Source organism: Marmota monax, unplaced genomic scaffold, assembly GCF_021218885.2.
Source record: "Marmota monax isolate L192 unplaced genomic scaffold, Marmota_monax_Labrador192_F-V1.1 WCK01_AAM20220418_F8-fsc00084, whole genome shotgun sequence".
Classification (NCBI taxonomy): domain Eukaryota; kingdom Metazoa; phylum Chordata; class Mammalia; order Rodentia; family Sciuridae; genus Marmota; species Marmota monax.
The window spans coordinates 8,071,496-8,142,458 of NW_026694575.1; the positions used below are offsets into that span (position 1 = coordinate 8,071,496).

At 49.9% G+C, this 70,963-nt stretch overlaps 1 protein-coding gene across 1 annotated transcript; it reads left to right on the top strand.

Moving 5' to 3' along the window:
* The first annotated feature begins 3,334 nt into the window (after window positions 1-3,334).
* On the top strand, window positions 3,335-54,384 carry Nsg2 (neuronal vesicle trafficking associated 2). Its single transcript, XM_046421402.2, has 5 exons — window positions 3,335-3,495; window positions 4,376-4,526; window positions 19,489-19,572; window positions 51,931-52,041; window positions 54,118-54,384. Exons 2-5 carry the CDS (start codon window positions 4,398-4,400, stop codon window positions 54,307-54,309), a joined length of 516 nt encoding a protein of 171 aa, XP_046277358.1. The 5' UTR covers window positions 3,335-3,495; window positions 4,376-4,397; the 3' UTR covers window positions 54,310-54,384.
* The last annotated feature ends 16,579 nt before the right edge of the window (window positions 54,385-70,963 follow it).

Consider the following 70,963-nt stretch of genomic DNA (forward strand, 5'->3'; position numbering starts at 1 on the left):
TTTTTTTTTTTGGTTGAATTGACCAGTGAAACCACCTGGGCTTAAAGATTTATTTGGGTGACTATTTTAAATACAAATTCATTTCCTTCATGGTTAGGACTCTTCTGGTTAACCTTTCATTTGGAGCACGTTCTGATTCGTGGCTTAGAGAAATTAGGCTATTGAATCTACTTCATAAGTTGTTTGCAGGAGTTGCTTATTATTCTCTTAAGGTCTGCCTCCCCGACAGCGTCAAGCTCTGTCATTCATGGTACTGGTGATTTGTGATTCCTCTTTTCTCTTTGTTCATTCTCTCCAGAGTTTATCAAATTTATGGATCTTTAAAAATAACTGGATTTTGCTTACATCACTTTGCTCTATTGTTTTTCTTTTTTTCATTTTGATATCTGTTTTTTATGGTCTCTTCTTGTTTGCTTTGTTTTTATTTTGCTCTTATTTTCTCCGAGTCACAGCATATTTATTTTGACTTCTTTTATAACATACACATTTAATGCTGTGAATTTTCCTCTAAGCACCACTTTTGCTGTGCTTCCCAAATTTTAATATCTTATATTTTCATTTTCAATTCAAAAACTTTCTAATTTTCCTTGAGACTTTTTGTTTGACATATAGATTATTTAGAATTAAGTTGTTCTGTTTCCAAAACAGTTGTTTGGACAATTCCCTGTTATTATCCTGTGACTGATTTGGGGCCTTGTTCTGTTATGGATAGAGAAACTTCTTTGTCTCATCTCAGTTAAAAAAGAAAATGTTCAGGTTTGTTTTCCATCTCAGAATGCACACTGTCTTGTAGGTGATTCCACTTGAGAAGCATGTTCATTCTCTGTTGTGGGGGGAATATTCTGTAAATGTCGGTTCTTTTGTAACAGTGATTCTCAGCTGGGGTGGTCTTGTCCCTTTCTCCCTTCCCCCATGGGACTCTTGCCAATGTCTGGAGACATTTTTAAGTGTACATCTTGAAAGAAAGATTCTGCTGGCGTCTAATGAGCAAAGGCAGAGATACTGCTAAACAATTCACAATGGCTCCCCCACAAAAAATAATTAACTGTTCCAAAATGAATAGTTGTGAGGTTGGGAAGTCCTATTTTATATCAGTACTCATTTTCTGTTTGCTTTTCAGTTAATGAAAGAGAACCATTGAAGTTCCCGACTGTTATTGTGGTATTCTCTAAATCTCCTTCCTGTTGTGTCATTTTGCTTCATGTTTTTATTAGGTTCATACACATTTAAGATTGTCTTGTCTTCTTAGTGAATCAACAATTTTATCTTTTGTTGTATGTAATGCCCCTCATTATCTCTTATAATTTTCTTTGGAATCGACTTTGTCTGATGTTAACGTTAATATAGCTACTTCAGCTTTCTTTGGGCCAGTATTATTATGATTTGTCTTTTCTTATCCCTTTACTTTTTCTTATTACTGTCAAATGATCCTTTTTATTGAAATATTTTCCTCTGTAGCTTGTAAACAGCTGGGTGTTCTACAGCTCCATTGTCGATACCATCTGTGAAGTCCTAAGAGTAGAGGACATCAACCCTGCAGACCCAGTGTGGAAATCCCTCATCTCCCAAAGGGGGTTCCCAGGGTTCTCCAGTTAAATATCAGTGCTCATCTGTTAGGCAGTGCTGACGGTCACATCCAGAGTGATTTCCACTTTGCTGTTTCTCTGCTTCTTTCTCCCTTGAGGGCCTTAATGACCAGGGAAGAGGTGGAATGCATTCCTGCAGGGGGGGGCCTGGTGTTCGGACTGGCCAGTTTTGCTGTAGAACTCAGGCCTCTGGACCAGCTGTTTACTTGGTGAATTCACCACCAATCTCTTTTTGGAAGAAAGAACTAGGGGACCGGTCTTGGGGTCCAGGTGGATCTGGTACCCATGTTTCCTCCCAGTGTACTTTGGTCACATGACTTTCATCTTGTTGAATCTGGATGACATGGAAGAGGTGGCTGATGTTGGATATAGGATGATAGAAGATAGTTGGCCTTGGCTCCTTTGGAGCTGAAAGCCAAAAGCCCATCCTTTCAATTTTAATGTACTTACATTATCATGTTTAAAGTGAGTTGTCTCAGCAGTCTCTCTCTCTCTCTCTCTCTCTCTCTCTCTCTCTCTCTCTCTCTCTCTCACACACACACACACATTTATTTCATTACTGAACATATAGATAATATGTTTATTTTCTTCTGGGCTTTTAGTTAGAATAGTGCATGCTTACCATGCGAGTACTGGCTAGGTGACCAAACGAATTACCATGCAAAGGAGGGCTCTTGAGAGCAAAGGAGGAAGCTGACAAATGCCAAGACAGATGGACCCTGTAAAATGCATCCTAAACAGCACTTCAGCTGGGGACGAACAACCAACAGTGGCTGGAACCACAGCTGGGAGAAACCAGCGGCAATGGTCTTGGCCTTGGAGGATTCGAAGAGGGGATGCGTGCAGTCCCTAAGGTTGGTGTGGCTCAGCCACTCAGGATCTGGCTCCCACGTCCAAAGGGGTTTCCTTGGGCATACTCTCTTCTCATGTTCACAACCACTCTGCGAGGGGAGTTATTGTCCTCATTTACAGATAAGGGAGCAAAGGCCCAGAGAGTGAATGCAGAAGGTCCAAGATTGGTATATTCAGAATTTGGTGGAGGTGACACTGCTCTTTGCCCTTTCTGATTCCAGACACTAACCTGGATGCCATAAGCCACGTGCTGGATGTAGACTTTGGTGGCGATGGAGCGGGGCTCAAGTCCCAGTTCTGGGCTGTTGAGCTCTGTGGCCTTCGTTGCCCTGTATGATCACAGTGTGTTGTGGAGCAGCGCCTTCAGCGTGTGCAGCGCTGTCACTTGCCCTGCTCTGTACCAGATGCTTTCTCTGTATGTCCCACTCGCAGCACCTCACCCCAACCCCACAGTAGGCACTGTTAGAAACCACGCTCTGCAAATGACGGAGACAGCCCGAAAGGGACCAGAAAATTGGCCACCATGTGGGAAAAACACAGCAAATAATCTTTCATTTCTGTTTTGACCGTGGGTCAGACCAGAGTGCAGGGCTGGAGTTCTTCTGCTTCTCGGTATTATTCAGGAAGGTCTGAGGAGGTGATTCCTTCTAAAAGTGTGCCTGCTTTTCCAGTTTCCCAAAGGCTCAAGGATTGCTTTTTATGTAATGTCTACTGATTTTTAAAATGTGTATTGTTTTTGGGGTGGCCAGAGTCCCTCCCACTTTTTGAAACCGTTGTCCCATGCAGTGGTTGTGGCCATGCATGAGAAACAGCAGGTGGTGCCAGATGACAGATGGTGCGGGAGCCGTCCCGGTGGGAGGGGGCGCGATTGGAGCAGGCAGGCAGCTGCCAGATCTTCCCCGCTCGCTGGCGCCTCGCTCGCTCGCAGAAGCTCGGATCCAGACGCACGCAAGGCGCTGTCCTTCAGCACCACGGCTCGCGCTGGGGCGGGAGGACTCCTGTTTGTCCTCCTCCTCAAATTGGCTTGAATCTGCTCTGACCCCAAGAGTGCAGCACAGTAAGTAGGCATTTGTTTTTGTTGAAACCACTCCCCAATACCCTCTAAATCCTACCACCCGGTCCTCCCCACAGCAGCCTCGTTTTCTGGGGTAACATTCCATCAGCAGGATTGACAAGAGGAATTCAGTTGTGCTCGGCTTTTGAGGGTGGGGTGCAAGCACTGTTTGACTTCCAAGGGAGCTGGAGAGGAATAAATGCGGTTTGTTTATTTAGTTGGCAATCTTGCAATATGGGGGCCGCTAACTTTCCATGGAACCAAAAAAAAAAAAAAATGGCCCTCCGCTATTGAGGAAATGGAGGCATCCATGGCTGAATAACAGGATCAGCTCAAGCCAGCCTCTTTTTGTTTTATGAAATTGAATGTCATGTGCAGTCTACGTGTGATGTGAAGGGTACACCTGGAGACATCGAGTGAATGCATTGTCTTTTTTTGGGAGGGGGTTGCTGAAGGAAAGCCGTGTAATGAAATAGCAACCAGGGTGGCGAGTTGAAATTTATCATACTGCAGGGGGACCCAGAATAATGGGATTTCGTTCTGCACTAAAAATAAGCTTTTCACTGGGGTTATATGGATATTTCAGCTGTAGTGTTTGGGTATTTTTAAAGCTTGTATTTTTTTATGTAGGTCTGGGATTTTCCTTGTTTCCCCCAATTTGAGGGCTATTGAGCCCTGTGGGCAGGTGGCATGTTCTGATGATTAAAGAAGTTTTACTGGACAATGGGGATCATGTCAGGAAATCTAGCGGAAGATCAATGACTGATCACTAGATTGAAAGCCGCCCAAGTGGAGCTGTTGAGGACAGCGCAGTTTTCTCTGTCGCCAGCCCTCTCTCCCTGCCTCACCTCCTGCTGTAACCAGAACCCACTGCTTGCCTTAGGTCTGGGAAGAAAGGCGTGAGGATGGTGAAGCTGAACAGTAACCCCGGGGAGAAGGGCACCAAGCCACCTTCGGTGGAGGATGGCTTCCAGACCGTCCCCCTCATCACCCCCTTGGAGGTCAATCACTTACAGCTGCCTGCGCCGGAGAAGGTAAACGAGGTGCTCTTCCCCTCGTCATCCCCCTAGGACCCCCATCCCAGGAAATAAAATGGCACGAAATCCCATCCCAATTCCTTTCTTTCCCCCATCAGCCATGGATGCCCCCTTTCTTGTAAAACGTAGCTATTTTCTCCAGAGACCAGACATCTCTTGTATTATTCAGATTTATGGTAAGTGTTTCTTCATTTTTTGGTTTGTGTCTATATGCTTGGGCAAGCAAATCAGGCTTTCCTTGTTAAAGTTTTGTCACAGCAGATGAATACAAATAAGCTTCTAGATAGTGACAGAGAAAAACCTGCCTCGATTATTTTGGGAGGTGTTTCAAGAATTAGCTGGTGTACATTTGAAGACAGAGAATTGGATTCAGTCCAACAAGCATTCAGTTTGCACCTGCTAAGGCCCTGTCCCTATCTAGGAGTTGGTTATAAAAAGAAAAAATTACAGAACACTTATTCAGTATGACAAATGAATGTAATGTGTCATGGTGAATGCTGTACCTGAACATCACAAAGGCTCTGAGAGTGCATGGGTGGAACGATCTAAATTCTGTTGAAGTGGGAAGAGGCTGGGGAGGGCTTGGGGATAGGACTGGGGGACAAGTTAGATAAGCTACAGAGGACATTTGGATTGGGACTTTAAAGGTGAGTAAGAACCTTCCAGGAAGACCATGGAGGGACAGGCATTTGAGGCCAGCAGCACACATGTGCAAAGTGTGGGGAGCCTTGGGGACAGCATGCCTGGAGCAGAATGTCTCCGGGAGAGGCGTGGCTGGGGTGAGTGATGGCTGATGGCACATCTCCTGACATGGGAGTGGCCCATGAAGAATGGAGGTGGGCATTCATACAAAGGCGAGGGGTTGTCATCCCATGGGCACAGATGGGAGAAACAGTCATTCACTGCCCACCTGAGAGTGCTTGGGGTTTATAATGTGAGTTTTGGGCCATCATATGAGAGATTTGGAGGCAAAGGATGAAGAGTGAACAATGGATCATTCCGTCTGTTTGATTTTCTCATTGGCATCTCCAGGAGGGCACTGTGCGTCTTACCACTTGGCTCCATCCAATCCAGAGAGGAGGAGCCAAAGCTATAAAGAGCCTGCTGATTGGCTGGGGTCGAGTCATTTGTTTTGAAAGTGCAGAGGTTGTCAGTAGGAGATGGTGCTGGAGTGGGGTGGGGGGCAGACATGAGGATTTCTTGGGCCATTCTCAGAAACTGATAAAGCCTTTAAAAATAAATTTTGAACAAGAAGTTAGCACTCAAAATGTGAAGAGACAGGATTAATTTAGTCCTTGCTACATGCATATCAGATCTTCTCAATTTTTTAAAACATCAGAATCATCAGAGATTTTAAAACCCCTAATATCTAGACCACACCCTAGAACAATTTTATCAGAATCTCTGGGGTGAGACCCAGTGTCCATATTAGTGAAATCTCCCTAAGACACTTCTATGTGCAGCTAAGGTTGAGAGTCGCTGATTTAGATGTGCAGAGGCCCTGGGAATCAGGAATCATGCACTCTCATTTATAGGAACGTTTGGTGAGTTATCCAGGTTCACAGAAGGAGCCATGGAAGTGCTGGAATTGGAAGCCAGATATAAGTGGAACTGGGGAAGGAGGAGGGGAGTGTTTTCCTGGGGTTCTGTGAGGCTCACAGCTACAGCCTGCAGACCTGCGTTTCCTGGCAGTTGTGCAGAGAGAAGGGATTGTGATGGGGTCACTTTTCTTAACCTTGTATAAGCCTGCATGACATTCAGAGCTCATTGTGGTCTCTTTCTCCCCTTACTCTTCCCACCCTGGTACTTTCTTTCCTCAGTGAAGGAGGAGACAGTCCTGATAAGCACTGAGTATTTAGTCCAGACATATCAGAAAGTTGTCCCAAAGGATGGCCAATAAATAAGTACCTTATCTCCACGATGGACATGTGTGTTTGTAAAAGGAAGCCATGAATTCCGAGACATGCAGTGGGTCCCAGTTTTCCTGCAAATCCCCACAGGGGCACATCCCTGCAGGGTCACACCGCAGGCTCTCTCTGATGTTCATGGCAATGTTTTTGCTGGGTGGACCTCAGTTTCCTCAAGTGAGCAGGATCCTGCCTACCTCACCATGGTCAGAATAAACTTAGATGTGGTCTCACGTATAAAGCATCTGGCACAAAACTAACTATAAAAGAAAAATAGTTCAGTCTTCAAATGTCACTTCTTAAATGTTAGAGGCTGTCTTCAGTCATCTATAACACACACACACACACACACACACACATTTTTCTTCCATTTTCTCAATAGCTTAATAGAATATTGGAGTTGCAACTTCGATTTTTTTTTTGTACTGGGGTTGAATCCAAGGCTTTGTACATGCAAGCAAGTACTAAATCACCAAGCTACAGTCCCAGCCCTTTGATTCACATTTTAAAAACTGAAACACAGAGCAGTAATGTAACTTCCCAAAGCAAAGAGTTGGTAAAGCATCTTGGATGTAGAATCTGGACAGTGTTGTTCCAGAACCTTCCACTTTCACAGGAATGAGGAACAAGCTGGCCTGGGATTCCATAGATTTTTGTCCCTGTCTCAAATTCAGTCATTCACCAGAGAGTGACTTGGTTTTCCTCCCACAGGTCTCTGTCTTCTCTGAGTGGGGAACTCTATTAACAGTTTTGTGTGCTAATATTTAGATTTTATGATATTTACAAGAGCAAACATGCCTTCCCCCTGACATTAGGAAAAATGTATTAAAAGTGAATTCCCATGAAGAAGCCAAAGCTCTCTAAATGCTTAGGGTAGTACTGTGGTTACCAATGTCTGAACCTCAAGTGGGATCACATCTTTTCTCCACCTTTCGCCAGCCTACCTTGACTAAGGACTGGAGTGGATTTCCCAAACTACACAGCCTCAGCCTCTCTGAGTGTAAGACAGGGAGGTAATGTTAAGACTCACCTCCCAGGGATGTGGAGGAGGTGACGTAAGCCCCAGTGTGGTTTTAACCCTTTGATTAGATTAGTCATATGGTGACTATTTGAAGCTGAAATGTTTTGGGGGATTCAACATTGAAGTTATTGAGTCCAGTGTTAAATCAAGGTTTTTCTCTTTGGAAAATGTAAAATATGGAATGAGCTTGGTGTATAAAACTCAAAATTATCTTTGGATTCATTCACTAAATAATCTTGAGTAGTGAATGAACATCAGGAGGAAATAAAATTGGGAGGCTCAACAGAGAGAATGAGGTCTTTAGCCTATTTTCTCTTACTATAACAAAATACCCGAGGCTTGGAACTTCATAAAGAAAAGAGGCTTATTTAGCTTACTAGCTCACTGTTTTGGGGTTGAAAGTTCACATAGCATGGTGCCAGCTGTGACTGGGTCACAACTTGTTGGATGGCATCATGGTGGTCGCATGTGTGAGGGAACATCACAGAGAGAAAGCAGGAGAGATCCAGGAACCAGACGTACTCACAACTCTCTCTCAGGAGTTAACTGGGGCCCAGGAGAACTAACTTCATCCCATCTGCTGGCAGCACCCCCTGACCTGGCCTTTCACCAGGCCCCACCTCTTAGAGACCTCGCCACCTGGCCACCTGGCTGTGCTGAGTTCTCAGTTTCCATCACACGCGCCTTTTGGGACACCCTTGACCATATCCAGACCATAGCAATGGGCTTGTCTGGGCCGAGCTGGCCTCTGCTGCCTGGCTTTCAGTTCATCTCCTCGGTAGCTCAGGCACCCATTCTGCTGGTGGGGACACCAGGCCCAGGTTGGTGCAGCGACTGTCCCAAGCTTCCCAGTCGGAGTGGGAGAGCCCGGGGAAGCCCAGCACACCAGGCACTCCAGCGGTCTCCTTCGTGATGCTGAGAAGCGTGTCCATGGCCACCGCTCCTCCTGTGCTCCCTCCTAGGCAGGTTCCTGGGTCCACAGGTGGGGCCTGGGTGGTTCCCCAGAGACGACACCCCCACCTCCAGGGTTCTTTCTTGTCCAGTGCCCACCACTGTCCTCTGCCGCGTGGGTAGTCCCTGCCCCTTCTCTCTGCACTGCCCTGGGCCTCCCCAGAGCTGTGGCCAGTTGATCTCCCTTGGAACCCCTTGCAGTCCCTCTTTACCACATGATGTCGCCCTCAAGCCCTTACCTTACCAGCCTGACACCACCTTGCCGCCAGCGCTCCTTCCCTCTGTTCCTGCTCCGCACCTAGAACTCAGCGTGCCACGGCCTCTCGCACAGCGCTTCTCAACAGCGTCGCTTTGTCTCCAGGGGGGACAGCTTTGGTTGTCAGAACTGGAGGGGTGATTCTCCTGGCAGCACTGAGCAGAAGCCCAGGAATGCTGCTAAATATACTGCAGAGCACACGATAGCTCGCCCTGTGCCCCACAGAATTATCCTGCCCCAAATGCCAACCATACCCAGGGCTGATAAACCCTTTCCTGGAGTTGTCCGGAGTGTCCGTGTTCTGTGCCTCCTCCTCCTGGAGCACGCTCCTCCTTCAGTGCGGAATGCCCCTCTTACCCTTACTCTACCTGTAAGACAGAAGCTCTCCTGGTGCCCTGCCCTGACCACCCATGAGTACGGCCATGGCTCCATGTAGCACTCTTACAGCCACCCAGCCACCCGTCCTCTCCACCTCCACCCATCAGTCACTTGCTCTTCTAGCCATCCAGCTGTCCACCCACCCACCTAGTCACCCACTCACCTATTCACGTAGTCAGAAAACCCTGTTGTGTGCTTTCTTTGCATCAAGCGCTGTGCTAGGCCACATGTGTGCAGCTCCGAGTCCGGAGGGAGAGAGGGACTCTAAACAAGCCGTCACACAAATGGAAGTGCAGATGCAGATTGTAGAAGGGCTATAAAGGATAAGGTGCTTCCTGGGAGAGGGGGTAAAGCTGAGAGGGTCTGATTGTGTAGGAGGGTGGCCGGGAGCTCTGCGGTTCCTTATGGGATCCCGGCTGAGACCCTGCACGGGGAGTCGGGGTAGGGGGACCAGCAGCCAGCAGGCACCGAGGAGGATGGGAGACACTGGGGAGCAGGACTGGCTGAGACACTGAGGGGGAGGCTCAGCAGAGGGGTGAGGGGGCTCTGGCTCCGTGGGGCCTGGAGCATGGTTTTGGAAGGAGTTCAGGGCAGGAGGGCCTCAGGGCAGGAGGGCCGCGGCACAGGGTTCTTTCTTAGGAAGGCAGTGCTGGCTGCCTCGGGCACAGGGGGATGCAGGACAGGGTACGCCTGGCTTCTTCCTCTTTCCTTCCAATCGTTCCTCTACACGGCGCCAGACAGTTACCCCAAACAGGTGACTTACTTTCCTGAAGCGGTCACACCATGGGTGGTGGGGGAAGAGAAAAGAGCAGACGGCACAAGCCAGCTAGAAGGTCACTGCTGAGCTTACCACGGGGACGGGGCCCCGGGAGAGGGGAGGTGGTGCACTTATTGAGACTTGGTGCCAGGTTGGCTGTGGGGAGGATTCGCTCTCTCTGCTCTGTTTGCCCCCAGACTTGAGGACACTGGCTTTGCGTCATCTCAGAAGCCCACTGACACACGGTGGCCCGTGGGAAATGCTGCCTGAAAAAGACCCCTTCCCCATCTGGCTTAGTCCGGGCTCAGTTTCTACACTTGACCAGCGGGGACACAGACTCAAAGCTCAGCAGTTGAGTGGCTTTCTCTGAATCATGGGAGCAAGATCTTGAAAAACTGGGACGTGAACTGGTAGACACCCAATTCCGGAACATGCACTTGGCGCCCGGGGCCTTTGGTTTCTCTGTGTCCCTACACCAGCTCAGAGAGCCCTACACCTCTCTGTGAGGTTGCTCCCATTGTCCCCACTTTACAGATGCAGAAGTAGTCTCGCAGAGTTGGCCTGGTGTCCTAGGACACACCACGAGAAGATGATGTAGCCAGGATCTGCACGCAGGCGTGCTGGGCGGTGTCCAGGAGTGGACGGCAGGTCTGCAGAGAGCAAAGCCGTCAGGCCAGCCCCTGGTGGCAAAGCCCAGGGAAACATGGAGAGGCAGGCCAGCTGCAGGGCCCCGGGCAGGCATCCCGGAAAAGGTCAGCTCACCAGCTTGTGAGGAATGCGGACTTTCAGAGGCCAGTTATTGGTGTCTCTCATGCTCACATTTTGTGTGGTAGATCGCATGCACTTTCTAGTTCTACAAACTGAGTTTGGGTCTCAGCTAAGCCATCCACTTACTATGTGGCTTTAGGTAAATTGCTCACTCTCTCTGGGCTTTGCGTAGTTTTCAATTGCAAATTGAGCATGGTATCTAAGCAGCAGGGTTCCTGTCAGGAAATAGACATGACCACTGTCTCCTAGCCCTGGCTCAGGGCCTGGCCCAGAGAGAGCTCACTGATGGATTTCTTTTCTTTCACTGGACACCAGATTATGTCCACTGAAGACAATTTTGTTAGGAGACTGTAAAAGTGAAGCATGCTGGGAATGACGAGGTCTCAGGGGTGGCAGAGGGGACAGTGTGTGGAGCTCTGTGGTCTGCGGCTCCTCAGGGGGGTTTGAAGGATACTGGGCAGAGGGGGTGGCCACTCTCCTCACTGAAGCCTCTGTGCCTTCTCCACCCTTCCCTTGCTTCTTTCTCTCCCTGAGACACAGGATCAGAGAAATGTCAACCTTCCCCCAGGGGGCCCCAGAAGGGCACCTCTCTGCAGGTCCAGTCCCCAGGGCCCCCCATCTTCAGAGACTCTCAGCACACATGCTGGGGCCAAGGTCCCTGGCAAGGCAGCTCCTGCAAGTAGATAAAAATGACCAATGATCATGTCAAACTTTTTCTATAATTTAAAAATCACAATTTTACGTGTGGCTGGGATTGTGGCTCAGCGGTGAGCGCTCGCCTAGCACATCGAGGCCCTGGGTTCGATCCTCAGCACCACATATAATAAATAAAAATAAAAAGATATCATGTCCAACTACAACTAAAAAAATAAATATTTAAAAAAATAAAATCACAATTAAAAAAAATATAAACAAATTGTTTACGTATCAGATTGGCAAGAGAATTTTTTTACAGAACATTTTAAAAATAATATCCAGCATTGATAACGCTGGGGACACATCCGACTTCAGTCCACTCTTGTTGGTTATATAACTTGATGTGACATTTTTCAGAAAGTGTTTTGGCATTGTTTATAAAATTCAAACTCTTTAGACCATTGGCCTGATAAGCTTCCTGTGGTGGGAGTTCATTCTAAGGGCATCTGTTCTTACGTATGCAAAACCATATGTATGTATGCATAGGTTTAAAAATCGTGTGTATTTTAACTGGGAAGAGCTCGGGCTGTTCCGTGGGAGGGCTGTTCCAGGGAACTCCGATGCTGGACGTGGAAGACTAGGCAGTGGTTGTGGGAGGGAGGTACAGTCCTCATGCTCATGTGGGATGAAGGCAGAACTTCAGAGAGTGACGTGGAGGGATCTCCTGTGGAACATGCACAATGTGTGTATGTTTTATTGTTTTCTAAGAAGTTTATTTGTGATTGACATGATAATTGCAAATATTCATGAGGTACAGTGGGATGTTTTAATACATGTTTGTGTTGTCTAATGATAACACACAATGGAATATTATTCAGCAATAAAAAGGAAGAGATCCTGTCATTTGTGATAACATGGACAAATCTGAAGGACTTTATGTGTATATATGTTATATTCTTATAGTTCATAAAACTGTTTCAAAAGGGCACATAAGAAGCTGTTAAATATTTGGGAAACAGAGATGGGGTGGGTGGGGTCCATTTGAAGATTTTATCCTATAGTTCTCATTTTTTTTTTAACCATGAACTTGTATCAGGTTTTTGTTTCAACCCCTGTCCCCATTTTACAGATGGTGAAACAGACTGGGAGAGCTTGGTGTTGCTTGCTCTCTTTTACACTGTCCACCATGGAATGGGCCAGTGTCCATGCATGTACAGGGAGGCATTCTAGCAGCATAGTTTGACTTCAGATACTAACCCTACCAACTGTTTGCTGTGTGACCTTGGGCAAGTTTACTAACCACTCTGAGTCTCCTTTTCCTCATGAGAATAACATTTTCATCTAAGAATTGCTTTAAGGATAAAACGAAAGCAATGCCTGCCAAATGTTCATCACAGTAAATGCTTAATGCAAAGCTGTTACTACTGTTGATGTTATTATCAGTGTTATTATCATCATCAATTCAGTCCTAAGATGAAGTCTTCTCTTCCTGGAGAGCATAGAGCTAGCTCCAGGCAGCAAGAGGGAGTGGGCTATGAAGTACCCTGGGCCTCTGGACCACGGACGACCCTGAGAGAGTCCCTCATCTTGCCCTGTACTTTCATTGCCATAGAATTGAGCCATAGACTTCTTGGGGCAGATGGTCCATTTGCGGCCACGCTGGCCAAGCTTTCATTTGGCTTCTGAGAAAGCCAAGCCCAGCAAGGGAGAGGCTTGATCCCATGGAGGCCGCCTGGACTGGGAGCTGCAGGTTCCTGTGAGCAGCCTGCTTTTGACTCAGTCCCTCCCACGGCCTGTGCCACACCCCTCCCCGTCTCTGGGCTCCGTGTGTCCCTGACTGTGAGTTGGCGGGGGTGGGGGTGGGGGTGGGGGTGGGGTGACCTTGCTGAGGCCAAGGTCCTTTGTGTGCCAACATTGTGCCTGCGTTTCCTGCTCAGTAGCAAGCTCCAGGGGCCAGGGAAAGACTCAACCCACAGAGAGAGCCGGGCTGAGGGGCGAGGGCAGGAAGTGGGGAGTGCCCGAGGGGACCGAAACCATCTGGGCAACTCGCCTCTCTCTTCTGAGATAAGACGGTTGCTCCCCACATTCCACAGCGTGAGTGGGGACCCTGTTGAGCCCAGGCCCCGCAGGTCAGCGCACAGGTGTGAGCGGGCACTTGGAGCTGACCTCAGGTTCAAGTCTGGACCCTGCCTCATAGTGGCCGTGTGAGGGTCATCTCTGCTCTCAGATGCTGGTTCCTCGTTGGCACAGTGGGTGTGATGACCACCGTTCCCCACGGAGTGAGTGCGAGGGCTCGCTGGTCTACAGGATGTGACGCTTTGGCCCCTGGCCGGGCACCTAGTGTCTAAGGACATACGTGGTTCACAGCCAAGAGCCTGTCAAGCCTGCGCTTACACACCCGCTGCACCCGTTACCAGTCGGTCCATCCTGAGGAGGTGACTGACGTCGCCAGGACAATGGGAAGAAGAACGTGATTTTAGATGAGAGACCTCAGGATCAGAGGACGTGCTCCGGGAAGTCTTGAGAATAAAGTGAATCCTCTCGGGTGGGCAGCCCGGCGTGGGGCTCGCGCGTGGTGGGTGCTCAGAGGCCGGTGGCGCCTTGTCCTGCCCTGAACCTCTCTCTGCAGCAGGGAGGAGCTGAGGCCATGGCGTGGATCTATTTTTGGCCAGTGCAAGTCCAGCTCCAGCTCTTAAAAACACAATCTGGCCCCTTGTCAGCACTTCGACACTTTTATTTATCGTCCCTGCCAATCCCAGGGCCTCTCCACGTGGGGACCTCTTCATTATTGATAATCCTGGGAAGTAGTATTTTAAATTTTTATGATCTGTACTTTGCGCCATCTGAGCCACCCGGTGTCATTAGCCTTGCCAGAGACGGGGGTGCAGCCAGATGAGGGTCCTTCTGGGGTGAATGATTCATCCCCTTTAACACAACACCAATGACGTTAAATCACGCTCCTCCCATTAGCAGCCGACAGGACAATGGGGAGCCAAAGGGTAAATATGAACAGAAACCAGGTTGTTCCTTGGCCCCCAAACAGTGATGTTGAAACCTGGGGTTTCGTTTTCCAAATACCTAAAACCAGGCTTACAGTAATAAAACGACCAGGGAGGATGTTCCCTCTTCTCTCCCCACCCCCACCCCCACCCCTGCTCATTTCTGTCATAAATCAAAGAGCTCATGGCTCTGTTTTGTTCCATCTTTTTTTGCTTTGCTTTTATTTTTTACTGCGGGGGGAAAATATAAATGCCCAGCATAAAGCCTTTCTTAGCATTTTTTTTCTTTTGTCTCTCTCTTTGCTTATGCAAGCTGATTCCTCCAAGGTACAATGGATAACGATGGGTTAACGTTTCTTATGTTTTCCACTTTATGGTGCAGTTTTTTTTTTCTGTATCTTTATATAAAGAAGGTAAGTGTTCCTGGCCTCACTCCATAGGGACAAAGCACCAAGCTCCATGCAAACCCTGATAGCTGGTGGATTCCAGCAAATTCACAGGACTGTACTCCCTGTTCCTGGCCCCCATCTGGGGACTCTCCATGGTGCTTGAGCCGTCTCTGCCGGATGCACACCTGAACCCATTCCCTGGTTTTTCCTTCTGTACCCCTCACCCCCATGAATCCTCAGGGTGCTTACACTGGGTTCAGGGCCTCTGGGCGGCCTCTGGCTTCAGCTGTCACTCCCTCCCCTTGCTGCCCGGGTCCCTGGCGGATCAGAGCTGCGTCTGTGGTGCACCCACCCTGCTCAGCCTTCCAGGTGTCTCTGAAGGTTTGTGACAATCATAGTCCCTTGGCTGGAAAGAGCTCCGACCAGGGTTGGAAAAGAGCTCCGACCGGGGTTGGAGAGGTGTGAGTGGAGACCAGGAAGCTGACCCGCGCCAAGGTGCTCGGAGGGATGAGCGGGGCCCTGGGCTGAGGGAGGCAGGGTGGCCGGGCACATGGGCGTCTCAGGAGGAAGTTCTGATGAGAACTGGGAACTCCAAGGGAGAGATCACAAGAGAGTTGTGTCCTTCATTTGGTTAGACAACGGCATGATCCTGCTGCCATGGTCTGAGCTGAGCCTTCGGTAGGCGTGAAACCTGAGGCAAGGCTGTTGGGGATCGTGGTCGTGGTGATTTTAGGTGCATGGATCCCAGGGCAGATGTCCAGTAGGGAAAATGGAGTGCTGGGTGGGATCTGAGTGCTGACATACAGCTGAGTCACGGACAGCAAGATGGACAGGGCAGTGACGGAGTGGTGAGAACCTCAGAGGGGGCTTGTAGGACAGGAGAGTGGCCGTGGCCGAGCCCTGATCAATCCAGATGTTGAGAGATCAGGTGGAGGGCCTGAAGAGGCCTGTCAGCGTGGTAGGAGGGGAACCCAGAGAAAGATTGCCGCGGACCTGAAGGAAGGGAAGGTCTCACGGAAGAGGGGAAACAGGCCTGTCCACTACAGACGCTTCTTGACTCACGATAGGGCTGTGTCCCTTTAATCCACTGTAAGTTGAAAATATAAGTCAGACATATAAGCCACTTGACCTGCCAGACACCGAAGCTTAGCAGCACAGTATGCTGCAGGGTACGACTGTCTCCCCTCCTCCGCCGGTGGCTGAAAGGGAGCTCTGGCTAGCTGCCACTGTCCAGCATAGAGTGTCTGATAGTGTTCTGTTGGCTTAGGAAAGGATCAAAATTCAAAATTTGAGGTGCGGTCTCTACTGAATGTGTGCCTCACTTCCACACACTCCTCAGTGAGTGACCGATGGCCCGTCAGGCCAACGTAAGTGGGAGACGATCTGTCCTGCAGAAACGCAGAGAGGATGAGGGTAGGCACTATCCATTCTGCCCCAGCAAGTGGGCCTTGGGAATGGTGCTGGGTCTCTATGGGGCTAACACTTCTGCAGGGGCAAAGGGGAAGCCCTGCACAGGGGCTGGGTTGCTCCTGGGGCAGGTGTGCTTAGGTAGAAAGGAGCAATGACCAGGACTCACATGACTTTAGGCGCACCCCCCCCCCCCCCCCCCCCGCCTGGCCCCAGTCCCAGGGCCTGTGTTTGGGATCTTTGGTTTTAGAAGTGACAAGCTAAAGTCAAAAGAAGTGTTTTCTTTAGAAAGTCACTCAGATCATAAGCAGCATTTCATAAAAGTTTTGGGAAAAGCCAGATGTGGATTAAAAGAGAGGATTATGGCCCTAACCCTGTAGCCCCTACAGCGAATGGTGAAGGGCATGTGACGCCATTTAAGGTGCACACTTATATACATAGTTATAAGCTGCTAATAGTGAAATGACACAGTGTATATGTACCTTGGTGTCTGATTTCTTCTGTGTAATGCAATGTCCGTGAGGCTCACCCGTGTGCATGTGGGATTGCTGAGTGGTGTTCCCGTTTTATGAATAAAGTCAACGTCTCCATCCTCCTGCCAACGGACATTTGAGTTGTTCCCAGTTTGGGGCTTTTATGAGCAAAGCTTCACCAAATACTCCTGGGCACATCGTTCAGTAGATCTGCTGTAGTTTTTTGAGCTGACTTTTTTTGCTGACACCTCGGAAACCTATTGATTTTGGTATACTTATTTAGTATTTGGCGATCCTACTGGATTCTAATAGCTTTTCAGTTGATTTTCTTGGAACACATTTGTATCAGATAGAAAGCTTTTAGTCTCAAGTAATAGAAAAACCCAATCCAAATTGGACCAAATCCCAGTGAGTATGTGTTTGCTCCCAAAACTGTAGAGCTTGGCACGGGGCTGGCTTCAGGCAAGGTGTGGTCCAGCAGGCAGATGGTACCAGGGCCCATGTCCACTCTGGGTTTCCCCTCAGCTCTGCCCTCCCTCCCGTGCTGCCTTTGTCCTCCTCCTGGTCCCTTTAGAGCTCTTGTCCAGAGGTAAATTTCACAAGTAGCAACGATTGCTACAGCAGTTGCAGAACAGGCCTCCCTACACCATTCAAAGGAAAGCACATTCAGAATGTAGATCTGACTTGGTCCCCAGTCAATGCTGCCCATCTCATTGGTCAAATCAGACAACATGCCAATGTCTGAGCCAACGAAGCGGCCTGGTTATTGGGGCAGCACTCCCTGATTGGCTCAGCCCAACGAGGCTCATCCTCGAGATATTCCCAGAGAGGCGAAACTCCCACAAACCCCTTGGCTGCCGCACAGTAGGACAGCAGGGAATTGATGAAGGAGTGCAGGGAGCTTTGGATCGGAGAACATGGGTGATAGAGAAGCACCTCCGAGTGGTTATCATTGCGACAATCAGGGTGATCCTGCCTGCGGTTCTTATCCATTGTCCCATCCCAACATCGATGGTCTTGGTCCAGCCTTCCGACTCCCCGCGTTGGCAGGACACGGGGTCCTTCAACTCTCACAGATGATGGAAACAGCTGTGCGCTCTCTGGAAAGCTCTGGGAGGGACGCTGGTATAGCCGGGGGTGGTGGGAGGGTTCCTCAGTGGCTGACGTGGGCCACGGAGATGCTGGAGCCAGCCTAATGGCTGGGTTGGATGGGAAGGGGCCACTGAGAGGTGGCTGAGCTGCGCTTGGCGTTGCAAGAGGGTGGTGGTCTTCTAGTGCTGTGTGACTCGTTCCAGTTTTATTGCAGCCAGCACCCAAGTGTGGCCTTTCAAGGTCATAGGTCAGGAGTCCAAGTGCTCCTAAGCTGGGTCCTTGCCCCACTGGGGCCTCCGGGTGTGACGTTGAGGTGTGGCTGGGCTGCGTGCTTGCCCACTCTCGATCCTCTTCCAGGCCCTTTTGAGTCATTGGCAGGATTCGTTCCTCCTTTCCCCAGAAGCCCTCCTCGGACGGTGCCTGCACCACGTTCCTTTTATAAAAAAAGCCAAAGTTCTGGTTTTGTTATTTGGAGGAGACTGTGAAGAGAGTTGGGCCCTAGAGGTGAAATTTACCTCTGGACAAGAAATCTAAAGGGGCTCTCTGTGGGCTGGACCTCTCTGATCAACACAGGCAGCACCCCACGTAGACGTCCAGGACACAGAAGTGTCCCGCACCCTTCCTGTTGAGCTGCGCTGAGTTGATGGCACACCTCATGGACCCTAGAGAACATTCTTCAGACAAGAATGCTTTCTCCAGTCAATACATCTGACTGTTCAGGGAGAGTGGTGGGATTTTCAGTGAAAATCTGCTTATTTAAGCTATCATGAGAATTAAGGGTGAATTTGGTTAGCAGATTATTTCTTTTAGCTGTGTGGCTGAGGACAAGTGACTTGGCATCTCTGAGCTTCAGTGTCCTTATCAGGAGAATGGGAGCAGCGGTGGTAGTTAGGCAAGGTACATGAAGTTCTCGCATATAACTAAATGGTTTAAAATATCAACCCTTTTCTTTTCACTTAACTCTCAAAGGAATCTCATTACATAGGGATATGGTTAGGGTGATGATTCTTGTGCATATTTTCAGGTAAGAGCCTGAGGCTCTGTTTCCGTGTCCCTCACTGTGCCACAGCACCTGGCAACAGTACTGATTACCTGTCAGGTCCCCTTTCCTTCCATGGCCTGCGCTGTGGGATGGAGTTCCATAAATGTCTTGTCAGGTTGACAGCATATCTTGGTAACAGATGAACTACCCCTGCAAAAACAGTCAAGACTTCAGAAAAATAAGAAGATACAATAGATTGAGCACGCATCTATATTTTTTCTTTTGGCAAGTCCCCAAATCAAATTGGAATTAAGAATGTGTGCCAAGGTTCAGGGGTAGAATGTCCATCAGAACTTGTTTACACAACCCAAACTTTGGAAAAACCTTGATGGTCAACAGTTAAAGGCCAATTGTGATCTACATATGTAGTAAAATATTAAAAGGCACGCTGAAGGTTTGGTGGGGGCGTAGCTCAGTGGTAGAGAGCTTGCCTAGCCTGTGCTTGGCCCTGGGCTCCTTCCCCAGCACTGAAAAAAAAAAAAAAAGAAAGAAAAGAAATTGTACATTTTTCTACACTGGAAAACTAGGAAAAAGCTACAGTGTTGCCTGATAAAAGCAGATTATAAGATAGATCATGAAGTATGACTCATTTCACAAAAGCAGGATACATGTTTTCATAGGTAGCAAATGTGTTTGATCTATGCACACATACACACACACACACACACACACACAGAGAAACACCTGGAATGATACCACCAAACCTCTCCCCCGTGTGGCGATGGGGAAATGCGGGTGATTGGAATGTTCTCTTGTGTGCATTTGGGAGGGAAGGTTCTCCATTTCCCGATCTTATGCATGGATAATAAACCCTAGTTACTAGGAAGGGGGCGGGGAAGGAACCCCGTGGTCTCTGGGTGCTAATGCCGGCTGCTCATTGCAGGTGATCGTGAAGACCAGAACGGAGTATCAGCCGGAACAGAAGAACAAAGGGAAGTTCCGGGTGCCGAAGATCGCTGAGTTCACGGTCAGTGTCTCAGGGTGTCCGGGTAACGGGAAGGGTGGCTGCAGCCTGCTCAGCATGCTGTGGTAGAGCAGGTACCCCTGCCCCACGGGAAAGGGACAGGCCACCTCTGAGGACTTCTCAAAGCCACACCGGCTCCAGCATGGTGCCCCATGGAAGGGCAAGGGCCTCCTGGGGCCTTGTATTCCAGAAGGTTCTGATGCGCCTGAGAATTGGCAAGTGCCTCTTTGTTCCTGCCGATGTTCCTGTCCCCTTCTTCCTGCTCTTTCAGAGTCCTCAGGAAACACGGTGGAAACCCATCAAGTTTGTGGTTGCAACAAACGCAAAGAAAAAGGGTTCCTTGGTGGTAGAAACCCAGGGGTTGGTTGTCTAGTTCTTGGTGGAGGGTCCTACGAAGTTGCTGGCTGTGGGGAGTCACATCTCGGCCACGAGAGATGCAGGGAAGTCGCATCTCGGGCCACAAAGCCTGGAGAGATGCCGGGAAGCCCTGTAGGTGGGTCACTTGGGAGCTGAGCCATTGGAGTGTGTGGGGGAGTGGCTGCTCATGCCAAGGCCCTGCAGCTGGAGGGGGACTAGCCCAGAACCATAAGGACAGTGGGGCGGGGCTCTGGAGAGGTTGGGGGCAGGGAGGGGTGCGGCAGGAAGGGGGCAGAACACAGGGCTCCTTGCAGGCCGCAAGGAGGGATCATCCATAGGAAGCCACTGAAGAACGTCCGAAAGGCGAGGGTTGACCAGATTTGAGTTTTAGAAAAAGCATGTGGTCTTGTATGTGGTTAGTGGGGTACAGGGGCGAAAAGGAAAGTGGGGAGACAGCTGGGCTACTGCAGTTGTCCAAGTAGGAAGCACTCGTGGCTCAGACAAGGATGGTGAGTGAAGCGACAGATGCAGGCCCATCCACAGGACGGCGGGGAGGCGGCATCAGCCACGGAGGCAGCAGAACTAGAGGCTCTGTGTGTGGACGTTGAAGCGGCTTGGTGGGGCTGGAGCCCTGTGTCGATTTACATTGGCCGTGTCACATTATTAAACTCCTTATCACATGGAGACAGTAGTGGGGCTGCTGCAGGCTGCAATGTAGAGCACATGACTTGTACAGAAGATGGTGCACAGTAACAGGGGCTGTTTGTGTCAACTGGGACTGCAGGACAGGCAGGGCCGAGGGGGCTTTGAAAGTGAAAGCAGCCCTTGGTTAGTTATCTGAATGGGGGAGGGGGCAGAGAGGGTGCAGATGAACAGAACGGTCTGCTCCCACCTTTGACTATCTTTCTCTGTGCTAAATCTATGTTAGAGCTGCTGGGTGTGTGACCCTGGGTGGAAATGCCACCCAGCTCCTGCAAGGTGGGACTCTATAAATGCCAGCTCCCTTTTTGAAAGCAGGGGCTGCTCTTTTACTATGCCTTCAGTGTCTGCCACACAATGTGGACCTGGCGGCTGTGGCAGCCACATCAATGTTAGCAGCTCAATTCACAATGGCTAAGCTATGGAACCAATCACCATCAACAGATGAATGGATAAAGAAATTATGGTATGTATAAGCAATGGAATAGTACTCAGCCATAAAAAATGACTTTATGACATTTGCCAGTAAATGGATGGATCAGGAGACTATCATGCTAATTGAAGTAAGCCAATCCAAAAAAAAAAAAAACAAATAAACGTTAAATGTTCTCCTTGATGTGTGGATGTTAACACAAAAAAGTAGGGGAAGGGATTAGATAAGGGGGAATGAAGGGAAGGGAGGAGGGATAGGGATAGAAAAGACAGTGGAATGACTCTGACATAACTCTCCTCTGTACATATATGAACACACCACAGTGAATCTCACCATCGTGTATAAGATAAATTCCATGTTTTTATAAATATGTCAACATAGACTCTGTAGTCATATATAACTAAAAAGAACAAATTAAAAAATAAGTGAAGATTTAAAAAAAAAATTCCCCTGTGAATCCGCGCATATTTCCCATGGCCCCTGCTGCCAGGATAAGTCAACTGAGTCCCCGGCCTGGTGCACACATGCAGGCAAAGAGAAGCCCCAGCGCCCCTGCAGCTCCATGCTCATTCCTGCAGGTGTGTGCTTATTCCTGCAGGTGACTGTGGGCAGCTGGGGTCAGATACGGTCCAATGGGCTGTCATGGCACCACAGTGCTTGTGCTTAGTGATGCTTGTTTTAGTTAGGAGTGGCCCCAAAGCGCAAGAGCCCCGGGGCTGGCAGGCAGCCAGCAGATAGCCAACCTGCCATAAAGTGAGAAGATGAAAGTCCTTGGTTTAGAACGGGAAGAAAAGGGTCATAGGGTGCAGGGCTGAGATCTGCAGGATGTTGCTGTTGTTAATCCCCGTGTTGAACTGACGGACCACACCATACCATAGGTGTGCGTTATAGGGAAAATTACAGTTCATATCGGGTGCGGTACTCTCTGAGGTCTTAGGCCTCCACTGGGAGTCCATCTCCCCTGGATAAGGGGGACAACTGTAGTTCCTCTTCCCAAAGGGGAGGTAGGGCTCAAAGAGTGGAGGTGACTGCTCACCTGGCTGCCCAGCGCCCGGGCAGTGTCCAGGGCTGGTGCCTGGCCTTCCCCTTGGACTCGCCACTGCAGTAGACATGTTAGAACAGGAGTGAGTCAGCTGAGACGTGGGGAGCAAGTTGCTCAGGGTCCGAGGACTGGAAGTGCCGCGCACTTGAGCTCAGTCAGCCTTGGAGGTGTAGAGAAGGGGCTGTCTCTGCGCCAGGGCAGCCCTTTGCTAGGCACAGGTGGAGGAGGGAGGGCTAGGCGCGGGTGGAGGAAGGCCCTGCAGTCTGGAACAGGAAGAGGGGATGAAGAGGATTCTCCTTTGCTCATGTGAAGCTTCCAGCATTGATTAGCCTGTCCCCTCCCCCCACTTTCTTCTGGAAAGTTCCCCCTGGGTTTTGTGGAAGATGTTTGTGGCTGGAGGGTGGAGGCAGGAGTGGGGAGGAGGCTGGGGGTGATTAAGAAGAGCCTGAGGGTCTCAGCTGAGTCAGCGCTCCCAGGCCCCCGGACCCAGGTGGGCTGTGGCAGACGATTCACAGAACTGACTTCTGGTTGCAGAAAGCACAGGGCACTCCCTGTGTTTGTTCATCTGACTGGGCCTGAGGACTTCCTTCCACCAAGGCAGTCCTTTTCACAAAGGTAACACTGAGAATAAAGTGCCTGGAGGTCCAGGGAAGGTTTGGGGGTGGGTGGGCCGCCCTTGGGGGCAACTAATGGTCTGGGCTAAGGATGGAGATTCACCTAGAGAAACGTCTGGAAGAGGGTGGGCTTCACAGTGCTGGCCAACAGTGCAGGATCCTTCTCTAGGATATACTGCCAGGGTTCAGGGGACCCTAGGAAGGACCAGGGTGCACCCCCTACCACTGCAGTCCCTTCACAGAGGTGGGACAGTGTGTCACTTTGAATTTCAAAATTGACCTGGAGAGAGCAGTTTATAAGCAGTTACACTGAGGGTGGGGGCCGAAGAGAGCAGAATGGGGAGAGACAGAGTGTGGGAAATTGACTAAAAGAATCGACAGGGATTTTTGTCACTTCTAAAACCAAGGAGGGTCTTAGAGTCCTTATGAAAGGCCAGAGGCCTGCAGTGTCTTCAGCAGGCCAGCCTCAGCCAAAGGGAGGGCACCTGGAACCCTGGAGCTGGCTCCCTAAAGGCCTGTTTGGCTGTAGGGTGCTGGTGCTATGGAAGCCTGCTGGACGGGGAAGTGCGAGCCGTGCGGGCACTGGGCCTGGTCACCCCCTGCCTGCGGGCACAGGTGCAGGTGCACGTGCAGGTGCTGGGGGCTGTTGTGCAGCGATGGTCCTGAGGAAGACACTGGTGGTGGGGAACGTGCTGCTGCCATGCAGGATGTGGGTTCCGCCAGGGCTGCTGCTCCTGGGGAGCAGGTTGGTGCTGTGGAGGGGGCTGGCCCTGCAGGGGACCCGAAGCGGGGAGAGCTCCGGTGCTGTGGAGAGTGTTGATGCAACAGAGGAGGTGATTGTATGCAAGGTGGTGGTGCTTTAGAAGGTTCTGGATTTATGGAGGCTACTAGTTAGGGAGGTGCTGGGCCGTGGAGGGTGCTGCTGCTGTGGAGGGTGCTGGGCTGTGGAGGGTGCTGCTTGTCTGCCGCGCTCCAGGTCGGCTTGTTCGGGGCTGGTCCTCCAGTGGGAGCTGCATGCTGCCGTCAGAAGCCATTGTGCCAATGGCTGACTTTCTGGAAACACCTGGGGCTGGGCTCACCTGAGGATCTCAGGCGATGACCTTTTCCTCTTTAACTTAGTGACCTCGGGAAAGCCCTTCACCCCCTGACCTGACTCACGGTCCTCAACAGCAGGCCGTGGTCTTGCGGTAACCAACAGTCCTGGTGCACTCTGAGGGCTTAATGAATGATCATTTATCATTTCCTTCCTGTTTTTATCCCTTTTCTTTCTCTTGGGTTTTTAGCTTCCTGCCTCATTGGCTGGATTTGTCTGTTGGCTGGGCTCCGAGCTCCCTGCCCTGACCTTCCCATGGGACATGACTTGGAAAACCTGGAGAACTGTTGGAGGTTGTAGCGAGTTCAGGGTCCACAGGTGGCCTCTGCTTCTTAGCAGGGACCCCGGGGCCATGTCTTTTCCTACTATAAATGTAGTCTATATTTTTGTGGGCCATTTTTCTACACATATCATGTGTTAAAGATGCTTTCCCACCACTCTTTGTCCTGATAATCCTCTTGTGAACTGGATACTCGCATCATCCCTGTTTTGCAGGTGAGGAAATGGGTGCTCAGGGATGTGAAGTGGTCTTCCCAAGCCTGCTCAACCAAGAAGTGAGAGAGCAAAACAGGGACCCACCTCCCTGGCTCCACGTTCCCTGCTCTCTGCCAGGCCTCAGTGCCACCGGCTATTGCACTTTATCAGGCCATTTTTCCTTCTTTGTGTTGGCATTTGCCCTGGGTGTGGCTCGGTGCCTGCTGCTGGGGCACACAAGGTGGCCATATCCCTGCTCTCAAGGAGCTCACCAGAGTGCGGGACAGACAAGGAATGCTCTGGCCATTTTCTCAGCTGTCCCCTCTTCTGGGGCCCCTCTGCTGCCCTTTTCCCCTAGTTCAGGGTCCCCCCTGGGCTTAGTGAGGTCACCTGAGTGTCTCCATTTCAGCTTTGCTCTCCTGGCTGCCCCTACATCAGCAGCCTCCTTCATCTCAGATCCAGGGAGATGCCTGGCCTTCTTCCGTGTCCCCTGTTCCCAGGACAGGGCCCGGCATGGAGTGGTGGTGGGTGTTTCACGGGGGGCCCAGTCTTTTGGGATGGGTGCAGTATTCCTTCCTGACCACAGAGCTGATTCAGGGCTTAGAAGTCTGGCTCCTTGGCTGCGGCCTGGGCGGGCTCAGATGGGAGGTTGATGGGGCAGGGGGTGGGGATGCCCACAGACCAGCCCAGAGCCAGGTCAGTGGGGGAGGCCAGACCCAGGATCACCAATCCAAGGGGACCGGAACCCACCTCTTCTCTCAGTTAAATGCACACCCAGAAAGAGTGAGGTGGGGGAGCCCTGGAAGGGAGGGGCCTGATTTTTTTGAAAAACAACAACAATAACAACAACAACAACAAAAAACCCCTGGCATTTGTGGGCTCTTATCAAAATCAATCACCTACAAGACGCGAAACATAAATGAAACAGAACCTCCCCAGTTGACATGTCAGGCCTAACACTATAGAGTGTTGGTTTTAAAAGCCATTCCATCCAGGCACCGATCCATCCACTCTTTGGACCTCTGTGCTGGGCCCCAGCTGTGACTGGCACTTTCTGTGTGCCATCCGGCCAAGTGGCCTCAGTGCTGCAGGCTGGGGGTTACTGTCCCCCTTGTGGAGTTCAGCAGCCGTGGAACAGCCAGGTGGTGTCCCTGAGGCCACACCCAGAGGCTGTGGAGCAGGGACGTCCCCCCGGGCTCTGAGCACAGGTGCCTGCCTTTGAGTGGAGCTGGGGGCGAGCAGAGCCCAGCCACAGACGAGCAGCTCCTCAGGCATCTGCAGAGCGACTCGCCGCCCCTGTTCCTTCTCGTTCTGCAGGAAGGTAAGGCCAAGGGATGGGTTTGGGCAGTCGGCCGCGGGTCTCAGGCTCGCTCCCGTTTCCTCCAACACCAACAGGGCACAGGTGTGGGGAAACAGACCCGGCTTCAGTGCGGACTGAGTCCAGCCCCTCCCTCCCGAGGGTCTCCAGTGGCTGTCCCTCTACTCACGCTCTTGGTCTAGGCTGACGGTGTCACCTGTCCAACCTCCTCCCTGGTCCTTGGCCTCCTTTCTCCGTCCCTCCATGGCCCCAGAGGAGGAGACTTTGCAAAGCTTGGCTCCCACCTTGGCTCCCACCCAGGCTGAGAATCCTGCCTGTTTCTGTTGCTCCTGCAGGTCCCCTGCCCTCCCCAGAGCATTCACCTGTCCCTCCTGACACGGCCATTTGTGCTTCCCTGCCTTGTCCCTTCTGTCCCTTTAGGAGGGAAACCTTGGCTGCTCTGGCCGTCAGGCCACCTCCCCACTCATCCTTCAATGCCAGGCCCAAAGGGCGCCGGCTGGCCCATGTGAAGCCCGTCCGCCCCCCTCAATTCCGGCACCAGTTGCAATGTTGGGCTCCTCCAGTCCCTGCTGGGGCCACCACTGACGGGACCCTAAGCTCATGGAGGCAGGACTGGTGGCTCTTCTTTGCACCCAGGTGCCCAGCCAGTGCCTCAGCAGGACTGGCACTAAAAGATGTCTTTAGGAACAAAGGAAGGAAGGGGTGAGTGAGCTAATTAAGGAGCTGCGCTGACCAGGAAAGGCCACACCGCTGGCCCGGAGGCTTGTTTACAGCCAGGCCTCTGTTTCCTCCTCGGCTTCCTGCCGATGACACCTTCTCGTGAGTGCCATCTTCCGGACCCCACTTCCTCCTGGGCTGAGACCTCATTATGGCTCTGCCATTTCTTCCACCGGTTTCTCATCCAATCTCCAGGGTTGTCGGCCATCAGGGGGCTTCTCATATTTGCTGACAGCAGCATCTAGAGACAAGAGCTCTGACTTTATTATCTGTTGTCTTGGTTTTTATTGCTCTCCTTTTTTTTTTTTATTTTGAGGAACATTTTTAGGCAAGTTATTAAAAACCCTGCCTGCTGGGCGAGGAGCAAGCCATTAGCTGGCGTAGGAAGAATTTGCACACGAGCACTTGAAGAAAGGCCGCAGAGGCATTTAATTTTTATTATTTCATTCCTGGCTAGAGTTTATTGAAAATCAGAGCAAAGATGCTGCCCTGGTTTTGGCTGGACGCTTTCTTCTGGCCTGAAGGCTGTGCTCTTAGAGTGACCTTCAAGAGCACATATTGCTATTAATTGATAGTGGAAAAGAAAATGTGGCTTATTATTATTCTTAACAAAATATTTCCCAGAGGGAGAAAATGGACATGCTGCTCTCTAGGGAAGAGCAGACTCAGGGGTCAGATGAAGGCTGGGAGGGTCAATGACTCCAAGGGCAACTGACGGGGCGGATTCTACTGCTGGCTTCTCATTGTCATGGATGCAAACCAACCTGGGTAAGTCAATGATGCCAGCTGTCAGACTTGTTGGGAGATCAGAGTCAGCCACGGTGGGAGAGAAAGACCACCCTGCAACTGCTCCTGCCAGGGCATCGCTGTGCAGAAGGCAGGGTATGAAAAGGGGAGACACACGGGCTGGGTTTACACGGTGGGTCTATGTGAACAGAAGCCAATCATTTCCGCCTTCTGAGTCTGTTTTCCAGTCTGTGAAGTGGGAGAATGATGTCTCCATCACAGGCTCGTGGTGAGGCCCAGGTGAGACAATAGGAATTAACTCTCTTGGGCCCTAGTGGTCATAAATGTGAGCTTCCCTTTGTCATCACATGGTAGTGTCCTTCCTGGGGCGTGGGTCATCCTGCCGGATGAAGTGCCCCCGCCATGGTGGATCTCTGTGGGAAGCCACACCTGTCCCCGAGGGCCTGCCATCCCCACTGATGCTGCCCCAGCTCAGCTGCTGCTCCCCTTTCCACGGGACCAGCTTGACTCACTCTCCATTTCTGTCCCATCCCCTTTACCTCTGATGAGCAAAATCAGAGTAGATCACCAGCTTGCTTTTTTTGCTTGAGAAATCTCCACGGCTCCTTCTTCCCTGGAGCCACTGGGTGGAATCCTTAGCACAGACGGCAGCTCTCCCAGGTCACCCTTGCTGTAGCTCCTGCTCCTCTGTCACACACTGCCTGCAGGCCTGGGGCCCAGGGTTCTCATCGCCCTGCAAAGCTGCCTTCTGTACCTTCGGCTCTTTACCACTCAGTCTCTTCTACCTCTATTTCCATCCCGTTTTCTGCCCGTGTGACACAGTTCAGGTCTCATTTCCTGCTGGAACTTGTCCTCAAGGAGAATTAAGGGGTCCTGGGGACATCCCAGCATGTCCCTCAGATTCTATGCCTCTCAGCACCTTGCCGTGGGACCTCAGCTTTTCTAGCTTCCCCCTCCAACCTGTCTGGGTTGGTTGCTGAAGGTAATGGTGAGGGAAGGGCTTCATAAGGGCAGCCCAGTTCTTAGCTCATGGAAAGTGGAATAACATCTTAAGGTTATTGTTTATGATTAAGGAATAATAATAAGTTTCCATTTCACTGAACACCCCTGATGTACCACAGAGTTTGCTAGTTGCTTCCCACTTTGTCTTTAATGAACCTTATGAATAGGCTTTGCATCTAATGTGTGGATCAGGAGACTGAACATCAGAGAGGCTAGTAAAGGTGGTCAGGGTCACACAGTGCCAGGGGCAGTTGGAATTTCCTCTCCCAGAAGGCGTACGTCCAGGTGTTCACGTGCAGATGCACACAAATGCACTCTTGGTCAACATTATTTTCTGAATTTGGAAAGTCTGCCCTTTGGGGAAGGGCCTAAATCAAACTATACTGAAAAGTGGTAGCTAGAATACTAAAAATTTGCTGCACGTCCCCATATGCCAAGTATCGGGTTGTATTTTTCTCCTTTATTGTCTTTGAATTCTCCGTTTGGCCAAATCCTGAGAAGCATTGATCCAAAAGGAGAAAATAAGAAAACAGTTCCCAAGGGAGAAATGCCATTTTCCTCAAGCTTGCCACACGACCCGCTTCATGATCCCAGGCACAGGAGGGAGGGCCGCTCCTGGCTCTCAGTTTCTGGGCCTCTGCTGCTGCAACGTGTGAGGACACTAAATATGATTTTTTTGTGTGTGTGTTTTTGGTTTTATGGTGCTTATTCTCCTGGAGCTGTCGGAGGAAGACAGGCCCTAGCAGAGTGACTGCATGCGCAGCCCGTCATGTCACCACTGTGTTCTATAATTATAGGAAAACTGGTTGTCATAGCAACTGCCATGCAGGCCCAGCTTCCTCCTGAGGATGCCGACGAGCTACGCAGCTCTGTGACCCTGGCAGCGGGAGGACTTTCTTCTTTAGGGTGATCGCCATGAATTCATTCTAATTCTGAGCTCTGTTTTACTTGGCAGTGGGACAGGCCTGGGCTCAGATGGTTAGAGGCTCTGTAACCTTGGGCAAGTCATCTGATTTTAAGAGGCCTCGGTTTCCTTTTCTGCAAAACGGGGATACTAGTGGCATAATGCTTCTCCCCATGACGTGCCAGCACAATTTCTGGCTCGCAGTGGCCTCAGATGTGTATTAGACATTTTCTCTTACCTCTGTACACATGGAAAATGAAAATGTTGGGAGGAGAGAGTTATTATTATTTTTAGTAGCATTTGTGGCTTGAAAACCAGATTATTACACAGAAATTCTCAGCTGGATCATGTGTAGGGGGTGGGGGGGAGAGGACATAAGTAAATATTGAATTAGATGAAATTGACTTAAATTCAAATTTCTCTGTTTTTCCATTGCCTTTCTTGAAGCTAAAAATAAATCTCTGATCTCCGAATTCTCCAAACTGAGTAGGAGCAACCTGTTTTGGGCCTTGGTCTCTGGACCTCGGTTCTCCCATCTGTACAATGGGTGGTTGTGTGAGCTGATCTCCAGGGTCCTGTGGCCATGACGTTTTAGGACAGTGGTTCTCAACCAGGGATGAGTTTGTCCCCTAGGGGCCCTTTGGAAACGCCTGAAGACAGGGTTGCTTGCCACAACTGTGGATACCCTTGTGTCTGCTATTAGCACCCAGCAGTAGGTCAGGGAGGCTGTTGCATATTGTGTGAGGCACAGGACAGTCCTCCACAGCACAGAGTCATCCTGCCTCAACTGTCCATGGTGCAGGGCCGGGAAACCTCCGTCTAGAAGTTACCAGCATGTTTGTTGGGTCTGGAATCAGGAATCAGACCACAGTCGTGCCAGCAAGGTAAGCTAGATCTGTCCAGCATTTCAGTTTCTTACCCTTGCAATCTGCTGGAGGTTTGAAGCCTTAGGAAAACTGGTGAAGGTGAAGACCAAAAGACTTCGAAGGTGGTAGAAGGCTTAGTGAAAAATGGGGTGGCGGCAGGAGGCAGGAAAAGCACACTCTTTTGTTCTTCTCCCTTGGCTCTGCGTGACTTTAAACAGACCAAATATGATTGTTTCATGCTCAAGCAGAATGTACTGAATGCAATTTCAGGTCCATAAATAGCTTTATTACCTTTTCTATAGAGGCTGATAAAAATAGGTCTTGCATACATTTCAACTGCTTCCCTCATTTCCAGCTCCTGTCTGGGGTCTTGACATTCCTGACACAGCCAGAGCGTCTCTAAGTAAAATACAAAATAGGGCTGGGGATGTGGCTCAGTGGTGAGTGCCCCAGAGTTCAATCCCTGGAACCAAACACACAAACTAACAAACACCACACAAAGACAAACAAAGGCTCACACGTGATCACCTCCTTCTCCTGCTTGAGACTCATCCTTTAGGGTGAAATCTGAACAACTCAGTCTTGATGTATTTTTTCCATGGTTCTGGACCCTGAGGACAGAAACAGCCCTGATTCGGTTCTGTGGTCCCTGTGGGCTCTGAGGCTTTGAATAAGACAGTGGTTGGTAACTTTTTGTACTAGGGATTAAACCCATGGGCGCTTAACCTCAGAGACACGTCCCTAGGCCTTTTTATTAATTTGTTTTTTATTTTGAGAAAGGGTCTCTCTAAACTACTTAGGGCTTTGCTAGTTTGCTGAGGCTGGCTTTGAAGTTTGTGATCCTCCTGCTTCAGCCTCCTGAGCTGCTTCTGTTTTTTGAGGGAACTTTTGTTTTTAAATAAGATAAACAGGTACAAATGCACAAAATCCAACAGTATAGAGAAACATAAGCTCCCTCTCTTCCCCTTCATAATCCTTCTCACCCCAAATATCCATTTTCTAGGTCCATGCTGTCCAAATTGGATGCCCCTGGGCCAGTGTGGCCATACACATTTCAATGAATCAAAATGAAATCCAAAATTTAATTCTGTAGTTGTGTGAGCCACATTTCAAGTGCTAATAGCCACGTGACCCTGGGAGCTGCCGTATTGGACAGCTGAGATTTACAAAGCATTTCCGTGAGTGCAGAGCATTCTGTTGGACGCCCAGGAATCATTTTTTATGTTCCTACCCAGAGACATTTTCCTCATGTCAGTATTTATATTTATATATGCAAATGACATTTGGCATCCTCTTTCATTTTCTCAAATGGGATCATTTTATACACATTCTTCTGTGTCTTGCTTTTTTTCCTCTTAATGATATATCTCGGGGATCTTTCCACATCAGCACTTGGACATCTTTGTTCCTGTCCATGGTTGTAGACTGAGGATGCTTCATCATGGTTCTCAATTAACTCACTATTGTTCTCTAGCTTTCAGTCTTCTGCTACTAAAACCATCCTGCAGGAAACTTCCTTGCCTTGTGTACACACACACACACACACACACACACACACACTGTGCTCTGTTCTAAAAGTGCAGGTCACCTTCAATTTCAGGTGTTGAAACCCTAACCCTCATGATGGTGGTATTAGGAGGTGGACCCCTTGGGTAGGTGATTGGGTCATGAGAGTGGAGCCCTCACAAATGGGATTAGGACTCTTATAAAGTAGTTGAGCAACTTACCTGCTCCTTCTACCATGTAAGGATACATTGAGAAGGTGCCACCTAGGAACCAGAAAGTGGACCTGGCCGGATACTCAATGTGCAGGCAGTTTGATCTTGGATTTCGCAGGCCCAAGAAGAGTGAGAAATAAATTTCTGTTGCTTATAAGTCACTCAGTCTATGGTATTTTGTAATAGCCACCCAGAGGGACCGAGGCATCTTTAACCTTAGGAATTTTGCCAGAGGATAGATAAATCCTCAGTTTTAGTAGATTTTTTGCCAAATGCCTTCCAAAATATTTCCACCAATTTATACTTCCTCCACAATGCATAAAAATGTGTTCCTCCCCCATTGCCAGCAGCAAGTTTTATAAACTAAAAATTTTTAATAAAATAGATAGAAAATGATACTTGTGTTAATAGTAGCTTTTGGTCACTGTGACAAAAATACCTGAGAAAAGCAACTTAAAGGAGGAAAGATTAATTTTGGATTCTGATTTCAGAGGTTTAGTCCACTGTCAGCTGGCTGTATTGTTTTCAGGCTGGAGGTGAAGAGGGGCAGGGTGGAGCCACGCTCACCCCATGGCATCCAGAGCAGAAAGGGAGGCGGAGGAAGGGTGCATACCCCCAGTGCCCTACCTCTTCCAACTAGCCCCTCCCCTAAAGTCTCTATCACCTCCAATAGTGCCACCATCTGGGGACCAATCCTCCAACACACGAGCCTTTGGAGCATACTCCAGATCTCAACTATAACAAGACCTCATCTTTTAAGTTTGCGTATCTTTCATTATTGGTGAAATTAACCCTCTTTCTACGTTCGTTCTTTTTTTTTTTGCTAAGTATATATTAATTGAACTTACTAATGGGGTTCAGTGGGATATTTACTTACACACACACACACACACACATCTAGTGAGCATTGATCAAATCTAACCTCTTTTTATCCACTTTCCCTCCTCCTGTTCCAGCCTCTATCATCACTATTCTACAATCAGGTGGACTTTAGCTTCCACAGTGAGAGAGAACATGCAGGGCTGTTCTTGTCTTTCTGTCTCTGGCTTATTTCACCTAATGTCCTCCAGTTCCATCCATTTTGCTGCAAATAGTAGGATTTAATTCTTCTTTATGCCTGAATAATATGCTATTGTGTAAGAATGTATATGTGTGTATACATACGTACATATATGTATGTATATATGTCATATGTATATACACACACATACATATATGTATACATGTATGTATATGTCTATCACATTTTCTTTGTTCATTTATCTGTTCATAGGCATTAGGTTGGTTACATATCTTAGCTATTGTGATTAGAGCTGCAATGAGCCTGGGCATTCAGGTACCTCTTTGGGATGCTGACTTCATTTTCTGTTGATACATACCCAGGAGTGGGATACCTGGGTCATATGGTAGACCTATTTTTAGCTTTTTGAAGACTGCCCTGTTCTCTTTGATGCCCCTACTAATTTGCATTCTAACCAACAGTGTGAAGAGCTCCCCTTCCTCCACATCCTTGCCAGCATTTTGTTGTTGTTGTTGATTGGCTGTTTGACCTTTGGTTCTTTCCTGGAAAGCTTCCTATTGGTTGGACCACTTTTAGTTCCTCCCTACTGATTTTTGTGACTCTTCCCAAAGCTACAAACTTGGTTTTTCTACTTCGTCTGTTTTTTTTTTTTCTCTTTTGCATTTTGGTCTTGTTTATGGCATAACCTCTTTTTCAATCCTATAGGATTTTTTTTACTTTTTGCCTTAATTCAATTCATCACTAACTTCAGAAGACATAAAGAAAACATCGCTACATTTTTTTTTTGAAGAGACAGAGAATTTTAATATTTATTTTTGAGTTTTTGGCAGATACAACATCTTTGTTTGTATGGGGTGCTGAGGATCGAACCCGGGCCGCATGCATGCCAGGTGAGCGTGCTACCGCTTGAGCCACATCCCCAGCCCCAACATCACTACATTTGTCTCTATAAGTATTAAGGCCTCTTCTACCCTAAACTCATTTTCTTCTGGTACTTTTATGATTTTATTTTTATGTCAAATGCTGTTCTATCTGGCATTTGCCTCTTGAGTAAAGAGTGAGGTAGAAATCCAATTTTTATTTCTTTTTGAATGGCACTTTTCCATTCAAAAATGGAATGGGGTTCAGTGTGATGTTTACTTGCGCACACACACACACGCACACATACACATCTAGTGAGCATTGATCAAATGTTTGACAGTCACTAGTTAATCCTTTCCCTCTTTGTTATGTGACCTTCTTTCAGATACTGCGTTTCCCTAAGTATCTAAGTTCATGTGGGTTCTCTCTTTTCTTCCACTCTTCTGACCAAATTTCTTCAGTTACATAGATTTATGATGTACCTCAATATCTGCCTATACTGCTCTTTCCTCATTCCTTTTACTCTTCTGAAATTCTTTATCCATTCTTGCATATTTACCTTTCCAAATACATGTTTGTTTGTTTGTTTGTTTTTTAGTTTTCAAAGCACTCTTGTTACTTTTTAATTTGGATTGTTTATTTATAGATTAATCTGAGAAGAAGCAACAGCTTTAAAATACTAAGACTTCTGTCTGGAAACAAAATTTAACATACCATCCGTGGAACTCTCATGGCTCCCAACCGGGCTTTAAAATCACCTTCTCAGTTTTTGTTGTATTTTTACCTCTTTTTGCTGATATGCTAAGAGGAACACTTTATTTCACTATTTTTTTTCTAACTGGTTTTTATTTCTGTTTAATAAGATGCTTTTGGTGTTTCTGATGTTTTTCTGTTTTGCAGTGTTGGGGTTGAACCTGGGGCCTCAGGTGTGCTGGGCAGGGGCTTCACCACCGAGTTATAGTCCAGCTCTTGCCTTTGAATTGCGTGCACTTGTTTGCCACCAGGCAATTGCCAATTTCTTTTATTGTTTCTGATGATTTGTTTAAACATTTGGTTCTTTAAGTGTTTCTAGATACATAATTATTTCATCTTCCCCAGTCGAATATTGCTTCTCCTTTTCTGATATTTGGTTTTCTTATGTTATTTCTTATTTCCAGTTTTTACTATCATGTCATTTTCTTGTCTAGTAGCATTGATCAGCAACTTGAGGTCTGTTGTTTCTAGTATTTTGCCATTTAAATTTTGATGGATATGCCCCAAAATAACCTTTCTGCATTTGTGGAGATGATTACATGGTTGGTCTTTGACCCAATATTATGGTAAATTATATGAAGGTATTTTGAAATATTAAGCCATTCTTATATGTTCTCATTTGTTCATCATGCATCACTGAGTCTTGTTTTCCAGGATATTATTTAAAGATTTTTGTTTAAATCATATTGTGTGTTTGTATTTTCTTTTTTGTGGTATCTCTGTCAGGTCTGGTATAATGCTATGCTGCTTCCAAATAAAAGAGTACAATGTGCCTTTTTCTTTCTTCAGGCTCTAGAAAATTGGAAAGCATAGAGACATAATCTGTTTAAGTTTAAAATAGTAATAATAATAATAATAATAATAATAATGGACCCGTAGAATTATCTGGCTTAGTGTGGTTGGGAGAGGGTGTTAGTTTTCTGTAAACATGTGAAGAAATAATAAATAAAATCCATTTACACCCAATTGCCTCTCTAAAACTTTGAGAGATTGTATTTGGAAATGCATCTATCGTCATTCCCTTCATTGTAACTCCCTTCGGTGATTTTTCTCCAAGTGGCCTCATTCAGTCAATATGTATTCAAAGAGTGCCTACCATGTCCCAGGCCTTGGGGTATGTGACGTGGGTGATTCATGGAAGCACAAGTTATAATGCACAATCTAATGTTCCCAGATGCTATCATACAGTGGAAATTTCTATTTCTGTGAATTTGATTCTAAAGCATCACCATTTATCATTGAATATTAATAGAACTTGGGGCTCTGTATTTACAAATTACCTTTTATGCATCCATTAGTCATTCTTGAATCTACAGAACAATATCTCATAAGATGGAACAGATTGTCTTTCCTTTCTTGTTTGCGTCTGACTCCTGTTTCTGATGTAAGTCTGAGAAGTTCAAACACATTGATCTATGGGCTGGGGAACCCATCAGACTTGCTTTGCCTATGGCTCATTTCCTTACCTCCCTAAGTTTTAAGTCTTTTATCTTTTATAAAATAAGATAGATATACTCATCTTATTTTATAGGATGTTCAGATAACACACAGACAGCATCAAAACACAGTTGGCACCAGAAAATATAAGTTCATCTCCTTGATTTGGTATCTGCCCACGTGCCGGTGCAGTCTTGAGTTGTGAAGTACTCTGGGTTGTGGATACTTGTTTGGGTCTAGATTATTCTTATAGCTTTTGACTTGTGTCTTCCTTCCTCTCGAATATCACCCCTCCAAATCAATTTCCATCCAAATCGCCAACGTGATTTTTTTAAATCCAAGTGTAACTGTGCCGTGAACGTTGGGTGCTCAGCGCGTGCCAGCTCTCCAGCTCTCCCAGTGAGCTCTGAGCCTGACCCTCACCTTCTCTGCGGGCTGCCTCTGTTCAGCAGAGAAGCCCATCTTTCACCATCCAGTACCGATCCACCTGTGTGCCTCTGTGGGGCTCCACCTGTGTGCCTCTGTGGGGCTCCACCTGTGTGCCTCTGTGGGCCTCCACTGTGTGCCTCTGTGTGGGCTCCACTGTGTGCCTCTGTGTGGGCAGCTCTCTCCGCCTGACGCCTGATCACACTTTCCCTTTCCTCCAGGCTGGCTCAGGAGTGCCACCTCCATCACACTGCTCCTCAGTGTGCCTCCTAAAGGTCTCTCCCAGACCACCTTGCTGCATCCAGGTGCCTGGCCCTGGGGTTATTATTCATTTGGCATCCCCCCAGGTCACCAGTTTGGGGCTCACTTTGTAACATGTGAATAAGATTTTCTCCAATTCAGTTCTCTGAAGAGCTGGGGGGAAAATCAAGGCCAGGAGAATCCACGCGCTTCTCAGCTGCAGGAGATGATGGAGAGGAGGGACTTACTGAGCAGATGGGAAACACAGCATTGTGGGGTGGGGGATTGGGAGCGGGAGGCCCCTTTCATTTTGTCCCATCCATTGGAATGACTTAAATCTTGAAAATATCAATCATTCATATATTCTTATTTATCCTAAATCAATTTCTTCATTTTTCTTATTAGGTTTTTAAAAATTCATTTTTAATTGACTCATAATATTTGTACATCTTTATGAAGTACAGGTGATGCTTTGATTCATGTCTATATTGGGTAATCATTAACTCAGGGTAATTTGTACATCCATCATCTTTGACTTTTATTACTTACTTATGGTGATTACATTAAAATCTTCTCTTGAGACACATAGTGCATTACTGGGTGTGATGCTCACCCTGCTGTGTTATAGGCTCTGTCCCCATCTAACTCTAACATTGTACCTCCTGGCCAGCCTTCTCCTCCCCTGTTATTGGCCTCAGCCCCTGGTAACCACCACTCTACTCCCAGCTTCCACGAAATCCAGAATTTAGATTCTCCCTCTGTGTGAGACCAAGCCATGTTTGTCTTTCTGGGTCTGACATTTCAGTTACCATAGGATCCTTCAGACCCATAAGTCGTTGCAAAGGACAGAATGTGTGCTTTTATATGGCTGAGTGATATTCCATTGTGTATAAATACGTTTTCCTGACCTATTTGCCCATCATAGACACCTAGGTTGACTCCATAACCTGGATATTTTGGGTAGTGCTGCAGTCAACATGGACAGGCAGAAGTCTCTTTAGCATGCTGATTCCATTTCCCTTCAGTGTATACCCAACAGTGGGATCGTGGGGTCATATGGGAGTTCTAGTTTTATTTTTTTAATTATAAGCAGAATGCGTTATAATTCTTATTACCCAGATAGAGCACAATCTTTCATATCTCTGGTAGTATACACAGTATATTGACACCAACCCGTGTCTTCATATGTGGACTTTGTATAATAATGATCATCACATTCCACATCATTAATGACCCATGCCCCCTCCCTTCCCCTGCCACCCCTCTGCCCTGTCTAGAGTTCGTCTATTGGGAAACCGCCGTCCCTTTCTCCATGGTGGCTGTGCTGATTCACACTCCTACCAGCAGTGGGCAAGGCTTCCTCTTTCTCCATACTCCCCTGTATTTGTTGTTTTTCTGTCTTTTTGATAGTTGATGTGAAGTCTCCTTGTGGTTTTGATTTGCATTTTGGTTAGAGACATGGAGCATTTTTTTCCTATCTCCGTTAGCCCATTGCTGCTTGAATTTTTATGTTCATTTCGAGTGGAAGCCAGGCTAGCCCTCATCAAGCCATTCATCCGCCCACTGCTCATGAAATTCAGGAGCAGATGCACTCGAGAATCCCAGCGCCTCCTTGTTCAGTAATGTCAATGATTTTGCCGCTCAACACCCACACTCCAAGGTGCCTCCTTCAAGTGGAGACGGGGGAAAAGGCCAAAATAAGACAGCAGGGCGGACACTGGTGGAACATCTCCCAGGTTTCAGAAGACATGCTTACTGTGTTTGTCATCTCCTTGACTTTCATACTGCCCTGATGGGACATTATTGGAATCACTCCCTTTGGACAGAGGATAAGGGAGAAGGAATTCACCCAAGGCCACGTAAGTCAGGAACCATTTGTGCATCTTCTGAGCTGCCAATTCGTTTCTATCCTCTGGACTCTGTGCATACTATTGCTGCTCCAGTGCCTGTCTTTCCTCAGGTTTCTAGAAAACCTTGATCTAATTTATTATGCATCCACTTCAAGCTGGGGTACTGTTATCCTCCTGTCTCCAACTTTATGCCCATTCTCGTTCCTTCCATTTACCTCATTGCAACAACAATGATACTTATCACAGATATCGCACCCTCGAGCTCCCTTTATCCAAAATGCATGAATGTCAGATTTTAGATTTTGGAATATTTGCATATGTCTCGGCCAGCATTCATTCATGTCTCAACACACACCTGATACCCAGATCCTGAAGGTGATCTCAGAGAGCAATTTTGTTGTATTAGCATTTAGGCTGTGACATGTGTGAGGTCAGGAATGGAATTTTACTTACGCCATTAGAGTAGCACTCAGAAACTTTCGTATTTTGGAGCACTTTGGATTTTGGGACGTCATGGATTTTGGATTTTTACAGTCCCTTCCTTTGGAAACAGTGATGCTTAGCCTAGAATAACTGAAGACAGTGGAGGAGCTGTGTGAGGTGCTTAGGGCAGAATGGGGCATAGGGAGTACTTGGCACGTGGTAGAGGTTACTCACCCAGTGGCCTTCCATCATTTCTGGACAAGGTGGGGGTGTGGCAAAATGAGGTGAGTACGCAGGTTACATGGGGTCTGTTTTCTCAGCACAGATGTGTGGAGCACCTATGGCAGCCCAGGCCTGCCAGATACAGAAGGCCCTGCCTGCGATGTGTCCTCAAGGCCTTAGCCCACAGGAGCAGTCGTTTCAGTCCAAACCTGGCTGGGCCCAGGGAGGTGTCAAGCTAGTGTCCTTAGTTGGCTCATTGAGACTTCTTTCTGGGGGTTTGTGGCAAAGGGCTCTGCATCCTCTCTGCATCTCCTGCTGGCCTCATTTTCTGTATCTGGGAAGTACCCTGACCTGAGCCTCACCTCACCCTGGGCTCTGTCCACAGCTCTTCCAGGAGAGCTTTCCATAAAGGCAGAGACACTGGCAGCTGGCTCTGGGCCATGATGCCCCTCACTCTGCCTGGCTGCGGAGGTGAAAGTTGAATGTGCACACAAACCCGTGGACCCAAACTACTGCCACCGTAAGACCTCAGTGGAGGAAACGTACTTGGTTTAGGTCCCAGGCTTTTGCTTTAATGCTGGTGGGGGTGTCTTTCTGTGGCTCCCAGTCAGCCATGTTTGTAAGCCTGGGTAAACCAGACGCTGGCCTGATGTTCTTGTCAGAGTGGCTTATAAGGGACATGTAGTCAGAGAGTGGTGATGTCTGTCCCAGTAAAACCATGACAAAGTTAATTAGGCTGTGACTCACCAGGCCATCTTGATGAAACAAAGCCAGGCCTCTGGCTCATCTAGTGGCAGGAAGCTGAGCAATTGACTGTATTTGTAATTGCTTCTGAATATCTTTAATTAATCACCACAGGAATAATTTCCAGCCCTAGGGGACCTCTGCTTCCGGGATCTTTGGAAGTCCTCCCAGAATACCTGGGAAATGATGGATCCTAATTTTGAAGATCAGGAGACTGAGGCTCAGAGATGTGGCATTCCTTATTTAAGGCCACGCAGCAGGTAAATGATGGAGCAGATGTCGGATCCTAGGTCAGTCTGCTGTGGGCCTGGCCTCTCCTCCCAGCTCCCTTGCTGTGCTTTCAAACTGTGGGTGCTCGTCTCTGAACAGCCAGAACTAAATACTGTGCCATCTGTATGCGGAACTGTCAATGGGCTCTCATTTTTTTTTAATAATAAGTTAAAATCATCTTCATGGAAACAGTAAATAAACTTGGTGACGCTGATGCTCAAAGCCCTCTTGCCTGCATGTTGGGACAGAGTTGTAGATATAGTCACTTCCTGTGGAAACAGCAAGGCTATAGGACTTCTTAACTTACCGAGTTGCATTTTGTGAAAAATGGCCCTGTTAACACTGTGGGAGTTTTCTTGTCTGGATCATTTTTCCAAAAGGCTGATGATCCACAAGATTGTGGTAGAAGCTCAACAGCCCGGGTGAGAGGAAGGCCCAGGTGTGTCGAGCAAATGTCAGAAAGAAGAGGCTCCTTCTGGCCTGGCTGTGTGGTCCTGGAAGGCTCCTAGCCTCACTGAACTTAGGCAGATGAGAAACATAGCCGTTTCATCTGACCATTGTTAATGGACTTAAAATAAAGCAATTCACGTGAAGTTACAGGCCTGGCCTGCAGCAGATGCTCAATGAATGTTAAGTCCTTCTCCCCTCCCCCAGATCCCTCCATGGTGGTAGAGGCAGCAGGCCTTTCCCCCTTGTGTGTACATCCTCCAGACCCCTTTGACTTCCCACCCTGTGCCATCCAATAATTGGTCACAGCTGCCAGTGGTGCCCCCTGGGAACTGACTCTACACTGAGCCTCAGACCAGTCACACTCCCCACCTCTCCCTGGAACTTGTCCAAGGCAGATTGAGGAGGATTGGCTGTCTCGTCTTGGGCTAACTGCTTTTGGAAACTTATTTCTTACCACATAGGGATCAGTAGCTCTATTGCTCCAGGTTGTTGAAAGGTTTAAAGTGAGCAGTGAACAGAGAGTCATGAAAGCACTCCCTTGACCTGCTGACCCCAGTCTAAAAATTGGGAAATTTCACGTGAAGTTCAGGATCACTGTCTACTCTTAAACGATCGGGCCTGTCATTGTAGGACCTTGTTCCCTTGTTCCCTGACAGCAAACTGAAGCCAAGCAGCTGCTGTCCCCTGTGGTTGGGGCAGGTTCCCCAGCATGCCCAGAACTCCCACCTGGCCCCTAGGACTTCCTTCTGTTGCTGGCCTGCTTTGTGCTTGCAGTGAGGGGCTGAGCAGGGGTGGCTGGCTCTGTGCTCTTGACAGATTGTTGTAGTAGGTAACATGTTTAGATCTATTCTGCATTTGCTTTGCTGCCTTATAAAGACACAAACTTGTGAATTAAGGCCTCAGCCTTCTCCTGTAAGAGGTTCACCATCAAAAGTCTTGGTATCCTCTGGCCCAAGTTGAATGGTAGTTTGAACTTTTAAAATGAAAAATGCTTCAGGGGCCAGAGATTTATCTCCTGTATAAACAGGGCCCCAAGCCCTCATTTCTTCTTTCTAATGATTATGCCAATATCACATTAAATTGGGAAATGAGTTATTGCCTTGGAATGCTCCAATTTAAATGGTGCTTTTTCTCTTTCAAGGATTTCACAGATATTAATGAATTCCTGGCTCCACACCCCAGAATCACACTCTATACCAGTCCTCCTCCCCGTGGGGAATTTCCCTCTCTGAGTTCTGAAAGAGACTCGTGAATCATGGCTCATATAAAGTTTGAGGCCACAGATGTTTCATTTTCCATTTACTCTCAAAAGGCAATTTACTGAGCAAGATTCACCAGGGCCTTAGGGAATGGGCTTCTTTAATGGGTTTTTAGGGGCTTCTGTGGGAGCTGACCAAACATTATGATAACCCATCTGGTTGGTTTGGGGAGGGGAGGCCCTTTATACTCCAGGAAGCCACTCTAGTAGTGGCCACTGGTGGCCTTAGGAGGGCACATAGCCTTTGGGTCAGACCTGGATTCAGAGCTCTGCTACTCCACTGGTTATTTGAATGTCCTCAGGCAGATGACAGCTTTTCTGCATTTCATTTTCTTCATTTATAAAAAACAGGAAAAGTGATGGGGCCTACCTTATTGGGTTGGTTTAAAGATATTAATAATAAGTGAAGCTAAAATGACCATACCATGTTTAAAACATTGTAAGTCCCTCCAGTGAAGTCATCTCAGCCCTGGAGGTGCACCAGCGGCCAAGCCAACACCCTCTTTAGGAATGTCCCCCAGCTGAGGAATGGAACAGATGAGGGCAGTACACGGGCCACCCATTAGATGTTCCTTCCCAGACGTCTTGTCATTTGGGGTTGGTGCTTCCACCCAGGACCGTACGTTGACAGGAACTGTCGGTGCGTCTCTCGGATGGCACTTATTGAATGTGTACCATTTCAGAACGAAGCCAGCAGGCAGCCTCTGGCCCTCACTGCACCTTCCAGCTTGAGTGTGGGGCGTTGCTCTGACTCCTATTTTATGGCTGGAGAAACTGAGGCTTCAAGACGTCACCCAACCTGTTCAAGGTCATGGAAAGGACAGTAGGAGGAGAAGCTGCAAGTGGAGAGCAGCTCCGGCCAGCAGCACAGGCAGGCTCCAGCTCATCCCCATATCCCCCCGAACCTGAAGGGAATTGTTTCTTTTCTCCCCAGTAGCCAGACAGGTCAGCCAGCACTCTGGTCATCTCCTCTCTCCAGGGACGTGCCTGAGTCTGATGAATACAAAGTAGAATGAAGTCATTAGTATTGAGTGAATGCAGCCCGATGGACACAGAAAAAGGCCACTGAAAACATGGGGACCATGAGGCAGGCAGAGGGAGCAAGACTGTACCCCAGGCTATATTCGCTCCCCCAGATCCTTGGTCTCTGGCTCTGGCTCTGTGGCCGGCACAGCGTTCCCACGGGGTACTCTCCTTCCCTCCTAGAGTCGGTGCTTGAAGGTAGTTACTGTGACCCCAATTCCCAGGTGAGACAGCCAAGGCCATGGAGCTGTGATAAGAGACCCAGGAAGTGAGGGGCTGGGGTGCAAGCATGGGGGGTTCTGGCCTCCCAACAGGGCTCTGGCCATTACCTATTTTTATGCCTTCATCAGGTCAGAAGGGACGGATGGAAACCTAGGTGCTCTAACCGAGGTCACATGAAACGTACCCCTGGCCTGAGAACATCTGGGCCTTGAGGGAGAACTTGGCTTCTGGGTGTTCTTTAGAAGTGACACTGGGGAGCACCTTGACTGGCTGAGTAGATGCAGACTCAGCCCTTCCTCACCCGCATCAGTGATGCTCAGGGATCGGGGGGCTTCCGTGCCAACACCTTTCCTCCTTGGACTCCCTGCTAAGGAGGTCCGTATGTAAGGACAGACTCCAAATGCAAGACACAGACCTGCTCTGTTGACCTGGTCAGCATCCAAGAAACCAGGGGCAGCTGCTTTTGTGAGCAAAGCCAGGGCATGTGGCTCAGGAGGAGGCCCGGGACAGTCTTCATCTTCTCACCCTGTTGTGCCCACTTTGCTCTAGGGAGGGGTCGCCTGCTGCTGTGAGTTCATTTTCAATTGCTGAAACAAAATGCCTAAAGCTGGGCTTATAAAAAGAAAAGAGTTTTATTTAGCTGACAGGTTTGGAGTCTGGAAGCTCAATGACATGGCATCTGCTCTGACGAGGTCACATTGACTGTGGCCATCATGGTAGAAGCGGGGGATCCTATGGTGAGACAGGAAGCCAGAGAGTGGGGAGGGACTTCACTCTCTCATGGGAACCAACTAGGGTCCCCTGGGGGCATCTTTACTCTCATTCAAAAGCAGAGCCTCCGGGGACTAGCCCTGCACACGGGGCCCACTGCTTCAGGGTTCTTCCATCTCCCACATCTCCACACCTGTGTCCACACTTCCACCACGTGAACCCAAAGCATGTTCAGCCCTCAGCAATAGCCCAAAGGGTACTGCTGCCCATGACCAGAGGGAAAAGCTTCATGTAGAATGTGGAGAAAGGGTGCCTATTTCCAATTTTGGTGTCAGGCTCACTGAGTGAGCCTAAGCCAGATGCCACAAAGAAGGAGAGGGACAGACCCCAAACCAGGAGGCCTGCTCCTTTACGCAGGAAGAATAGACCCTATCTTCATCCTGACCCATGAGGCAAGAACAAAAGAAGAGGTGTTAGTGGGCCCCGGCTCTGGGAAGCAGACAGGGAAACGGGAGGGCTGGGCCCTGGTGCCTGCCTTTAAGGCGCAGGGACCCTGGAAAGCCGAGCTCCTTCCAGGCTCTGAAACACCCGGCGCACAATGGGGAAGTCAGGAAAGCAAGCAGAGGTGGGAGCTGTGCTGGAGGTCCCCAAGACCCCCCCATGCTCAGGGGCCCACCAGGAGGACTCAGGGACTCAGCATACAGCTGTGTGTTTGATTCTGGCTTATTCCAGCAAAGGGACCTGCAGCAAAATCACCCAAGGGAGAAGGAGCACGCGGCCAAGCCCAGAGGGACACAGGCACATACTTCCATGAGTCTCCTCCAAGTGCTTGACACCCCCCCCCCCACTTGAATAACAATTGTGACGTGTCTGTCAGCGGTAGAGACCCAGTGCCAGGGCTTTACTGGGGCTGATCACATAGTCACCTTGTGGTGAGCGCCTGCCCAAGGCCCTGATGCAAAGGAAGGCCGATGTGCAGCCTAAACCATACTGTGCACATAGCTCAGGCACAGGGAGCCGGCCCTGTCAGCCCAGGAATGGGAACACTCCTAGAACCCCAGTTTGCAGATGCCCAGCAGGGCCAGTGTGCTCCAGAGGTAGCAGCCTCAGGCCTGCTGCAGGGACCCTCCTATAGAAAGGCCTCCACAGCCTTCCCAGGTCTGGCGTATCTGGTCAGGAAGAAAGCGCAAGGAGGTAAAAGACTGGGCAGAGATCCCTTCATCCTTGTCACTGAGTAGGGGATGGAAATGCTGTCTCCCTGGAGCATGGCCATGGGTCAGGAGCAGGCACCATGTGTGGAGGCTGTGGTGTTGGTGGACGCTATTTTCCACCCCTGCGGGAACTACAGGAGGACCTAGGTTCATTTTTCTGGCTGGGGAGTCCCCACTGGCGCCTAGCAGTGCCATCAATTGGAATTTGGAGAAGATGGTTTCTCATTTTCCAAACCAATTTTGCTGAGCTGGCCCCCTCCCCACTTTTTAATCAACTCTTCTGCCAAGAAAGGGGATTGAGGGAATGAAAGTAGCTTAATGAAACAAGTTCTTTGAGCTGCAGGTTTTAGTGTCTCCATGGAGACGGACACAGGCTGTGTCTAGGCCGGAGGACTGGCTGGGATGCAGGGAGACACTTGCAGCATCTGGATCGTTGGCCTTCTGGACAGAGGAGACAGCCTGGCTCCCTGATGGGATTGGCTGAAATCAATGATGTCACACTTCAAGGCTCACTGTGTGCTCTCTGTGCCAGGCCCAGGCCTGGAGCTGGGCAGGAGGTCACTGGGGCAGAGTCCTTCTTGTGGGAAGCTCACAGTCTTGGGGCACAGACTAGCAGGTCAAGAAGCCATGATAACGTGGAGACATATGCGCATGGCCAGGACTGACAGCCGTGGGCACCCCAGAGAAGCTGTGTGCTCTAGGGAAAGGTCTGGGATGGTGTGTGTGTGTGTGTGTGTGGGGGATCCTCTGTGGAAAAAGGTGGGGGCCAATAGGAGAAAGACTAGTACTTCCAGGCACCAGGACTGTGTGTGTGCCCAAGCCTGTGTGTGCGTGCATGGGAATAGTGTCTGCAGGGGTTCCTGGAGCCCATTCCCTGGGGATGTAGAAAGACAACTGGGTGGGGAATTCCTCGTCCTTTTCTCTTTAGATGCCAGACAAGGATCTTGGATGGTGTCCTAAGCACAGGCTCCAGGTAACTGCACCCGAGCTTCTCAGGTGTGTGTGGAGCCTGCTGACTCCAGGGTGTCGGGCAGAATGGGGGATCTGAATACAGAGGCCCGGGCCTCAAGACTCTGCATCTTGCCATTGCCTTGGGTGGCTCAGTGAAGTCACAGACCCTACATGCCAGGAGACAGGAAGTCAGGGAAGGGCTTGCAGCTTCCATGAGATGTTCAGAAGGGTAACTGAGGAAGATCCCTAGGCAGCAGGGAGAACAGACTAGGCAGGGAGCCTTAAAGGGCAGGACCCTCAGGCCCTGGGAAGCTCAGAGACGGAGGAGGAGATGGCCCTGCAGGGACAGTCACTCAGCTGGGTGGGACAGGGAATAGGTGATAATGACACCCAGTGGTCCTGGTACTTTGAGGCTTGCTGGGCTCTCCCTCCTCATTAGACAGGGCCGCTCACCAGGTACTACCTGCCCGGGGCTGTGCTCAACCGAATGGTAATGACGTCCATGTTTCCCAGCATCGTGAGGCCCTAGTCCTGGCTGGGTGAGCAGTGGGAGCGTGTTCGTTTCTCTCTGCTCTCTTTCGAGCTCCTGGGTCTCCACATCTTCAGTGATGGGCCCTCCCCGAACAAGTTTCCAGGATGGGTTGTGTGTAACATCTCGCTTCACTGCACTCCTGCAAGCAGAGCTGCTGCTGGACAGACGCATTCATCAAAAGGCCAAATGAGGTAGCGGTTAGGATTGAGGCCTTGGAGCACCAAGCGTCCGATTCCAATCTGCTCTGCTTCTTCAGTGCCCACGTGGCCTCAGACGAGTAACGGAAGCCCGCGATGTCTCAGTTGCTGCTGCTGGAAGATTCTTTCCCAGGTGAAGAGGCCTTTGTCTGGGTGTGTGTGCGTGGCTGCTGGTGGGTGGGACTGAGAAGATGGGAAGGACAGAGGCTGAAGGTGACATCTCCCGGCTCCACCCTGAACATAGTCTGCTTAGTCGCATGCAAGTCATCTGCTTGTGTCCATCTGGGGGAGCGTGTGTGTGGCGGGGAGGGGGGTTATTTTTGCAATTTGACACTGTGGCTCAGGATTTTCTGTGCCCGGCACAGAGAGGGAGGACATTGCTGGCTGTCAGGCTTTCCCAGCAGGTGGGGCTCTGAGGGCCATGGAGGTGAGGCTGAGCCTGGAGCTCTGGAGGAGCCTGAGCCAGCTGGGCCCCTGAGCAGGGGAGGGGCAGGAGCCAGGCCAGGTAGGTGGCTGAGGAGTCCTTCTCCCTGGCCCTCAAGCAGGGACACCCTGGAGGAACTCCAGGCAGGGCCAGAGACACTCAGGAGTGGGCTGAGACTGAGGAGGGAGGTGAGCCCCGCAGTGGCCGGCGTGAGGCTGGAGGGCGAGCAGTAGCCGGCCGAGCGGGGCTGGGCTGAAAGCACTGGGGACGTGGCGGGCGCTCAGGCAGAACGGGGGTGGCCTGGGCCTGCAAAGTCTCCGAGGGCTGACCCCTGTCCCTCCTGCTGCACCTCAGCTGCGTCTCCTTGTATCCTCTGGTCACAACCAGACAGTCCCTCCCAGGTCCTCTGGGAGCCTGTGCTCGTGTCCTCTGGGGGTCTTTGGGAGGGCCCGGGTCCCCTCTGCCTGGCTCTACTTCTCAGGATGCCCTCTCCTCTGCACACTCTGTTCCAGGTCCCTTCTGATCTTGTCACCATTTGGGTATTTGTGCATTCGATGCCCGACTCTGCCTAGTGCACCTCCCTGGGGCAGGGACCGTGGGCCAGTGCCTGGCTTGCCGTCGGCCCTGTCATTAACACACTGCGTGGGTGAGGGTGAGTGAGCAGGAGAACGGTGAGCAGAGGGCTTCATGTGGCGAGCATCACGTCTAATGGGCCAGTCACGTCCAACATTGGAAAGCTAACGAGCTATTTATTGCTAGTGCCAGGTTGTTAAATTCAAGAGGTGAAACTAAAGGCTTTAGAAGGTCTCCAAGGGATGGAGTTTTATAAACCGAGTCAATAAATATTGACGTGGATTTCAGGCTTTCGTGTCCAGAGGGGCTTCGTTGGGAAGGGGACTTCTCTCCCAGGCCCTGGAGGCCCACCCGCCCCATTGGGAGCTTTGCTGCAGGGATCAAGCACGTGGGGGCTCTGAATTCCACAAACCTGCCAGAAAGGCCGAGGCCAACTGAGGCGGCCAGCTCTGTAGGTTGCCCTGTGCAGCAGCCCACAGGAAATCCACCTGCAGCTGGCCGGAAGCCTCTGGCTCCTCACCCCACTTGGAAAACCAATGGAGACTCCATTTCAGGAATTCAGGCCCAGCTCCAACGTCCACCTTCCTCCTCTCTCACAAGCCTCCTTGGGCCATTGACTCTACTCCATGACCCGAGTCTGGCCTCAGCGTTTGGGACCTGTGTTGGTCACAATGCCACCCCTTGTGTTGCAAGTGCCTGTGTCCATCTGTCTACCTCTCCCTTGCCTGAAGACTCTGAGGTCTTCAGGGACAGTGACACCTGATCCATTGCCATTTTCCAGCCTTCCAAGTCTCTCCAGGAATGGCCGGCCTAAGCTGCAGAAGTTACCAAACTTCAGGACAGGAGGCACACTCTTTAGCTACAGCATCTTAATTCCGGTGCTCTGGAACGAGTGACCCAATCTGATGTGAGATGGCCTTGCTTGGGCAGAATCCCAGGAACAGAGTGGCTGTGCCCCAGCACCCGCACAGCACAGCAAACATGAGGGTGCCGGTCACAGGGGCCACCCGTCCCATGTGCACACAGCGCTCTCCGCCACCTGCCTGCACTAGGGAAGCATCTTGGGGCTTCAGGACATCCTGAGGCCTGAACTACGCCCATAGGAGGTCCCAATGTCATTGGTTGGGGTGGGATCAGAGAATCGGGAGTGTTTCAAATGCTGCCCAGGCGATGCTAACCATGTGCAGCCGGTCACCACCACACAGAGGAGAGGCGCCTCCCTGGTTGCCCAGTCTAATCCGTCACCCAGGGAGTTCATAGTAGTGCCATGGCCCTGACCCGAAAATTAGAATCCTTGAGGCTGTGGCAGCCCAGTCCACTAGCATTGAAAGGGCCCTCAGATGCTGCTAATGTGAAGGGGTGCCGAGGCCACTGTACCTGAAGAGGGCCTCCCTCTTCCCTTCTCTTGTCCCAGCGACACTTGCTGAAGGCCTCTCTGCTCACGCTTTCAAGCTGCGGTGACACTTTGGTGACACGACTCCTCCTGGGTTCTTAGCACAGGGAATGTCAGGGGTGGGACCATTCACCAACCTGCTGCTGGCCGGGGGAGTGTCCAGCCCCGAATTGAGCCATCTGTGTCTGAGTTTGGACCTCTTGCCCTGCTCCCGAGTTGGCTGAGAGGTTGGGGCTCTGTGCATGGTCACTGGGGTGGGAGATGTTCTGGAACTCCCTGGACCCCCGTCAGGCCGTTGGAGAGGCAGGGGGGGTGCCAGGGTTCTGACTTCCTTTCTGCGTGCAGGAGCTGTGAGTTGCAGGCTGGCGCACACGTGGCTATGTCTTGTCCTGCTGTTGGGAGCAGCCCTCTTGATTGGGCCCAGGCAGCACTCTGTGAGGGAAAGGGCTGTTAGCCACATCTTTAAGTCCTTTAAGGTGGCTCTCCAGCCACCATTGAGGAGGATGACTTCCCACTTCTGGGGCAGAACTGTGGGTGCCAGGCTGCTGTCTGGGACATAAGCATTTATTTTTAAAAATTGAGGTCAAAGTTTATTAATACAAAATTAATCACTTTACAGTGAACAATTGGGTGGCATTTAGAACTCTCATAACGTTGTGCAAACATCACCCTTACCTGGCCCCCAAACATTTTCATCACCACCAAAAGGAAACCCCGTGGCCATCAGCCACTGCCCCCTCCACAGTCCCTGGTGACTATAGATCCACCTATTCTGGATATTCCATACAAATGGGGTCATCTACTATCTGACCTTCTGCACCTGATTTCTTTCATTTAGCATGTGGTTTTGTGGTCTATCTGCATTTGTAACATATGTGTCGTGCCCTTTTATGACTGAATAAAGTTCCCTTGTGTACATATACAGTCATCCCTCAAGAGTCATGGTCATTGGACCCAGGAACCCCTATAACTGACCAAAGGCTGAGATGCTCAGCGCCTTTATCTAAAATGTGTAGTATTTGCATAGGACATATGGACACCCTTCTGTGTACTTTAAATAATCTCTTGGGCTGGGGATGTGGCTCAAGCGGTAGCGCACTCACCTGGCATGCGTGCAGCCCGGGTTCCATCCTCAGCACCACATACAAACAAAGATGTTGTGTCCTCCGAAAACTAAAAAATAAATATTAAAATTCTTTCTCTCTCTCTCTCTCTCTCTCTCTCTCTCTCTCTCTCTCTCTCTCTCTTTAAAAGAAATAATCTCTAGACTCTTCATAATTCCCTAGCACAAGGTAAACGCTGTTATGTTGTGTCCTTTAGGGAATGGTGACAAGACAGATGTCTTTAGTAAGGAAGTAAATTTACTTCCAGTTAAAGTAAGGAAGCAATTTACTTTCCAGTTATGAAATCCATGGAGGGGGCTCTGTGGGTGTGGAGCTGACTGACCACTAGCTGACCATCAACTCACCAGTTGATGGACTCAGGACTGTTCCTGCCTTGCGGTTATTGGAAAATCTGGGCATTTTTAGTTTCTTTACAAACTTCTACTGACCAAGTGTTCCTGGTCCTCAGTATCGGTGGGTAGGGTAGTGGTCTTGGGCGACCCCCTTTCCTGTGCCATTCAGATGACATCTTTGGGGAGTCTGTGTGCACATGACTGAGCTGGGGGCAGCCCTTGCTCCAGGCTCAGCTTCCACGGAAGTCTCTGTGCGGGCTCCACATCTCGCCTGGGGACTCGGGTCTGATGTCCCCATCACTGCACTCCACACTGTCTTCACCGTGGTCCTGAGCAGGAGGCTGATTCCTGTCCAGTGCTTCAGCAGAGGAACTGGGGAGTGGAGGGGGAGGGCAGCACACTGCTCCAATAATAGTTTAAAACCTCGTGGCACTCACCTGTGTCTGAAACCTTCACACACGCACACACATACGCGCACACGCACACACATGCACACACACACACACACCCGGGGAGTGCTCATGGACTCTCCACCCTGCCCTGACTCACTGCCCTGTTCCACCTCCCCTTCGCCTTCCCACATGTCTCCCATCCAGGACTTCAAGCTGCCGACAAGCAGCGCCCCTTGCCCGGAGCGTCCTAGCCTCCTGTGTTCTCCGTCCTCACCAACAAGCCTTGGGGTGGAAATAGGATGAAGATCCCCAAAGATGGTTTGGTCTTTTTTCTGAATCAAGAGGAGCCTCTCTCCAGGAGAGGAATTCTGTAACATCTCTAGGCTGACTGACTCAAAGGGCTGTCTGCTGTTAAAAACAACACACACAAATCCACTCCCAGCACTAGACGCCCTAATGTCTGCCTCGTACAGGGGTCGCCACGGGGCCAGTGTGAACCCGGAGCTGCCTCGGGAATCTTTCACTTGCTCCTTTCTGACAAATCCTGGGGGGCTTCCATCGGGTTTCCCCAGGGTTCATGAAGCTTGCTTATAGGTAGTGGTCAGGAGCTGGGCTTCTAGTCTGAGGTGTCCAAGGATGCTGCATGCAGGAAGAGGACGTGCCTCGACTTGGACGCCCAGGATCTCTCTGGTTGCTGTGTCGGACACACCAGAGAGGGCAAGCAAGTCTCGGGTTAAAGGCTGTTTCCACCCGCTGGTGAGAGGTGAGGGTGGCCTTGGCCAGGCGGAAGTGGTGGGAGTGGTAAGGAGTGGTCGGCTCTGGACCAGGTATCTGAAGGCAGAGGTGCTAGGCTCTCCTGGAAGAAGAGTGTGGGATGAGAGGCAGAGGGCACCAAGGTCTTTGGCCTGGTGGCACAGTGGTGGCCACCAGGTGGGAGGAGAGCCTCGGGGAAGGTTTGGGGACTAGTGTCCACAAGGAGGTAGAGCAAGCGGTTGATGTCTGAGATGGAGTTCAGTAGTGGTGACGGGGTGGTCACAACAGAGGCAGGAAGCTCTTTGGAAAGGGGGCCTAGTGGTCAAACCCCATTCCCTACCCAGCGTACAGGAAAAGTCTGTCCAGAGTGGGGTCCAGAAAGAGCCTCAAGATGATCCTGCACAAAGAGGCACGGAGGCCTCAGTGCACGCTGCATGTCAGTGACAAAGCCCAGCGGAGCAGTGTGCTGGATCCCTGCCCGCACTCCTAGCAGGCCATCTGCCTACCACCCCGGGTTTAAGGTTCGTGCGTGGGCTGGAGCGGGCACCCGGAGCTGAGGGTGACGCAGGTGTGTCTTCCTGCAGGTCACCATCCTCGTCAGCCTGGCCCTAGCGTTCCTCGCCTGCATCGTGTTCCTGGTGGTTTACAAAGCCTTCACCTACGACCACAGCTGTCCGGAGGGATTTGTCTATAAGGTAAGGGGTCCTGGCTGGTGGGTGTGGTTGGGGGATGACCCATGTCTTCATCAGCACCCAATTTCTGGGCATGACAACCACTCTGCCCACTGTGTGTCCAGCAAGGTTTTCTGAGGGTTCAGCCTCAAGCGGGCCGTCAGGCTCCCTGCCCAGTCGGCACTGTCCAAGGTCAGGAGGTGAGCCACTGGGCTGATGGCAGAGTCCTCACCTCTGCAGGCCCCTGCACAGGGGTGAAGACCGTTATTCTGAGGTTTCCATGCCCCTCCCTGGCCCCGCTCTAACTGCAAACCTCCTTCAAAGAACTGAGCCAGCCACGTGACCTCGAAGAGCCTCCGGGCCCCTCTGTGCCCCTCTGAGCCTCAGTTTTTTTTCCTGCATGGGGGCTGAGGATGCCCATAAAATGGGGGCTGGTAATGCCCCAAAGATTTCCATGAGGTTTTAAGGAGAGAATTCAGTCAGGTCAGCTGGCCCAAGGCCTGCCAGGTGACTGGCCTCGACACGTCAGTCGCAGTAAGACCAGAGTGTGATTCAGAGCTGGGGCAGGCAGTGGTATTCATCTTGACCATCACCCTCTCTTAGGCAGGCTGTCTGCTAGCCACTCTCCTGGGCCTTGTCTCAGTCAGGCCACAACCATTCTGAGAAACAGGTCCTAGTGTCCCCATTGTCCAGGTGAGGCAAGGCTGGAGCTGGACGTGAAGAGGGTTCCCCATGGGGGGGGTGTGGTCCAGTCATGTTCCAGCGTGGGCAGGTCCTTGGATTCTGCCCTGTGACTTCCCCAGACCACCCCTCTCACGGCTAAAAGCTGGGACCTGAAGGTTGGGAACGAGTGCTGGGGACAACTGAGTGAACTCCGGGAGACACACGGCAAGCTCCGTGGTGCTGTGGGGAGGGACAGGAGAGGAGGCCCAGGCCCCTGGGGTGGAGGAGCCAGTGGGTAAGGAAGGGTGTGGGAAAGAGAAGGCGAGAGGCGTGGCTTGTACTGTCAGGAAGAAAGCCCACAAGGATCAGCCAACAACTACTGAAAACGGTCACTCGGGGAAAGGGAAGGACAGTGAGGGCACGGGGACAGGAGCCAGCGCCCCTGGGTATGTCTTCTTACATGTTGTCATGAGACGATGAATGATTGACGTATTTGAAAAATTTTTAAGAATAAGAAAAAAGAAAACCCTGACAATTAAAAACAACCTAAACCAAGAACCTCGCTCTATATCAAGTTGAGGACATAAACTTACAAAGAAAATAAACACCTCAAATGACTGTGGGGTACAGGGTATGGACATCCGCCCTCAGTGGAAGGTAGAGATGCCCTTGACCCTTTCATAAGATGAAAATGACAGAAGTCAAAACTGCATCCGACTCACCCAGCAGCACCACAGCTCCGCACGGGGCGACCGTGCTCAGATCCTTACCTTCGTCTGGCTCCAGGCAGAATCCTCGCCTGCAAAGCCTGTTCTACAACCAGGTGTTGAGTGTCTCAGGCCATTGATTGAATACTGTATTGGAAGGCAGAAACACTGGCCTGAAGGGCTGCTTTTGTATGGTCCCAGTCAGAAAATGACAACCCTTCCAACCCGGGACTGTCTGTGTTCTAAGGACATAGAGAGCCGCAGAGCAGAGTCAAAGAAGTTCACCCAGTGGTCTAACTCTGTGGAGGAATGCTGTGTTATTGTGTGACTGTGCTGCCCGTATTATAAGATAATACAAATGCACTGCTATATTTATGTTGTTAGGGACCAAGACTTTTGAAATTAAAGAGATACAAATGTGAAATCAAGAGCATAAAATAAGCAGCCATGGTCCATGGGCAGCAGCCCAGGAAGCCCCTGGGGCCAGGAGAGGGGAGCCTGAGAGCCCCCCACAGCGGAGAAGCAGGGGAGGTTGGCCTTGGGTTGTGGTCACCATCAGGTTCATTTCCTCTGGCTTCTTCCAAGGGGCCGTGTTGATGATGGTGATGGGAGGGTGACGATGCTGGGGAGGGGCAGGCCAGGTGGAGGTTGTCACCCACTGTACGCTGAGCTGTGTGTGGGTCGAGGGGTGGGCTGGCCACACGCCCCTGACGGTCTCCTTCTTCCCCAGCACAAGCGCTGCATCCCGGCCTCCCTGGATGCCTACTACTCGTCCCAGGACCCCAACTCCAGAAGCCGCTTCTACACAGTCATCAGCCACTACAGCGTGGCCAAGCAGAGCACTGCCCGGGCCATCGGGCCCTGGCTGTCGGCGGCCGCTGTCATTCATGAGCCCAAGCCGCCCAAGACCCAGGGCCATTAGGGGCCTACCGGAGCCGGAGTGGGGGGGGCGGTGGGCAGGGGACCCCCCAGGCTCAGCCAAGCTCGAGTTACAAGACAACACTGTACTCCTGGGATGTGGGGGTGGGGCGGGCGGGGGGGGCGGGGCGGCAGTCTCCGAAAATATCGTGCACTGGAGTTGTCTGAACCCATGTTCCTTTTTGTCCCTTGGTATTGTTGATTCGTCCCCAAGTCAGGCTCATGTACAAAGGCATGTTTCGTGTTGATTGTTCCCATGTAAGATATTCTCAAAGCCACTGCTTATTCTTTGTTAGGAAAATTAAAAAAAAAACAGAAAAGGAGAGAAACAAAGAAAAGGAACAGAAAGCGCGAGCAGGCTCCATCTGGAGGGCGTGAGGAGCTGAGGCTCCTGCAGCCTCGGTGCGGGCCTGGTGCGAGTGGGTGGCAGACGGGGCTGCCTGGTTTGCCTCTGGTCTGCGGGACAGGAGCACGGGGAGCTAGGAGTGGCCCGGCTGGAAGGAAGGATTGGTTTTGGTGTTTTTAAGCCCAGGATGCGCACAACCCAGAGCAAACTCGGCTGAGCTCTGGTGCCTTTTGCAAGATGAGCACAAACCGGGGGTGGGTGTTGGTGCCAGGGCTGGGCGCCCCGCGCTGGGCTCCGAGGGCTTGCCCAGTGTGGCCTTGTGACTTGCAGAAGCAGACACTCAGACGTGGGCAGGTTTTTCTTTGCCTTTTTCAGGTTTCTCTAGCTCCACAGCTGGATGCTGCCCACGCCTGTGACTGGCAGGGCAGAGAGGGAGAGAAGGAGGCGGCTCAGCAGAAAGGCCCAGCCAGGCACTGGCCCTCGGCCACTAGAAGCACAGGCCCCAGGTGTTCAGCCGTTGTTGGTTCAGTGCTAACAGTCGCAACACCCGGGTCACAACCAGGAACCTCAGGTGGCAGCCAACCGAGTCCTAGAAGCTCCCGAGGAAGGGCCACATCTGGCACCTCCCAGGCCTGCTCCGTGGAACCTCCTGGGCCTGCCCAGGCCCCTCACAAAGGCTCCGGGAGGCTCATCCTATGGCGCTGTGGCTCCGTGTCCAGCAGGCCCAGGGCAGGCTGGAGAGTTGGCTGTCTGAGATGTGTCACTGTTTCCCCATTAGTCTGTGACAGGCCATTTAAAGGGTATTTTTGTGGCTTGCTCTGTTGCTGAAATCATCGTACCCGACAGCTGGCTAATAAGGCTACTATAGCTCAAGTTCTCCTGCCAAATGCTCTCATCTATTCTCCCTCCTTCCCCCACCCTCCCATCACCTGAGTCACCTGTAAATTCATTTGTCATCTGAAGCGGAATAACAAATCGTCCCTAGCAAAACCGCTGAGCGCTTTATAATTTTGTGGTGTATTTTTGTCAGTAGGTAGCAGAGGCTGAAGTATTTTTTGGTGTAATTCTCAAAATTTTCTGACAGGAAACAAATAAAGATAGATGTGTCTGAGAGCCTCGGTCTTCTTCTTAGTGAGATTGATGAAGATGTTTCGGGTGGGGGACCCAGAGGGGTGGGTGAGCCCTGGGGGCAGAGTGGCCTATGCAGCAGGGGCTGGAATGGGACCCTGGGGACCTCCACCTTCAGGCCAGTGGGGTCTGACCTGACGCTGAGATCCTAGGTAAGGCCCAGGAGATGGACATGGCCACCTGTCCTGTAGCCCCGTGTTCATTCCACAGCCCCTGCTGGTCAGCGCGGCCTGGCACATGGCATCTCAGCCTGTTTTGTATTTCTATAGCAGAATGTAGACTGTATAACTTATCAAGAAGAGCAACCCATTTCTCCCCGTTCTGGAGACTGGGATGTCCACATCAAGCTCCAGTCCCTGGCCAGGGCCTTCTTGATGCATCATTCCATGTCTGAAAAACCAAGAGAGGGAGGCAGAGAGCAAGAGGTGCCCCTCATGGACTCAGGCCCCTTGTAATGGGCGTTCTTCTGTCCCTGAGGTTAGAGCCTCGAGACCTAAACACCTCCCCTCAGGCCCCGCCACCCGACACTGTGTGGGGAGCATGTTTCCAGCACCTGTCTTTAGGGTGACACATTCTAACGGCAGTAAGTAGTCACTGCCCTGAGGTCTGGAGCCAGACTTGGATGTGGAAATGAAGCAAAGGTAGGGTCTGATGATGGCTTTAACACAACGCACTTGGTGGCTGGCCAACAGCTTGAGGAGGGAGATAATGGGCATCCAGTGGACGTCTTCAGAATTAGCTTGAGACTTAGTACGACCCTGGAGGTAGGGGTTATTGACCCTACTAGATAGGAGGTGGAGAGATTGAGGCTCAGAGGGACAAAGAGCCTACCCTCGGGCCATTGTAGAGCAATTGGGATTTAAACCAAGGTTTGTGGGACCCTTTTGCCCCCAGAACTGCTTCCTTTCTGTAAAGGACCCTGAGCAACACTATCAAGGTCATAGCTAATTCCTAGAAAGTCAAGTTGCAGTTATCATTAGCAGGACTCTGCATAGGTGGTCCATGCTGGGAAGAGCACCCATCTAGATGCCCTCACTCTCTGCCAGGTGCTAGTGCTCTGTGTCTCTTAATTCGTATTACCCTCCTGCCAGTCCCAGGGGGTAGGTGCCCTGCCTCCAACACCATGGCCATCAGTATCATCTAATTGTCCCCATCTCAGGATGGAGATGTGGAGGCGCACAGCAGAGAAACAGCTTGCCCAAGGCCACCCGGTTGGTGAGTGACAGAGCTATGACTCTAACCCAGGTGTTTTGCCACCAGTCTCTTAACAGCTCCGCCAGTCACAGTGACCACGGGTCTCTGTGTCTTGCCCTCCGGTTGGTAATTGTGCCCATGGCAGGCCACTTAAGGCAGAGCTGGGTGGACTCTGCCCACAGTTGGCAGTGGAGGCTCCCACCTGTTGCCATGCTGGGGATTGTGGCCAAAGGCCAGATGGGCGCGAGAGGAGGAGGACAGCAGGGCTCCTGCCCTTCCCGCTGTGCAGGCTGTGAGAACAAGGCGTCAGACAGCCCCTCCCATGCCACCTGCAGCCTTCACATCCAGCCTGCCTCCAGGGGACACGTGCTGGAGAGGCCTGGGGCAGGGCTGGCCTCCACCCAGGAGGCGGCTGACCCACATGGCCAGCCCGTGAACACCCAGTGTATTTTTTAATTACACAAAGTCAACTGAGGACTTAATGAACACATGTTCCCACATCCTGTTATGAATAGATTTGCCACTCCATTACTCAAAAAAACAAACCGGAGCTATCTATTCTGTGTGACGAGTCTGCTGTGGGGACCCACCGGAAACAGTGGTGCTAGAAGGGTCGGCCATGACGGCAGCCCTTCTCTCTGAGGACCGACCCCGGCGGGTGCTGCTCCTGGGGAGTTAGAACCAAAGAGGACGCCTCTCTCCCGACCTGGACATCCCTGGAGAGGCAGGTTGGTCACAAAGGTTTAACCACAAGAGGTTGGATCTGGAAAAAGCTCCTCTGAGTTTGGAGAGTGGGGTCCCACAGAGCCCTTTTGGGGGTCACGCTCCAGAGGGAGCCAGGCAATGACCATATTGACAGCACCCCCCCACCATGGCTTTTGCACACGTTTAAATCCGTTTATCCACAAAGGGAACCTCTTTTGAGAGGCTCCCAGTAAGATGGGACCAAGGTTGGGTAGCAAAGGTGATGGGGAGGGGGCCCGATTGTTCTAGAAGCTTTGTGACCAGAGGGTGAGCCAGCGTGGCTGTCACCAGGAGGTCTTAGAAAACCTGGTCTTCAATGGGCCCTGCAGGACAGGTTGCTGGTGACAGGAGGAGCTCAGGGGAGGCGTGCTGCACGGGCCACCCTCCCAGGTGATGGAAGTGTCCTCAAGGAACAGAGCCCTCTCCCTGAGCCAGCGCTGGATGCAGAGATCAAACGCGTGTGTCCACAGGCTGCCCTGCTCCCCTCGGGTCACGGCCCAGGCTGGGGAGAAGGGCAGGAGGCGAATGGACAGACAGTGGCCAGGTGTTGGAGAAGCAGAGACAGTTCCTGGGCAAGCCCTGGTGTCCATCAGGTCAGGAGATGGGCAGGGAGACATAAATATATATTTTTTCTTTTTCTGAAAAATTGGAAAACCACCCGTTGGATCTTCCAGTGGATAGATTTATCTCTCCTCCACCTCACGGCACGCTCTATTCAACTGCGGAGTCCTGTGGAAGAAGAAATAGCCTTGATCCTATTCCCAAGAAGCACACAATACCATCTCCTTAAAAACCAGCTCTGCGAGCAGCAGCAGCGAGCAACACAGGGAAAGGGGCTGGTTTCCATGGCAACGTCAAGGCGGCTTCCCCCAGATCTCACTCAGCCTAGCACAGCGGGGGTCCCAACTCCATCCTTTTGTCAGAAGTGACCTGTCTCCGAGCCACAGACCCAGCGTTCGGCTAGCCAAGTGGCCTCAGACCTGGCCGACCTGGCCACCCCTCCCTGGACGCCTCCTCTCTCGGCTCTCTCCAGGAGTCTTCTCTTTCAAAGTCTTTGTCTTTCTCCTTTGGAGGGAATGATGTCAAGGGGACATGGAATGACTAGGTGAATGTGCTTATCAATGTGAGATTCTGCCAGGGCCTTGCTGGGTTTGCACTGCCTGTGGGGTGGGCACACGGTGGGAGCCGGGGACCGTGTTTAGGGTTGAGGGCAGCCAGTACTGGTTCTGGCTTTGGCCAACTCCCTGGCTCTCCTATGCTTATACTTCCTCATCTTTAAAACAGGACAGTATCTCTTCCTTACTTTGCTTTATGAGAATTCCATGAAATAACGTTTAAGATTTACCTGTGGACGGCCCTCAACAAATGGTGGCTACCGAGGCCAGGGTCTCACTCAGCCTCAGCTTCCTCATTGTAAACCGGAGTCATGTGGATGCTACACGTCTGACAGGGATGCTGTGGGGGCAAAGGAGGCACCAGGCCGGCTCTCCTCTCTGCCTTCGGAGCTCGCAGACCCGGGCCAGCCTCTCCTTCCATTTGTGGGGTGGGCCCTGCCCAGGGCTACAGTCTGCCCTTTCCCTAGCCTATGAACAGCTTTTGGTTGTTAAATTTGGTTACACAAAGAGGTACAGACAGGGGTTTATCTAACAGAGGCACATCCAAGGGAGAGTGTGGATTATATGCATTTTTAAGGTGAAATTAAAATATTGCTTTGGAATCTGCCACATGTCCCCAAATGACTTTGACCAAACTCTTCACATGCATTAGAAGAATGTAACCACAGGCTTTACTTAACTGTCACCAGTTTTTTTTCAGCAAGATCCTTTTTCTGGTCCAGGATATGACCTGAGATCCCTCAGGGCATTCACACATCTCCTGGTGACCCCCTGTTTGTGACAGCTGGTTGGTTTTTAGGACCTTGACACTTGTGAAGGGTGCAGGTCCCTCAGTGAGTTCCCCAGGGTCGCGCTGAGAATGTGGGTTTAGGGAGGAAGTCACACAGAAGGGGCATGCCCTGTCCAGAGCATCCCATGGGGTCCACCCTGGGGACCTGTGTCCTGCTGCCATGCTAACCACGTCTCTTTGATCAAGTGGCCTTTGCCAGGTCGCAGTGTTCATTATGATGCAACACACTTTCCCTAGGCAACCAGGAGAATCTGGGGGAGTTACTTTGAGGAAGATGCAGATGGTTGCTCCTTCCTGAGCTCGCACCTGCCCCGCAGCACCAGCTGCAGCCGTGTTTGAGAAGTTAACCCCCAAACCCCGTAAGGAAGGGCCTCCCTTCTCCACATTTATTATTCAGTGATGTAGTGTATTAGCATAAACTCATGGGTCTTTGCTTATTCTTTGGGTTAAACTCAACACTATCTTACTTCATTCCTCAAGTTCTACCAACTTTTGTCTTTGGGTGACCTTTCATGTTGTCTCCTGTGTCTTTTTTTAATAAGACCCATTTTTTAAAAGAAATTTAAAAATTTTTCTGTCATTGCAAGATCCTCCAGGCTCATCTGGTATTTCTCCTTCCCAATCCTGGCATTGACTGTGTCTCCAGGGAAACTGGTTCCTTTCTTGGGGAAGAGAAATAGAAACCAAGATCTGAACATTAGGTGTGCTCATTGCTACAGAGAGTACTGGTTTGCAGAACCTCTTGGCATACTGAACCAAGAAATTATGGCTGTATCCTAGCTCACTTATCTATCTATCTATCTATCTATCTATCTATCTATCTATCTATCTTTCTGTCCATCCATCCATCCATCATCCATATATCCTTCTCTATCTATAATCTATGTATCTATCATCTATTCATCTATGATCTATTTTCTATCACCCACTTACCTACCTATCATCTATGTTTCTATCACCTATCCATCATCTATCATCTATCACCTGTCTCAAGCACAACCAAGTTGACTCTGACCCCTCTTACACCAATGCCACACAGGGTTTATTCCACCTCAGGGTTTATTCCACCTCAGGGTTTATTCCAGCATTCCCGCTTTGTTCGCTTGTGGCTTCTTTCTCTGACAGTGGGAAGTACGATTTCCATCTCCAGTGTGCTTATCCACTCATCTCTAGCCCACACGTACAATTCTTTCAGATAGATGAACTTCTTTGACGTTTAGAATTTCTGACATCACTAGAGACACTCTTTGGGGCCATCTTACACTCTTCTTGTTGCTTTTTGCAGTACTGAGGGTGGCACCCAGGAGTGTTGGACCACTGAGCTACATCCTCAGCCCCTCTTATTATTTTAATGTTGATACAGGGACTCTCCATGTCCATCTGGGCTTGAGCTTGCCATCTTACCATCAGTTTCCTGGGTGACTGGGACACAGACATGTGCCCTGTGCTGGCTAACACTGTGTTTCTCTGTGTGCCAACTTCTTTGCATTTATTTGTAAAGACTCGTGTGTAAAGCCGAAGCCGCCTTCTATTTCCTGAAGGCCAGCATTGTTTGGAGGAGAGTACTGCACGGTGTCACACTCGAGGTGGATTTGTCCACTGGCCATTACTATGGGATCTGATACAACCTGTCATAGACACATACCCCATCTGCTCTTGCAGGGTCCTGGCCCTCCATAAAGTTCTCACCTCCTAGGTTACTCCCTGTATTTCTGGGAGCTGCCAGGTGGGCTCTCACCTGTGCTGAGTGCTGCTGGGCTCCATGGATGCCCAGATATTTTCAGATGCTGATGGGCAGCTCCATGATGCCCTGGGGTTCTTCTGGCTCCCTGCTGATTCTGGACTGAGTGGAAAACTCATTCTCTTTCCTTTGGATTTATTCTGTTAAGAGGGACCACTGTAGCCACTGGTGCTTATGGCTGGGTGTTCTATAGCTTTAACCAAAAAAGTTTTCTTTTCCTTTATGTTTTATCCACACCTCTGCCCTGTCCACGATGGGACCCATTCGGGAACACATGGGCTGCACTGAAGGACAAATCTGAGCAATACTGTCATGCCTGGGTTGGAGGTGGGTGGTTCCCCACTGCTCCTGTCTGCACCCCTGAGACTTGGCAAAGGGTGCCCCCCTCTCCCCCATGCAGCCCTGTGGCAGCCTGGTGATCTTTCCCTACAGCATCTGCTGCTAAATTTGATGCGGATGTGTCAGAGATTGCTGGCTCTCTAGAAAGTTTCACGGCTCCTTCCATAGCAGGGGGTCACCAACACCACCAAGGTCACCTCGGGTACTAGGGAATGATCTTTCCCAGCCCCCTTGCTTCTCAGCTGTCATGTACTAGTCATTCCCATTCCAATGTAGGGAACGGGAAGTGGACAAGCTCTGGGCTGGCACTTTGAAGCACTTGAGGGGACTCTGTGCTCTCTTTTCCTCACCAAGCCTCCCACCCTGCAATGTCTGGAGGCCAAGGACTGTCCAGCCATAAGGAGATGGTGGACTCACAAGATGCAGGGAGCCTGGATCCCTGAATATCCACTTGGAGTACAGTGAGCTTCCCACCCTGGGTTGTCAGATGAGTGGAAAATGGCTTTCACAGTCTCAGTGAAGTCTGGGGGTTTATTTGCTGTAGTGGAAAGAATTACCTTGACCAAGACGCAGATGAAACCCATTCTCCATCTGGACCCCCATACCTGGTGCAGGGCTGGTTGTGACAACGATGACAATCACAACACCCAGCTCCTTTCTCCCTTGGGTAAGCTCTCTCCAGGAAGCTGCTCAGCTCTGAGCTCTCTCCCGCGTCAGGCATATTCAAGTTCAGTCCTCAGGACCTGGTGGCGGGTGTCACCATTACTATGAAGTCTTTTCTAATCTCCCCAAACCAGGCAGGCTCCTCCCAAATCCTGTGCCTCCGTTTGTCGCAGAATTATTAGTCTATTTTCATCGCTGGGTTGTCTGTGAGCTCCTGGAATGGATGGTTGAATGGATGGAAGGAAACTTTTCCTCTCTGCCAATGACCTCTAAGTCAACTCAGGCACCTCAAACTTGATCTGTATCACATTTCCTCCAAATAGACTTTGTTTCTTTTGTCATTTAAACTGGGTGATGGCTTTACCAACCACTCAGCTTTGCAGATGCAAAAATGCCCAGTGTCATCCTTGTAATTTTATAGATGAAGAAATGGAGGTTGGGAGGGGTTGGGTGCCCCCCTGGAGACTGGGTGGCTGCTCCCACACTCCTGGGTACGTGACCCTGCACCCTGGCAGGGAGCCCTGTGTGCTGCCCATGCTCATCTTCTCCACCTTCCTTGCAGCCCTCCACCTCTGGCTTGGAGACCCCAGCCCTGCTCCCCTGCAAGACTGACAGCCACCATTCACACCTCCACTGAGCTGGCACTCCCCCTCCCCCCCCTCAGCTCCAAATAAACACACTTGATGAGAAGAATGTGTCTTTCTCTGTTGGTAATTTATTCCCTCCTGTGCAAATTGTCAACTTAATTAAAAAAGGGAAAAACAACCCAATTCAGACCAGTAAGCTGCTGAAAGGGGAACAGAAGAAGCTGTCCGCAAAGGGCTGCATCTAGACACCCAGCACTGGAGTCACAGACCTGTGCAGAATCCCAGCGCCACCGCTGTCTGCTGGGCGATCCTGGACAGGCCGCCTTCCCTGCACCTCCCTTCCCCAGCGTTGAACTGAGAGCACTAGTTCCTGTTTCACAGGGTGTTGTGAAGATCACCGGAGAAAGTGTGCAAAGTATTTGGGGGACTTGAAGAAGATGCTCTGATGATAATTTGCAGAAAAGTAAACTTGAGCCCATGTAGCCTCTCAAGCCTGGAGCCCGGGAGGCAGCGCAGGAAACTCATGGAGAAATGACTTGGTGTGGGTTAGATTGTGTCCTCCAAAATGGTATGCTGAAGTTCTGACCCCCGTTACCTCCGAGTGACTTTATCTAGAGAAAGCATCTTTACAGATATCATCAAGCTAAAAGGTAGTCAGGCGGGTGGGCGCTGATCCAATATCCTGGGTGTCCTTGTGAGAAGAGGACCAGGGCACAGAGATGAAGGCAGAGGTGAGAGTCCTGGGAGGGCAGACATTGGGGTGGTGCCTCTAGTGCCAACCCGTGCTGCACTCACAGGAAAGCACCCGCAGCAGGGGACGGTCTGGAGAAGAGACTGACCCTGCTAACGCCTCGATTTTGCACTTTCAGCCCCCAGACAATGAGATTCTGCCTGGAGTCGCATAAAGCCATTGCTTGGGGTCCTCATTATGGCAGCTCTAACAAACTGTCACGGGCTCCATGGGCTATGCCCTTGCCCCAAACTGCGTGTCCAAGAAGCCACTGTGTGGTCATTATAATGACCATGTTCCAAGTCCAGTGAGTCCAAGTCTTGTCCCCTGTCTACCCCTGTGCAGGGAGGCTGAACTGCAGGCCTCACCTTCAATATGACAGTCACATTGGCCAAACGCAGCTCCAAGGTGATGCCCTTCATTCTTACAAACATGCCCTGTGGATGACACCCAGGCTTCCTGGATTCTCTGCTGGGGGAGGACCTGGCCCTGCTCCCAGGAGGTTCCCAGGTAGACACTCAGAAGACACATGGTGGCAAAGCTTGCAGGGGACCCAATGGGCTCATGGCACAGTGTCTGCTCCCGGGGTTCACAGTGTGTGGGGAGGCCAGTCCTATCAGGAACGTGGTCATTGTGCCCAGTGGTATCTCTGACCACTACCCAGCTGCCTATGAGGGGAAAAAAAAAAGCAAAAACAGGAGCAAAACTTCATTTACACTAGATGAGCTGGAAAATGCACTCTCCCTCACACATTTGCTGTTAGCTTTCAATCTCTGCTTTGTAATCATGAGAGTTAGATAAAATAGCATCAGCCACTTGGGCTGGGAATTAGCCAGGGGAGCTGGCATTTAATTGCATTTCGAAAGAAAATAGCAAAATCTGTTAAAGTCATTATTGTATTTTCTGCAGCGTGAGAAGTGGTGCTTTTAATTAGTTGTGCTTTGACCCTTTTCTCAGCAACACAGATGAGAGCTGCCCGTGCTGGACTGGATCCCAAGTCTGCGTCCGGCTCGCCAGGCTTCCCGAGCAAGGGCAGGAGGCCTCCTCTCTGGAAGGGGCCCTGCCCTGCACAGGGGGTCCAGGCTCTGCACTGCAGAGAAGAAGCAGTGGCACTCTCTGCTCAGGCGCTGCCCTGTGACACCTTCTGCAGCTCTGGGAGGAAGCCTCCCTCCACTGAGGCCACCAGTGCCTGCGGCAGGAAGGAGCCCAGGCTGTTCTGTGGCTCCTGAGCGTGTCCTTCCTTTGGGCCCATCGAATGGCTTCACGGACGCCAATCAGAGGTTTTTCAAATGAATTTCCTTTCCCAAAAGCACAGGGCCCCTGCAGGCCTCCCAGTGCAATGAGAGGAAGAGAATTCGGCTCATCAGAGACTTCTCGAGTGGACAGGCTGTTTATTTGGTAGAAACTCCTTGGGAAACTGGTGGAGGATGGCTGATGGCCGGGGTAGCAGCCTTCAAAATGCTGGCTCCTTGTCCCCATGAAACAGCAAGAATTCCAAAAGCCATATTTTTCCCTTACACATTTTTAGGACGAGGCAAGTCTCCTTTAAATCTCAAGTTTAAGCAGTTACAGAAGATGCAACTTGCTATCTATCATGTTCAAGTATGTGCTTTAGATATATTTGCTTGGAAAGCTTGTGGCTGCACGTTTAGCTCTTTCAATACTTTTTACGGAGACATAATATTTACATACTTATAGGAATCAGTGCTCAGTATCATGACTTGACACAGGTACACAGTGGGGAATGGTCACACGGGGGTAACGAGCCTTCCCATCTCCTCAAACTCTGGTCGCTGTTGTTTTGGAAACTTCTGTCCTCTTCTTATCACCTTACTAGGCTTCAGAAAGCACTTTCAATTTTGACAAAATTTCTGCCACGTACCTAAATGGCAAGGCTGTCTGATTAAACCATCAGCCAGTTCAAGCTGTGTGTCAGAAACATCTGACTTCATCATTTAGTTCAAATAAACTTGACCTGGAGTCAAATATCTCCCTTCTGAATTCTGAGTCAGACAAACAGAGAGCCAGACGGTTTAATGAACCCAGCAGGGAGCCTGTGAGGTGTCCTTTGCCTGCTGAGGCCCCTCTGGAGCGAGCTGGCTACTCCCCACTGCTCCCCTTTGCTTGGGCCACAGAGGGCAAAGCACCATGGTAACCCAGGACAGAAGGTTGGCCTCACTTTGCTAAGTAGGGAGGGGGGACTGTACGAGGGGAGTGGGAAATAAGAACATCAGCCCCTGGAAGGTGGCAGAGAGCCTGTAAGGGTTTGGATGCAAGGTGTCCCCCAAAAGCTCACGTGAGAGACAATGCAGGAAGGTTCAGAGGAGAACTGATTGGGGTATGAGAGCCCTAACCAATCAGTGGATTAATCCCCTGGTGGGGTTCACTGAGTGGTACCTGAAGGCAGGCAGAGTGTGGCTGGGGGAGGAGGGTCACTGGGGCCTGTGGGGTGTCTATTTTGTATCTGGTGAGTGGGGATCACTCTCTCTTCTTCCTGATCGCCATGTGAGCTGCGTCCCTCAGCACACCCTTCGGCCAGGATGTCCTGACTCACCTTGAGCCTTGAGGCATGGAGCCAGCTTTCTATGGGCTCAGACCTCTGAAACTGTGAGCCCTCAAATAAACTTTTTCTCCCCTAAAAATTTTCTGGTCACATCATTTAGTCACAGCAAGGGAAAAGCTGACAAATGGCTCATTCTAGAATCAAGCACCCTGGAAGCTGAAGGTCTGCGAACCCATTCCCGTAACAAAGCCAGGTCTTGGTGCACCTGCAACAGTCCAAAGGTTCCCAGGCAGTGGACGCAGGAAAGCGGACTGAGCAGGTGTGCTAAGGGGTCGCGGCTTCAGTGAGAGGGCTGCAGACCCCGTCCATCTTAGCTTCCTGGGATAGCACTCAGAACCAGGCTGCAGAGGGGCCCAGCCAGGGGGCCAAACGCCAAGGACTCGACTCCCTGCCACAGCCGCTGGCTGTGAGAGAACAGAGAAGCAGCACTAAATCCCCGGTGTCTCTCAGCCCAGGCTGTCCCCTCCGGCCCTGAATAGGCCAACCTTGTCAGAGAGTTAAGTTCTCAAAAAATGCACACTGGCATGGATGTGAAAATGTTCCACATTTCAGGTCTTTTTGGACCCAGCTGGCATCTTCTGGGTAGTTGGGATTGTTCAAAGCACACACAGGAGCAAAGTCACGCCATGTCACAACCCTTTGTAAAGAAGGGAAGGGTCTTTGTGCTATGGAAGTACTTGAAAGCTCGGTCGTCTTTCTCCTGGACACGGCAGAAGTTCCCAGCCAGTCTCCTTTCTGGCAGGCCTCGCCCTGCTCTGGTGTGTCTTGCTCAGGGACCGCCACAGCGAGGTCCCTTTGCAAAATCTTAGGAGAGGGAAGGCATACAGAATGATGCGGCTACTTTGGGAAAGGGTCTGGAAGTTTATTTTTTTATTTTTTAAACAAAAAAACAAAAAACCTAAATATATACCTACTTTCTAACAATTGTATGCTCAGGAAATATGAAAACATGTGTCTACATAAAGACTCCTTCAAGAACAGCACGGCAGCATCTTCATAATAATGTAAATATTGGAGAAAGTCCAGGTACCCCTGTGTAGGAGAATGGGTAGATGAACTTGGAGAATGGTTAGATGAACTGTGCTATCACCTTAGAGTGGAATGACATTTGGCAACAGAAGGAAGGAGCCACTGGTAGATGCAATAACGTGGACGAACCTCAGAAATATGCTAATCAAGGCTGTGGGCTGGAATTATGTACTTCCAGTATGCAACTACTTCAAGCTTAACCCACAGAGTGCATACCGTCCAACTTCATTCATACAAGGCTTTGCCACAGGTAGACTAATGACAGAAACCAGGGCAATGGCCCCTCTGCGGGTGGGTGGGTACGGAGATTGCACGGGAAGGGAGGTCAAGAGAAGGTTCTAGGGTGATGGAAATGCTCTGCAGCTTGATAAGTGCTTGTGTTCCCCAGGTGCATCATTTGTACAACAGTACTCGAATATTTGCATTTCACTCTCTTAACGTTCTACTTCAAAATCAAAAAGAACTCCACCCAAATATTAAACAAGGTCAGTGGCGTGCAGGCTGAAGGGTTAGGAAGGCTGTGTGCTGATGACTGCGACTCAATTGGAAATGCACAGACATTGATGGATGGATGGAAGACATGGACAGACGGAGGGAGAAGGATCAAGGCCATGCAGCGAAGTGTTAAGTCCATCTAGATGTGGCCTTGGCACCCACTGCACCACTTTCATAAGGAAAGACCAGGATTGTTGCGACAGGTCCACCTTGAAAGCTGCCTTAAATGCTCCAGTGCTTATCAAGCACACTGCTGTTTGGGTCATCATGATAATTTTGTGGAGTCGCATCCCCTAGGTTACAGAGGAGAGCACAGATGCTTGGAGAGGCTGGAATACACATGCACACTCACACGACTGTCTAGATGTGAACCCAGACTCCAACCCTGGCAGCCCACCTGACACCCACACTTCCATCGCCTCACCAAGCTCCAAGCCCACCCTGGGGGAGCTCTGTCGTTATTTTAATTCCTGGGAAATAAGGCTGGATAATTCAAAAAACTGTGTCCTTTCCTCTAACTATAGACCTGATGACTTAGCGGAGGCTGCTCAACTCTGGAGCGGTGGGTGTTGCTCTCTCACATGTCTCTCCTTTGGATGCTTTGGTCTTAACATAAGGAAGGCTGTGGGCTTGAAGTATGTACTTCAATATTCCACTAGTTCAAACCCTAACCCAGCACCCCAGGATGTGAATTTACCTGAAAATAGGGTCTTTATTGGTGATCAAGTGAAGATCATTGGGGAGGCCCTAGTCCTACATGACTGGTGTCCTTATAAAAAGGGAAAATTTGGACCCAGAGACAAACACACACATAGGGAGAAAGAGAAGATTGGGGTGATGCATTTACAAACTAAGAACTTCCAAAGACTGACAACCTCCTGGAGCCAGGAGAGAGGCGTAGAAGACTCTCTCACAACCCGCAGGAGCCGCTCCCTCCAGGATCTTGATCATGACTTCCTGCCTCCAGAACGTCTAGACCGCGAACTTCTGCTGTTGAAGCCACCAGTTTTGACACCTTGTTCTGGCACCCAGAGGGAACTCATCTGAAATCCAAGGGATTCTTAATCTCCAGGTATTTTGTTTTGTGATTTGTTCTGGGCACCATCCACGTCCACATATACACATTCAAATCTTTGATATATGTTAGCGAATTCGTAAATATGACATGTCTTAAAAATAGGTTCCCAGAGAAACTCAGCTTCAAAAGCTGGGGATTTGTTCTCCAGCGATCTACTTCCAGGTGACATGTCAGAAATCATCTATATGTGATGTAGATGTACCATAGAGGTCCCTGGAGTGCAAATGAGACTGCTCCCCCCCCCAAAAAAAAAACCCATGAAGTTTTCACTGAATCATTCTAACTCTCAATCTATCTGTGGGAAAAGTCATTTAAAAGGGTAAGACATTGAAGTGCAAACAGAATATTTTCCCACTGAAAGGAAAATAATAGTGTAGCTTCTCTTTCTCCATCTCTCCCCCCTCCCTCCCTCCCTTCCCTCAGCTGAGTTCCTGTAACATGCCCAACCAACCCTGTGCAAGGTGCATGTGACAGTGTGTGGCATGGTCCATTAAAGATGTATGCATCCCTTCTATAGAGAGGAGTTGTTGCACAGAAGCTGATACTGAGCGGTGGGCAACATTTCCCAGAGTCCTTTGCATCCAGAAGAGGGTCATATGACTAAATTCTGGCCAATGGTATGTAAGAGGAAGTGACGTGTGCCATTTTCCCATCCGCCTGGTTCTTTTTTTTTTTTTCTAAAGAGAGAGAGAGAGAGAGAGAGAGAGAGAGAGAGAGAGAGAGAGAGAGAGAATTTTAATATTTATTTTTTAGTTTTCGGCAGACACAACATCTTTGTTTGTATGTGGTGCTGAGGATCGAACCTGGGCAGCACACATACCAGGCGAGCGCGCTACCGCTTGAGCCACATGCCCAGCCCCCGCCTGGTTCTTAATAATAAATTAGAAAACTTGGTCAGTGTAGCTGCAGATGCCTCACTTTGTTATGTCATTTTTAGTTGCAATGATTAGAAATCCATCAGGAGAAGGAAATCAAAAGGTCATAAGGTGGAAAGAGAAGTGGTTCATTATAACACTAGCTTTGGAAGGTACCAGGAGCCCAGGAGGTACTTCTGTAAGGTTGGGATAAAGCATTAAATAACACCAAGAAAGGCCATTCTCTTTCCTAAATTTCTATTCATTCTGACTACATTAAGGAGACAGCCTACATTTGGGTCTTTTTCTCTTAATGTATTTTTATATCTCTCTACCTTCAGCATGTCATGGTACCTAACTAGAATTCACAGTTTTAATTATCTTTATTTTCATCATGACCTCTAAGTATAGCACAGAGTATTAATTTTATATTTACAGACTTGATAGGAAGTTTCCTCTTTCAATAAAATGTTTTAAGCAAATATATTGGGTCAGTTTAAAGAAAAGCATTAAGTCAATACTAGTCCATGTGGTAGAAAGGACATGGCTAATGTAAAGGTAGTATTTAAATGTCCAAATATCACCTTTTGGAAAGGTCACTGGGAATAGATGCAGGGTGGGAAGATGCGGGGCTGTCTCGGAGGAGGCTTTCGGAGCCAGAGAGGAGAGAAAGGGAGTTTATGAAGCCCTCTAAGCTCTGTCTCTGTTTCCCGCTGGGCCTGTTGTCTTTGGTATCTCCTGGCAGGCTGTCTTTATCACAGTAAAAAATGGTCATTGACAGCTGTCAAATTTTATAGGCACTAGGGAGATGATTGATTGACAGGCTCTTAATCCCAATTTCACATTCCTTAAGAAGAGCATCATTGCCCCTGGGTAACGACGCCCTTCTGTGCTCCAGGCACCTGAATCTATGTAGGCAGGAGAGCACTGGGGTACACCACTTTCTGAGCTACACTATGTAGGTGGCATCAGGAGTAAACTGTGAGCTAAAAGGGGGTCTTGGCAAGCCAGAAAGGAAAAGAAAAGAAATGAATTTGACTTTAAAAAATGGAGTCGTTTCTTTCAATGAAGAATTACATCAAGAAAAATAATAAATAAATCATAGGCTGAGTAAACAAATAGTCTTGTTTCTCAGATCATCAGCAAATTATTAATGCCTGTGATACATAAAAACCCCTACAAATCAATTGAAAGAGAAAAGGACCCCGCAGGAAACGAGGTAAAGAAGATGAACAGTTGTTTCACAGAAGGGGACCCCAGTG

Bases quoted from the DNA above. Each gene is read 5' to 3' on its own strand.
- Nsg2 (XM_046421402.2), top strand. From the start codon at position 4,398: ATGGTGAAGCTGAACAGTAACCCCGGGGAGAAGGGCACCAAGCCACCT. The intron at 19,573-51,930 runs GTCAGTGTCTCA...GTCTTCCTGCAG, and splicing joins CGAAGATCGCTGAGTTCACG to GTCACCATCCTCGTCAGCCT. The intron at 52,042-54,117 runs GTAAGGGGTCCT...CTTCTTCCCCAG, and splicing joins CGGAGGGATTTGTCTATAAG to CACAAGCGCTGCATCCCGGC.